Source organism: Lepidochelys olivacea, assembly GCF_965140295.1.
Source record: "Lepidochelys olivacea isolate rLepOli2 genome assembly, chromosome: 20".
NCBI lineage: Eukaryota > Metazoa > Chordata > Testudines > Cheloniidae > Lepidochelys > Lepidochelys olivacea.
In genome coordinates this window covers 21,181,156-21,249,555 of record NC_140430.1, presented here as the reverse complement: position 1 = coordinate 21,249,555, position 68,400 = coordinate 21,181,156, and the positions used below count along the sequence as shown (strand labels likewise).

The following is a 68,400-nucleotide window of genomic DNA, read 5'->3' as shown; positions in this document are numbered from 1 at the left end:
CTTTCCCACCCACTGTGGAGGGGTGGTGTACGTGGCAGCAGGAAGTGCCTGGCGGATCGGACCCTGTACGTCAGGCATGCTAAGGCAGGCTCCCGGCGGGCGCCGAGCCGGGCCTGGTAGGGACCGTGCGGTATTTAGAGCCTGCTCTGTTCCCACGCCCATTCATGGGGCTGAGTCTCCGCACCTCGCAGGGGTGAAACAGGAGCAGTGTGCTGGAGACACGCGGGCATGAGGGAGGCTCAGTGAGGGACGGGGACCGGGGGATGCTTCAGCCTGGCCTGGCCTGGCTGGGCTGACCCGCAAGGGCTCCCTAGTTCTGAACTCGACTGTCTCCCAGCGCCATTGGGCAGTGATACACAACAGGGGACCAGCCCCCAGCTCTGCCCACGTCCCTGCTGCAAACGTTGCAGCGTGCGGGGCTGCCCTGCCTCATACGGGGACACGCCTTCGAGCTGGGGGCTGGCGAGAAACACAGCACGGAGCCAGGGCTTTGCGGGGGCACAAACCCTGCGCTGGGCAGGACGGGGTGAAAGAGCAGCGGTGGCTCCATGGAGGTCTGGAGGAAGGGCCTTAGGAAGGGGGAAGCCCAGCTGGCTGGGGCAGCGCTCACGGGCGCTGGAAGGGGCAGATCCTCCTGGAGCCCCTGCCCCCGCCCCCGCCCATCCCCGCTGGTGAGTCCTTGGCTGGTGGGTCTGTCCCACGTCCTGGACCCGGTCAGTGCTTGGTGCCAAGAGAAGCCATCGCCGTGGGTTGGGCTGCTGGACCCGGACAGTGCGCTGCATGGGGCAGGGCACAGAGGTGTGGGTGCTGGCTAGCCAGGGTGCCCTCCCTCCCAGGCAGGCAATGGCCCCTTGGTCCCCACCCCTGTCCTCCCCTGCAGAGAAATGTAGCTGAGGACCGAGGCTGCTCAGACAACCAGCCTGCGAGTGGCAGGTGGGCCGGGCCCTGGCCATCTGCGCTTGGACTCCAGCGAGAGCTGGGCTGCAGGCACTGGACTGTTACAGGCAGTGGGCAGCCCGCAGCCAGCTCCGGTTCCTGTCCTTGGGGGATGTACGGCAGCCCTGGACCGGGTGCACTCCCATAGACTCGGCCGAGGGCTGAGCCTCCCGCACCCGGATGGGTGCAGATGACTGCCTAGCCCAGGCCTGGACCTGGGCAGTCCCGGGCCTGTCTCACTCCCTGGGGGTGCCAGGAGAGAGCAAGCCTGTGACAGCGTAGATCGGTGTTATCATCCCTGCTTTGTAGGTAGAGAAACTAAGGCACAGAGGGTCAGTGAAATAGAGCCCAGGAGTCCTGACCGCCAGCCCCCTGCACTAACCACTAGCCCTTGCATCCCGCCACTGGTTCCACGGGCAGACGGGATGTAAGTGCCGACGGCACTGGGACCTAGCTGCGTGCTGGCCCTGCGTTCCTGGTGTGCCTGTCAGCCTAGCATGGTCCCAGCAGCACGAGCCAGGCCAGATGGAGTTCAGTGCTCGGCTCCTGGGGCAGGCCAGGGATTTCGCACGGTGCCTGGAACCTTCTGAGCCCAGCCAAGCATTGCCCTCAACCACGGGAACACGACCTTCCTGCTTCCTGCCGGAGGGAGAGCTGCACGGCGTGGGGCAGGAACCCGGCTCTCAAGAGTCCTTCAAGCTTTTTATCCAGATTCCAGCCCCCAAATAAATCCCTTCCTGTGCCAAACTACAGGAGCCGATTGCAGCTTTAGAAAGACCCCCCCCTCGCCTCCAGCTGGGGCCCTTTGCCAGCCACAGGGAAGGCAGCCATGGGCCTGACACCATCAGCAGCCGGCAGCACCCATGGAGATAGCCCCCCATCCGCTGCTTCTCGGGCGAGCCCTGGGGAGGGCTGCACTCCACGGCCCAGGGGAGGGGATGCTTTGCCGGCTGGCTCTGCAGCAAGCTGAACACCTCCAGGCAGGCTGGGTCCCTCAATGGCCCATGCTGAGTTCATTCATAGATTCCCTGGGCTGGAGCCCCCTGGCCCAGCCCCTCGTGCAGGCATTCGCACTGGTGCAAAGTCTGTGCCAAGCACAAGGAAAACTTTGTGCTGTTGGGAATGACCGCGTAGGGAGCAGGGCGCCCAGGAATTGGGCAGACGGGAGCTTTGTGATCATCTGGTCTGACCTCCAGCAGAAGCTGCAATTCTCACCTAGTCACGGGCCTCCCATTTCTGAAGTGGGGAGGTGTCACGGAGTCCCTGGGTGATGCTCTGGAACTGCTCCCCATGAAGCCGGTCAGGACTCTGGGGCAGTCGCCTCTCTGGGAGCAGCCTGTCTGCAGGACACACAGCTCACACCTTCCTGGGTCTGACCTCGGAGCATTCAGCATCCTCTGCCCCTCCGTGCGCTTCCCACAGCGAGTCCGCTCAGGCGGGGCTCCTGGGGAAGCCAGAGGGTCCTGCCCCCCAACTCCGCAGTCAGACGGGACTCTCAGCCAGCCAGTAAAACAGAAGGTTTATTAGACGACAGGAACATGGTCTAAAACAGAGCTTGTAGGTGCAGAGAATGGGACCCCTCAGCTGGGTCCATTTTGGGGGGGGCAGTGAGCCAGACAACCCCGTCTGCCCTTCACTCCATGTCCCAGCCAGCCCCAAAACGGAAACTCCCTCCAGCCCCTCCTCCTCTGGGCTTTGTTCCTTTCCCCGGGCCAGGAGGTCACCTGATTCCTTTGTTCTCCAACCCTTTAGCTCTCACCTTGCAGGGGGGAAGGGCCCAGGCCATCAGTGGTCAGGAAACAGGGTGTCGGCCATTCTCTGTGTCCAGACCCCTGCACACAACTGCCCTCTAGGGCTCTGCAATGATCCTACACCCTTACCCCACCACCTAGAATACTTAAGAACTGCATAGGGGAAACTGAGGCACCCCCACAATATTCAGAGGAAACATTAAGAACAGTCCCGCTTCGTCACAGGAAGGAGCAGCAAAGAGATGGCTAAACTGAGGGCTGGAGGAAATGCCGTACAATGGAGACTTTAGTATCGGGGGAGCCGTGTTCGTCTGTATCCACAAAACCAATGAGGAGTCCAGTGGCACCTTAAAGACTAACCGATTTATTTGGGCATAAGCTTTTGTGAGTAAAAATCCCAGTGGTTTTTTACGCACGAAAGCTAATGGCCAAATAAATCGGTTAGCCTTTAAGGTGCCACCGGACTCCTCATTGTTTTAGTGGACACTTAAAGCACTCGGTCGGTGTCGCGGCTCAGAAAGCCGCTCGAGAGGTGAGCCGGTCACGGGAGGCCCTAAGGGCTCTCCAAGTTGTGGACCAAAGCAGAGCAAGAGCCAATGGCTAACGTTAACACCAGACAAAGGCCAGTTAGAAATAAGGCCCCCATTTTCCCCAGTAAGGGTGGTTCCCCACTGGACCAAACTCCCAAGGGGCATAAGAACGGCCATCCTAGGTGAGTCCAAGGGACCCTTTAGCCCAGTATCCTGTCTTCTGACAGTGGCCGGTGTCAGGTGCCCCAGAGGGAATGAAGAGAACAGGGAATCATCCAGTGATCCATCCCCTGTCGCCCATTCCCAGCCTCTGGCAAACAGAGGCTGGAGACATTCAGAGCATGGTGTTGCATCCCTGGCCATCTTGGCTAATAGCCCCTGATGGACCTATCCTCCAGGAACCTATCTAGTTCTTTATTGAACCCCGTTATAGTTTTTGCCTTCACAACATCCCCTGGCAAGGAGTTCCACAGGCTGGCTGTGTGTTGTGTGAAGAAATACTTCCTTTTGTTTGTTTTAAACCTGCTGCCTGTTAATTTCATTTGCTGACCTCTCGTTCATGTGTTATGAGAAGGAGTAAATACCACTTCCTGGTTCACGTTCTCTATCCCAGGCATGATTTTATAGAATTCTCTGTCTACTGATGGCTTTGCATCCTGCCAGAGCCTTTCTGGAAGATCTGCTCTAGCCAAACACCAGTGATTGGGCTCCGTGCAGGGGAGGCCGGGGAAATTCTCTGGCCCCGGGGCCATGCAGGAGGTCAGACTAGATCCATTCTAGCCAACTCCTACATTCGCCTACCAAATCTGCCAGGCTGGGAGTTTCACATAAACCTAAGGGAATAAGGCGCCTAATTCACTTGGCCCCCCTTGGGGACCACAAGTCAGCCCGCAGGCAGGGCAGCAGCCAAAGGAGATGCAGGGAGTGCAGACGCCGGTGATACCCGGGCATGGGGCTGGGAGCTGAGTCGGCACAAGCAGCCAGCAATAGAAGAGGGTTGCCAGCTTGCGAAGGGATCACACAGCTGGAGGTCATGAGCTCTGCAGCAACCACACAGGTGCGTGGGAGGCAGAGGGCTGGGCAGGGCCGCTCCCCGCTGCTGGCTCAGCCCCTCCGCTGGGACACCTGGTGCTGCAGCTGCAAACAGCCCCTTGGGCAAGGACTGGAGACGCCTCCAAAGTGGGGTGACGCTTCCCTTCCCCTGCCAGCTTCCCCATTGCCCCGCTCTTCACCCCAGGGTGCCTGTGTCAGAACCATGGGGGGAGCCTAAATTCCTCCTGACCTGTAAGGGGTTAAGAAGCTCAAGTAACCTGGTTGGCACCTGACCAAAGGAACCAATGGGGACAAAAGATACTTTCAAATGGCTGGGAGAGGCTTTGTTTTGGGCTCTTTGTTTCCGTGTTCCTTCGCTGGAGGGACCGGACATCAATCCATGTTCTCCAAATCTTCCTGAACACATCTCTCATACTTCAAACTTGTAAGTAACAACCAGGCGCGGTGGATTCGTTTACCTTTGTCTTCTCAACTTGTGAATTTTCCCTTTGCTGGGGGGAGGTTTATCCCTGTTTTGTTGTCACTTTGAAACTAAGGCTAGTGGGGTTCCTCTGGGCTCTTCGAATTTTCTGCTACTCTGTAGGGCTAACTACCAGCCCAAGTTTACAGAGGTGGCTCTTTTACCTTTTTCTCTTTAAATAAAATCCTTCTTTTGAAGACTCTGACTGATTTTTCCATTGTTCCAAGATCCAGGGGTTTGGGTCTTTGATCATTTTGTAACCAGTTGGTTAGGATATTATTCTCAAGCCTCCCCAGGAAAGGGGGTGTAAGGGCTTGGGGGAATATTTGGGGGGAATAGGACTCCAAGTGGTCTTTTCCCTGGTTGTTTGTTAAATCACTTGGTGGTAGCAGCAATCCCAAGGCAAGAAAGAAATCTGTGCCTTGGGGAAGTTTTAACCTAAGCTGGTAGGAATAAGCTTAGGGGTCTTTCATGCGGGTCCCCACATCTGTACCCCAGAGTTCAGAGTGGGGAAGGAACCTTGACAGCCTGCGTCCTCGAGTCTTCCTCCTCGATGGATTTTAACAGATGGGGACCTAAGGACCAGAAAGGTTAAATGATTTACCAAAGGTCACACAGGAAGTCGGTCACCCGCCCAAGTCTAGGCCATCCTTTCCCAGCCCCCGGCCGTCTCCTCCCCACACACCCCTTGGGCACCCCCCACTGCCGGGACGCGTGGGGTCTGGTGGGAGGTGTGGAGAAGACTGTAACGGATGGGGCATGGGTGTGGGAGTGTTTGGTGAGGGTCTGAGAGAGGGCAGGTGCAAACAGCTCTTGCTAGTCTCGCTTTAGGACCAGGCTGGGCCTGGAGCCGAGCAAAAATCCCCACGTTTTCAGCTGTGTTGCTAAACCAGCATTTTGTAAACACATATCGGGAGGGAGGTAGGAATTGTGCTGATTCGGGCAAAAGCTGTTCACAGCTTGGCAAGTCCCCAGCGTCAGTGCCCTGCGGGGGGTGCAGCTCGGGAAGGGTCACGGACAGCACGCTCCTAACCCTGTGAGCTGGGAGGAAAGGGAAGCTGTGAGGGCAGCAGCCAAGCTCATCTCATCCCCGAACGTCCCTCGCGCAGAGCCAGCTCTCCGAGCGTACAAGGGCTGAGGTGGGGGAGGAAGGCCTGGCTCCGGCGGGTGCGTGTTATAAACTGTGTCCAGACAGCACGTCCTTTCTAGCAGGCTGGCCCCGTTCGGCCCCAGCGTCTCAGCAGCCATGGGGCCTTCCCAGGGTTGTTACCCCTCGGAGGAGAAACTGACACTGCAAGCCGGGTCTATTCCTGGTGCAAGTAGAAATAATTTCTTGCTGGTACTGCCCTCATGAGAGGGACACAAAGGGGAGCACGTGACGTCCCCCCGTGACCCTCCATGTGATTCCTCCCCAACCCCAGCCTGGGGCCCCCACACTCTCCCCATCCCCTCCGACTCCCCCCCTTTGTATATACAACATCAACATGCTGAATAACTCACTTCCCCCGCCCATATGTAGTATTCAGTCTGTTTAAATGGAAGATGGGAGTTGGCTGAGGAGCCATTTCAGCATATGTAGGACTTGTTAAAAGAAAAATTTGAAGTGGAACTGCATCTTAAACTGCTTTATGGTATTGTACCCAAACGTTGCATTTCAATGGGGGATTCAACTTCCTTTGTACGAACAGAACAGACTCCTGAAACGCTCATCAGCCCACAGAAGTGGGCCATACTCATGCCAATAGCCCCATTCTCTTCAATGCGATTGATCAAATGATTAAGGGTTTACGGGACTAGGTTCCAAGGTTGTAAATTGTTCTGGATGAAGCTGACAAGGACTGAGCTGTCAGATCAGAAGGAGCTTCATTCGAATAGAGGTGGGCAGATGTGTGATACGTCTTAGCTCTGTTGCTAAGATGAGGAACATACTTTCAGCAAAGTTCTTGGCAGATTCCTGAGGCGGCTGGTTTAAGGCCGTCGGTGTCCAGCATTATCATCTTCACTCATAGTTCTCTCACCCACAAAGCTGGAAAAGGAGGCGTTTGTTTTCTTTGTGTTGCTGCTCCAGTTCCAATTAACAAAATGCATGTTAGACTAGTTTGGCTGCAAAGAAGAGTTCTCGGTACACTGGGGACAACACCTGATTCCCATCAGGCTGCAGAACTGGGCTGACATCAGAATCCAAACATCGTCTGGTCAGTGCAAGCCGAGGCATTGCTCTAATGATTTGGACTTGATGTGATGCAGTATGGATGTCATGGATAATTCAGACCAATGGGGAGAAACAGAATAAAAAACACTGTTTAAACACCTTCTGTCCCCCCTGTGATGTTGCACCCCATAATGCTTTATAGAAATATGCTTATGAGTGTAAATATGACATAACTGGAATGTGTTTTGTGCTGGAAATGCCATGTAACCTATCTCTGCAAAGGCTATGAACTACTGGATATGTTCATCCTATTTGTATGCACGTGTCATTTTTGTGTTCGAAGTTATGAATATTGGCTGTGTACTTGTTTGATTTTAAGTCGCCTCAGTGACGCAGTTGGTCAGCTGCTTGAGAAAAGACTATTCTCAGTAAATGCCCAGTCAAGAAACACTTCACTGACAAAAAGAAAAGGAGGACTTGTGGCACCTTAGAGACTAACCAATTTATTAGAGCATAAGCTTTCGTGAGCTACATCCGATGAAGTGAGCTGTAGCTCACGAAAGCTTATGCTCTAATAAATGTGTTAGTCTCTAAGGTGCCACAAGTACTCCTGTTCTTTTTGCGAATACAGACTAACACGGCTGTTACTCTGAAACTTCACTGACAATGGACCTTGAGAGACACCAATCCACATCTGGGCTTTCCTGGGGACATTCAAACTAACTTGTAAAAAATGGCATCAGCCTGCAAACTGAGTCATGCACGGACATGTGACTTGCCCATGTGAGTCCAAAACTCCATCTTGTAGCTGTGATTCTGCATAGGAAAACACAAGGGGTTTCAACCCACAAAAGAGACTATATAGGGCCCTGGGAAACCCCTCCATTTGGTCTTCAGCTGGCTCCAAAGATAGCCTCTCCACCCCAAAGAGATGCCTGAAAGAAACTGGAACAAAGGACAGTAACTACAGGGTGTCACGGAGTCCCTGGGCGATGCTCTGGAACTGCTCCCCATGAAGCCAGTCAGGACTCTGGGGTAGTCGCCTTTCTGTGAGCAGCCTGTCTTCAGGACACACAGCTCACACAGCTTCCACCTTCCTGGGTCTGACCTCGGAGCATTCAGCATCCTCTGCCCCTCCGTGCGCTTCCCCCCAGCGAGTCCACTCAGGTGGGGCTCCTGGGGAAGCCAGAGGGTCCTGCACCCCAACTTCGCAGTCAGACGGGACTCTCAGCCAGCCAGTAAAACAGAAGGTTTATTAGACGACAGGAACATGGTCTAAAACAGAGCTTGCAGGTGCAGAGAACGGGACCCCTCAGCTGGGTCCATTTTGGGGGGCAGTGAGCCAGACAACCACGTCTGCACTTCACTCCATGTCCCAGCCAGCCCCAAACTGACACTCCCTCCAGCCCCTCCTCCTCTGGGCTTTGTTCCTTTCCCGGGCCAGGTGGTCACCTGATTCCTTTGTTCTCCAACCCTTTAGCTCTCACCTGGCAGGGGGGAAGGGCCCAGGCCATCAGTTGCCAGGAAACAGGGTGTCGGCCATTCTCTGTGTCCAGACTCCTGCACACACCAGCCCTCTAGGGCTCTGCAATGATCATACACCCTTACCCCACCACCTAGATACTTAAGAACTGCCTAGGGGAAACTGAGGCACCCCCACACTATTCAGAGGAAACATTAAGAAGAGTCCCACTTCGTCACACAGGGGTGTGAGTGATTGCTGGACCCAGACTAGGAGGAAGTCTAGTCTGTAAAAGAAGCTTATTGGAACATCTCTGAGGGTGAGTTTTACCTGCATTTAGTTTCTAACTGTATTAGGCTTAGACTTGCATGTTTTATTTTATTTCGCTTGGTAATTTACTTCATTCTGTCTGTCATTTCTTGGAACAACTTAAAACCTACTTTTTGTATTTAGTAAAATCACTTTTTCCTTATTAATTAACCCAGAGCAAGCAATTAATTCCTGGGGGAGCAAACAGCTGTGCTCTATCAGTGTTATAGAGGGCAAACAATTTGAGTTTACCCTGTATAAGCTTCATACAGAGTAAAATGGATTTATTTGGGGTTTGGATCCCACTGGGAGCTGGGTATCTGGGTGCTGGAGACAGGAGCACTTCTTAAGCTGTTTTCAGTTAAGCCTGCAGCTTGTGTGGGACGTGGTTCAGACCTGGGTCTGTGTCTGTAGCAGGCGAATGTCTCTGGCACAACCAGGCAAGGCACTGAAGTCCCAAGCTGCCAGGGAAACCGAGCTCAGAGGTAGTCCCAGCACATCAGGTGACAGTTCCCAACCCAACACCCTCCCCACTCCACCCCTCCCCTCTTGAGGACTCCTGGCCAAACAGCGCAATACATATGCTAACAAACTTAAACCAAGCCTTTGTTTAAGTTTGTTAGTATATGTATTGTGCAGTTAAAGCCATTTAAAGAATGAATGCTCTCCCTAGCCGTGTTCTGCTCCTTCAAGGAGCAGAGTGCAGCCCCACCGCCACCTCCAAGTCTTTCCAGTACCCCGTATCCACTAAAAATCTCTTCCCGGTTACTACGTATGGGAGGCGTAGTGGGGAGGCTGCCCCACTCCAGTAGGCAGGGGTTAAAAGCAACCCTGGAGAGGGCTGCGGCTAGGAAAAGCGGTGAGAGTCTCACTCCAGCCATGGAGAGAGAAGGGCCTGGGAGCTCAGGGGGCCGGGAGCAGAGCAGGGTTGGGGAAAGGCCAGAGGAGCTGGGGAGCTCCAGCTTGGTAAACCCCCAGGCTGAGGCCTTGCTAAAGGCCTAAGCAGGGACTGGGGCTGGGAGGGGCAGCCCGGGGATAGGCAGAGGCAGCTGACCCCTTGCCAGTGATGAGTGGCCATTACAGACTGCGTCTGCCGCAGTGACTGGGAGCAAGATGACGACTGGCTGTAGCCACTGAGGCAAGGTGGGTTAGAGGGTTGGGAGTTCCCCTGGGAGGGGAAACCCAGCATGTGGGGGTGCTGCTGGGGCAGAACCCTGAGGTAAAGGGGCTCCGGGGTCCGGGAGGGACACAGGGGCTTCAGGCAGGTGAGCCACTGGCCAGCAGAGGGCGCTCCAAGGCTGGAATCGAGCTAATTCCCAGGACGACCAGCAGGAGGTGCCGCACCGGTGAGCCGCCGATCTGCCCTACTTGCGCTCCTGCTGGTGATGGAGAACGCACACCCTGTGGGAACGAGCCGCAGCAGGCCGTGCCCTGGCCCCAACGTCCCCACCCCTGCCCCTCCAGAGAGCTCTGTGCCCCAGCTTTCTCTCACAGCTCCTGCCTCCAACACACAGCAATCGATCGCCTAGCCCCAGGGCAGCCCGCCAGCCCACGCAGCTCCGCTCAGAGCTGCACGCAGCCTAGGGCCTTGGGCAGTAGCTCCCCAGCTGATTTTACTACATAGCCAGGCTTGATTGCTCATTCTGTTGGGTCTGAAGGTGGGGGGCGGGTACCCAAAGGCTTTGTAGAGGTCTGGGATGATGCCATCAGCCCCTCTCCTGTTCTTCGGCCTGTGTTCTCCAGGAGGCCTAGGCTGTGTCTACACCAGACATGCTACATTGGCACAGATGCAGCAGTTCTCCTGGGGCTGGGGTGAATCCACCTCTCCGAGGCAGCAGCTAGGACGATGGATGACTTCTCCCCTCAGCCTGGCCCTGTCCATGCTGGGACTTAGGTCGGCGTAACACCTGAGTGATGCAGTGAAGCTGACCTGACTTCTTGGTGTAGACCGGCCCTAGTCCTGGGTCTCTCCTGGCCTTAACAGCTGTGGCTGAGGCTAGTTCTGAGGGCAGCAGCCGCTCAGCTCCTCCTTGCTTGGCTCGAGCCTGTCTCAGTCTGTGTGTGCCAGGACGGGCCCGGTCAATTCCAGGTACACGGCTCCAGGCTGATAATCTCCGTGGAGATGTGGCGGTTTGCTTTGGCGCTCCAGCCGATGTTTGCGGTGGAGGAAGAAAAGTCCTCAAGAGCTTCCTCTTCTGCCGACCCGATCCTGTCCCCGCCCCGGAAAGAGTGGCAGGAACCTTAGCTTTGCACTGGTGCCAAGAGGGTGTTATCATGGCTCACAAGCAGCAAAAGAAAAGGAGAGGGAGCAGGACTCCTGGGTTCTCTTCCCAGCTTTGGGGCGGGGGAGGCTAGTGGTTAGAGCAGGGGGCTGGGATCCAGGACTCCTGGGTTCTCTCCCTGCCCTGGGAGGGGAGTGGTTAGAGGAGTGTGGCTGGGAGTCAGGACTTCTGGGTTTTATTCTCAGCTTTGGGGAGGAGGGGTCTAGTGGTTAGAGCAGTGTCTTTCAGGAGGTTATTTTGCATTTTAAAACCTGGGGTGGGGGGAGGTTCTTACAGCTTCAGCTGGGTAGTGGAAGCCCAGGGTTGTCTTTTTGTGCTGGTAACAGGAATTGTCCGGGCTGCTCCGAGTCCAGCGGGGTGGGGGGTGCCCAAAGGCAATGTGCAGTCGGGTGGGGGGGGGGTGTTGCTCCTTCGGGCACCAAGCAGTTCCAGCCCCAGCTTCTTCGATCATGGGAGCGACTCGTTTCCCTGACTCCCTGAGCCCTTCCATCCCAGCGGGGGTGAGAGCTAGCAGCATGTCAAGCCCCCGCCCCGCGGTGCTACAGGCCCTGGCTTGCACTGCTGAAATTAGCTTGGGATTAGGAAAGGAGGCCCAAGGTCTTCACGAGAACGCAGGCTCATGACTTGCCTGTCAGGATCGTAGCTCCTTCCCACAGGAGACAGCTGCAGTGACTCATATGGCAGAGGCAGAGCCAGGGAGAGAACCCAGGAGTCTTGGCTCCTAGCCCCCTCCCTCCCCGCTCAGACCCACCAGACCCCACTGCACTCTCAGAGCCAGGGAAAGAACCCAGGAGTCCTGGCTCCATTGCTCTGACCCCAAAGCCCCTGTAACAACGTGGACATTTTCTGTAATATTTTCGTGCCTGAGCGGCCAGGCCCCGGCACTGCGACCCGCGAGAAAAGGAGGCTTAAGCAGCTGCTCCGGGTGCTGAGCAAGAGACCGAGGGGTCATGTAACGGGCCGGCAGCACGTGGGACCTGGGCCGGGCTCCGCAGGGCCAGGACAATGGCCTGGGAGGTGTCAGGAGGCAGGGGATGAGGACGGGCCCGCAGAGGGGCTCAGCAGCTCTCACCGGGACTGACAGAGTCGGAGATCCAGCCCAGACGGACCCCACGGTGGCTTGGCCGGGCGGAGCCCTGGCTCGGCCGCATGGACCATGTGTCTGATCCTTCGCTGCTCTGCGCCAACCTGGGGCCTTCCCGGGCCGGGGCCTAACGAGCCCATTGCTGCTTGGGGGCCGCAGCCGGGGTTCGCTGCCAGTCCTGGCTGAGCCGCGCTGGTCCCGGCAGAGGGGCCAGGTCTGTGCCCAGGCATCTGGCTCAGCCAGACCCGCCGGGCAGAGCTCACGGGGGGCAGCAGGAGGGCTGGGGCCCAGAGACTCAGCCTTGGAGGCCGTGGGGCCGCGTGGTCAGGCCTGCAGGAAGAGGGGGTCCCCTGGGGGCTCTGGCACGCCGAGGGGCTCCTGCCAGGGACGGCTGGAAGACGGCGCGTAGCTCTGAGCCAGGGATCCATGTATGCGTAGCCAGAGCCGCTCTCCGGCAGCCTCGGCTGGGGGCCAGCACCTTCCCCCTGCAGCTTGGGCTTTCTCCCCACCCTGCTTTCCCTCCCCACCCTGCTTTCCCTCCCCCATGCGGCGCCCGCCACCAGAAACCCCCAGAGCTGCTGACTTCCTCTCTGGCGGCGTGGGGAGCTGTGCGCAGCAGCCTCTGGACTTTCCCAGCACCAGCCCACCCCGGAGAAAGTGCTGCGGCCATTGGCGAGGCCTCCCGCCCCCCGAGCGCTGGGAGGAGCTGGGTGCTCCGTGCTGGTCAGCGGCCCAGGCTGGGGCTCGGAGGAAATGGACCTTGCAGGAGTCCAAGCAGCGGCTCTATCCACTGCATTCCTGGCGGGCCCACGGGAAGCCGGCTTTGTGCGGGCGAGCGCGAGGACTAGGGCATGTGGAAGCCGCAGGGAGAGGCGGAGCGAAGCGAGCCCAGAGAAATGCCAGCTCCGGGCAGCACCTCGACCAAAGGCAGCTGTGAGCAAAGCTCACCGGTCCCTGCCTTGTTTCTCCCCCGCCCTGGCACAGAGGGAGCCGTGGAATAATCCCCCATGCCCGGCAGGATCCCTGTCCCCATTCCGGAGCTTCCTGAGGAAGCAACAGCTGGGAAAATCTGCAGCGGGGAGCCGAGCCTCGAGCCAGCGAAAGGGTGAAGGGCTTGTGCTGAGGGCCTGGAAGGAACAAACTCCCAGGCCCCCATGCACAGGCTCTTGTGCAGAGCAACAAGGATGCCGTGTGTTGCAGCCATCCGGAGCTGCTGGCTTCAGGCGCCGGGAATGTTGGTGTCTGTTTCTGCACGGCCGAGCCAGCTGGAGTTGCAAAAGCAAACAGCCCTCTGCACCGCACATCTGCACCGCACATCTGCTCCTACACGCTTACCAATGTGCACACCTCCACCCAAACGCACATATGGCCCAATACCCACCTTCGCACAAACACACTCACCAGCACAGCTGCTTTCACGCTTACCAGGGGCGCCGTTTCAGATTCTGGTGGGGAGGGGCAGCTTTGCCCGTAGGCACTTGAAAAAACTAGTGTTCTGGCAGAGAACTTAGCTGACAGGAGCCCTGGATCTAATTCCTATAGAAAAGAACAAAGAGTCAATAAATATTAGACCCATTCAGCCTTAACACTAACATGTTCTGACACCTCGTGGCAAGTCACCTAAGGGACACTGGTTAGGTTTAAATATTTAAAGTTTATTCTTACTTTGTTAATAACTCTGCAGACAGAGAGACTCTGTCAGGACTCCTGGGTTCTATCTCAGCTCTGGGAGGGGAGTGGGGTCAAGTGGGTTACAGTGTGGGGCAGATACATCTGGGTTCTATATCAAAACGGCCACAGTGGGTCAGAGCAATGGTCCATCTAGCCCAGTGTCCTGTCTTCCGACAGCGGCCAGTGCCAGGGGCCCCCGAGGGAATGAACAGAACAGGGAAACATCCAGTGATCCATCCCCCGTCGCCCATTCCCAGCTCCTGGCAAACAGAGGCTAGGGATACCATCCCTGCCCATCTTGGTTAATAACTATTGATGGACCTATCCTCCATGAACTTATCTAGTGCTTTTTTGAACCTAGTTATGGTCTTGGCCTTCACAACATCCTCTGGCAAGGAGTTCCACGGGTTGACTCTGCGTTGTGTGAAGAAATACTTCCTTTTGTTTGTTTTAAACCTGCTGCCTGTTAATTTCATTGGGTGACCCCTAGTGATTGCGTTATGAGGAGTAAATAACACTTCCTTATTCACTTTCTCCACACCAGGCATGAGATTATAGACCTCTGTCATACCCCCCCTTAGTCATCTCTTTTCCAAGCTGAAAAGCCCCCGTTTTATTAATCTCTCCTCACACGGCAGCCGTTCCACAATCCCTAATCACTTTTGTTGCCTTTCTTGGTACCTTTTCCAGATCCCATATACGGTATCTTTTTTGAGATGGGACGACCACATCTGGGCGCAGTACTCAAGGTGCGAGCGCACGATGGATTTATAGAGAGGCAACAGGATATTTTCCGTTTATTATCGATGCCTGTCCTAATGATCCCCAGGGTTCTGTTTGCTTTTTGGCTGCCGCTGCCCACTGAGTGGCTGTTTTCAGAGGACTCTCCCCAAGATCTTTCTCGAGTGGTAACAGCTAATTTTAGACCCCATCATTTTATACGTAGAGTTGGGATGATGTTTTCCAATGTGCATGACTTGGCATTTATCAGGTGTCCATGAGGCCCAGGGTTCTCCCCCCACCGTTGCAGAGGTGGGGCTGCGAAGCCTTTGCCAGCCCTAGATGAGGCTGCATTGCAAGCCGGTCTCCTAGCTGAGAGGGAGCCAAGCGAATCCTGGGGCTGGACATAGCTAGAGGGGTGTGCGTAGGGACCGAGAGAGTGGGATGGCAGGGTAGAGTGACAGAATGTGGGGGAGTGGGGGGATGGGTAGAGGGGGATGGGGATGGATGGATGGATGGTCATAGGCTTGGAAACTAGGGGTGTGGGGGGTGCTGCAGCACCCCCAGATTTTGTGGGGAGTCCCAGCTGCTGGCCCCACGCCCAACGGCTCCACACCTGCCCCCAGCTGTGGCCCCAGCCTCGGCCCCCTTACCCTGTCTGTGTCCCCCCCTCCTGGAGCCTCAGTCCTGCTCCTGGCCCCAGCTCTAGAGGATGGTGAAGGGTGTGGACAGGGGTAAGGGGGGGTGCAGCTCAGCACCCCCACTCTAAAAACTGTTCCAGCACCACTGCAGATGGATGGATGGAGGGGGGATGTGGATGGATGGACGGATGGCTGGAGGGGGATGGATGGAGAAATATGGAGGGAGGGAGGGTTGCAGGGGGAGGTCTGGCTGTCTGGAATGAGGAGGCATAGGGAGGGATGGAGGGGGATGGATGGAGGGCTGGCTGGCTGGGATGAGGAGGGATAGGGACGGACGGATGGAGGGGGACGGACGGACGGATGGAGGGGGACGGACGGATGGAGGGGGAGGGCTGGCTGGGCTGAGGAGGGATAGGGAGAGATGGAGGGGGAGGGAGGGATGGAGGGGGATGGATGGAGGGCTGGCTGGCTGGCTGGGATGAGGAGGGATAGGGACGGACGGATGGATGGAGGGGGACGGACGGATGGAGGGACGGATGGATGGATGGAGGGGGAGGGCTGGCTGGGCTGAGGAGGGATAGGGAGAGATGGAGGGGGAGGGAGGGATGGAGGGGGAGGGCTGGCGGAGCTGAGGAGGGGGAGGGAGGGATGGAGGGGGAGGGCTGGCGGGGATGAGGGGAGGTGTAAGACTATCTGCACAGTTACTCTCAGCCTGCCCAGGTTTCTCTCTCCAGAGCCAAAGGGGGTCTCCTCACTGCGTGACGCCCTTCTGCACCCAGAGCTCTTTTCCTGGCGAATTCCCACCCAAGCTCCCCTGAAAGGGGGCTAAGAGTCTGGAGATTCGGGGAAAGTACGAGTCCCCATGGGACTCTGCAGCAAAGGGAAAGGGGAAGTGTTATTTCACAGGCTTTCATGTGTCTCTCAGTGTTTCCGGCACTGCACACTCACGGCCAAAGCAGAAGCCCCTGGCTTTCCCCTCCCACCCGGACTTTCCTGCCTCTCGGCTCATACGGCTCCCCTGCCCTGGCCATTGATAAACCCTCGCACACCCCTCCCCTGTGCCATGGCGGGGGCTGGCGGAGCAGAGCGCAGCTCCATGTGAGGCTGACATCAGAGACAGTTAAACCACAAACCAGCCCCAAAATAACCCTGAGCACATAAGAATTTCCCCAGAACACCAGGCCTTCCTCTCGCACTGGCCTGCCTCGGAGCCCGGGCTGACAGTGCGCCGGAAGGGCCCGGGGTGCCGTGGAGTCACCCAGCCGCAGCCTGGCCTCCGTCAAAGGCAGGAGCACAAAGCTGCAGGCTCCAGCGGGACTGAGGGTGGGGCGGGCGCAGGAGTGAGACTCAGGAGACCTGGGTGCTATTCCCAGCTCTGCCCCTGCCCTGGGGCAAGTTCTTTCCCCTCGCTGTGCCCTTGTTTAGACTCAAAACTTTTGCATGCAGGGATTATCTCTTATTGTGTGTCTGGGCAGCGCCCGGCGCGATGGGGCCCTGGTCTCGGCTGGGGTCGGTGGCACCCGGCGCGACGGGGCCCTGGTCTTGGGGGGGGTCTGGGCAGCGCCCGGCGCGACGGGGCCCTGGTCTCGGGTGGGGTCTGGGCAGCGCCCGGCGCGACGGGGCCCTGATCTCGGTTGGGGTCTGGGTGGCACCCGGCGCGACGGGGCCCTGGTCTCGGCCGGGGTCTGGGCAGCGGGCAGCGCCCTGCACGACAGGGCTCTGGTTTCGGGTGGGGTCTGGGCAGCGCCCTGCACGACGGGGCTCTGGTCTCGGGTGGGGTCTGGGCAGCGCCCAGCGCGACGGGGCCCTGGTCTCGGCCGGGGTCTGGGCAGCGGGCAGCGCCCTGCACGACGGGACTCTGGTCTCGGGTGGGGTCTGGGCGGCGCCCGGCGCAATGGGGCCCTGGTCTTGGTCAGGGTCTGGGTGGCGCCCGGCGTGACGGGGCCCTGGTCTCGGCTGGGGTCTGGGTGGCACCCGGCGCGACGGGGCCCTGGTCTCGGGTGGGGTCTGGGCAGCGCCCGGCGTGACGGGGCCCTGGTCTCGGCTGGGGTCTGGGCAGCACCCGGCGCGACGGGGCCCTGGTCTCGGGTGGGGTCTGGGCGGCGCCCGGCGTGACGGGGCCCTGATTTCGCTACTATAATACCAGTAATAATGACCCTAATGACCTGCTTTGCCTAGTTAGTTGTCATCTTCGTGGCAAGCTGGTGTCAGTTTGGGAGCGTTGGGCGGCTGGGGCAAGCATCTCTCAGGCCCAGGCCGCTAGGCAGCAATGCATAGGGGCCATTCGGGCCCCGTAACCCTGCAGGCTCCTCCGCCCGAGATGGGAGGGCTCACTGCGGGGGCAGGCTGCAGGATGGCGTAAAGGGGGGAGGTGTGTGGGGGGGTGAGGGGTGTGTATGTGGAGGGAGGGGGGAGAGGGAGAGGGGTGTGTATGTGGGGGGAGGGAGAGGGGTGTGGATGGGGATGGGTGGGGGGAGGGAGGGAGGGAGGGGTGTGGATGGGGGTGGGAGGGTAGGGGTGGGGGGCGGGAGGGGTGAATAGCTGATCCCATACACTAGGAGCTAACAGAGGGGCGGAACGCTGCACCAGGTCTGGAAGAGCGCTGTTTACTTTGGCAGAGCAAAGGGGCGTTAATGTGAGGGGGAACCGGCCCCCGGGGAATCCCCTGTGCCAGGGGCCCCCTGCTCAGCCTGGAGCTCCCAGCCCCTGGTTTAGGGCACAGCTCGGGGCTGTAGCGGGACGCCCTGCACCACGGCTGTTCCCCGCTTTCCAGGGCTTGTGGGGAGCAGACTGTGAGTTAGAGCAGCCCTGAGGCTGCTCTGTGGACACCAGGAACCCAGCGGGGCTCAGAATACAGGGCATGCAAATGAGGTTTAAATCCACTTCTCACACTCCAGCCCCTGCCCCAAACACAGGAACAGGAAAGCCAAGAATCTGGCTCTTGGATTCTGACCGTGAATCCACGGAAACACTCACAGCGGGGGAGGGGGGAAGCTAATCTGGGGGATTCTGTGGGGAGCACTGGGTCCATGCAGCCCCCCTCCCGCCCCACCAAGGCCCAGCCGCAGCCTTGAAGCGCCAGGACGTTACAGAACAGGTCACAGTTGTGGCCATGCCCCCCCCCCGCCCCCCTGCATTGGCTCCAGAAGACTCAGAATCTGGCACGTCCCAGGCACTGGCCGCAGCGCCAAGGTCCGGGAGCTCCCGCCAAGGCACAGCCGCGGGCGCTGGGGAAAGGCTGGGGGAGGGGAAGCCGCCAGGAAGGGGCGGGTGATGGATGGAATTTCAGGGCAGATGTGTGGGGACCCCGCACTGCCTCTGCCCCCCTGGAAGTAGGGTCTGAGCTGCCCAGGATTCCCACAGCAGATTCCCAAAGGCTTAGCCGCACCCCCAGACGGGGCAAACTTTCCGAAACTCTGTTGCCATTTAGCTGCCTAAATAAGCAGCCAGATTTTCAGACTTGGCCGCCTCGGTCTGACCCTAGTGACCAAGCCAGGGAGCTTTTCTGAGCAGCCTTCTTGGCATGTGCCTAACTGGGCACTGGGCAGTCTGAAAAGTCCGCGCCAAACGGAAATGCAGCCAGCTCTAGGGTGGAATGCAGCCAGCTCCAGCCCTGCTGCCCTGAAATGGCAGGAGGGGAGTTTAGCTATTTAACAGAGCCAGGTTAAGAGCTCGTTATCGGGGGGGCGGGGGTTGTGATTACCGTGGGTGGGAGCTTGGTTTAAAGCGTGATCCTGAGCCCTGGTTTTTAGGTGCAGCGTTTTGGAGAACCCCCTGGGGAACGTGGGCTTGTTTCGTCTGTGCAGGAATGACTCTGATGAGCTCAGCCTGGAAAAAGGAAGCGAAACCCCCTGGTGCTAATGCCCAGGCCAGGCATCCCCAGGCAAGGCTCTGACACTTCTCCATAAATGGAAGAAATGCCTGGCAAATGCACAGGTCCAAAGATCTGAGGCATGCCCTGCCCTGCCCGGGCCCCCCTCTCCTGTGCAGTGCGGATCAGCTCAACTAGGACCCAGGAGTGGGACGGGCACTCTGGGGGAGAAGCGGGACTTTCAAATGAGGGGGAGGGGCCCCTGAGACTGGCCTGGGCTGGGGGGCCCTGGCACTTAGGCCCTGCGCCTGCCTTGCTCCCAGCCCCTGGTGTAGGCAGGTCGGGCTGACAGCACACGGTGCTGGGGAGCAGGGTGGGTCAGGCTCTGCGCTGGGTCTCTGGAGGCCTGGGTTTGATTCCCAACTCTGCCACAGACGCCCTGTGTGACCTTGGGCAAACCACTGCATCCCGCTAGGCTGAGCTCCCCACCTGTGACTGGGGATAATGACCCTTCCCTTGTCTCCGAGCGTGAGCTCTTGGGGCAGGGGCTGTCCCTGGCTGGGCAGTGCCCGGCCTGCTGGGGCCCCGATCTGGGTTGGGCTCTGGGCAGCGCCTGGCCTGCTGGCGCCCTGATCTGGGTCAGGTACCTTAATACAAACAATGAGCGAATGGATTCCACAATGTTTCCTTTCTTTGAAGGCTCTGCTATCCCCAGCGATGCTCAGCGTCCCAGAGGCAGAACAGGCTGCCTGTGTATCCCACAGCACCACTTCCTTGCTCCCGGGTGTCCAGTGGGAGGGTGTCATGTGCACTCGGATAGTCACGCAGCCCAGTCCTCTGGCCTCCCAGCATCGCAAAGGAAAACAGCACACGCAGACAGCCCCATTTCTCACTGAAGAGGTGTTTTAAGCCAGCGATGGAGCTGTCAAGCCCTGGTAAGGACCCCCAACACGTGTGCACCATTCTGACAGGACAGCAGAACCAGAGTCAGGAATGGGAGCCAGGTGTCCTGAGCCCCGGCAAAGTGCTCTGTCCACTAGGCAACACGGACTTGCTTGTTGTATTACCCTGTTTTCCAGATGGGGAAACTGAGGCACAGAGCGACTCAGGGACGTGCCCAAGGTCACATGGGGAGTCGGTCGTGGAGCTGCAAATTGAAACCAGCTCCCCCCAAGTCCCAGCCCAGCACCCTGACCACAAGGCCAAATGGTTCCCCCCCACTTGGCTGCAGAGAGTCTTGCTATATTTATATGCTATAAATACTCGCTTGTCCCTTGCTCAACCCCTAAACCACAAGGATGAAACGAGACGCCGCAGAGCGCCACCGACACGAGCGTCACTCACCCTGCAGCCAAGCTCAGGCAGCCGGCGGGGGGTGCGGCAGCCGCGGGAACGCACACGGGCGGGGTAAAGGTGACCCTCGGGGGCGGGGGGTTAGATGCACGTCTGGTGTTTTACACGCGCATGCGTGGCAGGGTTACATTTTATTGTTGTTCATGCAGCATCCGGAGTGGGCCCTAGTTCTGACCGGGCCTCTGACGGCTGTCATAAGGAAAAACAACAGCAACCACAGCCCCTTGCCCTCCGTAGCATCCATCTGTCTGTCCGTCTAGATTATTAGAATTATTTATTTGTGTGTTTGTATCTAATTTATTTATTTGTATTACTATCAATCCATCCACCCCCTCTATCTATCCATCTCTCCCCAGACACCCCCTCTATCTATCTGTCACGGGGTCCCTGGGCGATGCTCGGGACCTGCTCCCTACAAAGCCAGGCAGGACTCTGGGGCAGTCAACTTCCTGGGAGCAGCCTGTCTGCAGGACACACAGCTCACCTGGCTTCCACCTTCCTGGGTCTGACCTCGGAGCATTCAGCCTCCTCTGCCCCTCCGTGCGCTTCCCACAGCGAGTCCCCCCAGGTGGGGTCCTGGGGAAGCCAGAGGGTCCTGCCCCCCAACTCCGCAGTCAGACGGGACTCTCAGCCAGCCAGGAAAACAGAAGGTTTATTAGATGACAGGATCATGGTCTAACACAGAGCTTGTAGGTGCAGAGAACAGGACCCCTCAGCCGGGTCCATTTTGGGGGGGGCAGTGAGCCAGCCAACCACGTCTGCCCTTCACTCCTCATCCCCAGCCAGCCCCAAACTCCTCCAGCCCCCCCCCCCCCGGGCTTTGTCCCTTTCCTGGGCCAGGAGGGCACCTGATTCCTTTGTTCTCCAACCCTTTAGCTCTCACCTTGCAGGGGGGGAAGGGCCCAGGCCATCAGTGGCCAGAAAACAGGGTGTTGGCCATTCTCTGTGTCCAGACCCCTGCACACACCTGCCCTCTAGGGCTCTGCAATGATCATACACCCTTACCCCACCCCCGAGATACTTAAGAACTGCATGGGGGAAACTGAGGCACCCCCCACACTATTCAGAGGAAACATTAAGAACAGTCCCACTTCGTCACACTATCTATCTGTCCCCAGACACCCCCTCTATCTATATATCTATCTATCTACACCCTATCTCTCTCTCTCTCTTTCTCTTTCAGCCATGTGCAGGCAGAAAATTTGCAAAAGCAGCTGTTGATTTTGGGTGCCCAGCCAGTGCCGAGCACTGGGCCGCTGTCAGTCAGACCCCTTTACGCCATCTCAAGCTGGGCTCCCTAGATCGTGAGGAGGCTCCTGGCACCTGCTGTGGGGTTTGATCCCCTCTGGAGCGAGTGCGGGGGTTCATCCGACCGTTCGGGGGCGAGGAGAGTTGTGTCAGCATCTAGACCTGTATCTGTGACGGGGGGAGGGGGAAGTGGAGCATATAGACCTATGAAAAGTCAGGGAGGGGGAGAGACCCAAGGTCTGGTGGGGGGGGACCCCCTGGTTCCATAGCAAATAAGGCCCCTGGTGCAGCATGTGTGTGGGGCTTGGGGGGCACGACTGGACTGGGAATCCTGGCAGTATGGGATGGGTAAGCCACTATATTGTCCCTGTTGCTACATAATCAATTGTCAGGGCTCTGTCCCAACCAAGCCAGCCCCCCTGGAGGGCACCAGGGCTGGGGGGCTGGGGGACGGGGGCTGTGTGCCTTTCCCTGGGAAACCACGCCTTGGAAAGCCTTAGAAAATCAAAACTCCCTCAGACAAAGCAAGGCTGGAAATCCCCTCCTCCAGCACAGCCGAGAAAGGCTGGGGCTTCCGGGAACTGCACTGAACTCTGGTCTAAACATATAAAGCAGCTCTCAGGCAGCTCATTCAGCGCCTGCCGTCCCCACAGGACCAGCCCAGCTGCTCCCCAGGGAGGGTCCATCCCCGGAGCCCCCAGGAAGGGTTTGCCGGCAGTACCATGGCTCAACCTGTCCCTGTCCTGCTCTGGGCCTGGTGCGCACTGACAGCTCTGGCAGGTAAGCGGCCTGACCAATCACCTCTCCTGCAGCCCCCTGGCCTGGCGGGCGCTGCCCGCTGCACCCTGGCACCACAGGGTTTGGCTGGGTGGATCATGGAGCAGAAGGGGGGGGGGTGTGAGACAGAGAGAGAGACTCCCCAGTGTTATACTCTGGGCATGTGCACGCATCTCCCAAAGTGATGCTTGTGCCGAGAAGCAAAGTGTGTCCCCAGTGTTCTATCCACACAGTGTGTGTGTGAGTCCCCAGTGCTTACACAGCGTGTGTGTGTGTGTGTGTGTGTGTGTGTATGTGGGAGGGGTCTATGTCCCTAGTGCATATACTATGTATGTGTGTGTAAAAGTTTCCAGACCCACAAGTCAGATTCCACTCTTGTGCATCCTGCTGTGACTATGCCCCCTCCCCTTACTCCGGAGTGACTCTGGATCGATGCTGGCAAACTGAGATTGGAATGTGCCCCTGTGCGTGGGGCTGATGAAGGGGGCCTGACTCCCAAGTGCGAGGGGAGCGCTGCCCCCATTGGATCTAGGAGTGTTTCAAGCTCGCTTTGCACGGGGGTCAAATGCATGGCGAGCCAGGCCGGGAGGTGGGGGTGGGTAAATCAGCCCCTAAATCTTTAGCGGGAATCTAGGGGCCGGATTCGACATGGACCTGGCAGGCTGGAGCGGTCGCACGCTGCAGGGAGAGAAAGTGCTTTTCCTCCTCCTGGCACACCCGCCGCTCGCCATTGTTCAGCTGGCGGGGGGCCTGGGCCGGAGCAGGACTCAGAGGGTTGGAACGCGACACGAATAGTTTAGGGTGGTTAATTATGAGGCCAAAACTCCGGTCCCTCTTGGAGCAAAACTCCCACTGGAATCAACAGCATGTTTTTGCTAGATGAAGGACACAGAGTTCAGCCTGTTGAGTATTAAACCCAGCCCCTGTGCAGGGCCAAGTTCTGCAGGGGGGTTACAACAGGGACACGCTTGGCCCATTCTGTTTATTCTGTGTCCTTGCCAATTTCATATGATGGGCTTGGTGCCCGGCGGATGTAAGTCAGCGTCGCGCCACTGAAGCCGAGGGAGCTGGGTTGATTCCCACTGGCTGAGGATCTGACCCGGAATTCTTTGGGGGGGGCTGGGGGAGCCGGTGAAAGGGGAGACCGGGCTCCTGCCCCGGGGTAAGTGGCTGCTACCGCAAGCGAGGGCAGAGTCCGCCGTGGACGCTCTTTGGAATTCCTGTGCCCAGCGGGCGCGGCTGGGCGGGACGAGGCCAGGAATTCCCCACTCCCATGACCCGGGAAAGCAAACAACTCAGGCCCAGGGCTCGGCAGATTGGTGCAAAGCCGCAGGCCTCGCTCGAACCCCACTGCAGCTGAGGGGCAGAGTGCAGAGGTGAGGGGGCGCCTGGCGGGCGTCCGCATTCAGCCAGGTTCCTGGTAATCTCGAGAGAGCGGCGAAGGGCTGCTGGCAGGCTCTGAGCGCTGGGAAGGAGGGTGGGGATATTCTCCTGGTTCCCCTGCACAACGCTCGCCGGCCGAGCTCCTCCTGCCCGGGGAAAGGCACGGGCAGGAGCGGGGCCTCGTTAGCACCAGGTGGTTCTCTGGAAAGGGGCTGCAGAGCCCAAGTGCTTCCCCGTCACTCCGGCCCTCGACTGCGCCTCAGGCCGGGAGCTAACCGAACCCGGGCCCCTTTCCAAAGCGAGGGGGACGCTGGGGCCTGCGCTCAGCCAGCACCTGGCCAAGAGCAGCGGCTAGGTACGGCCCCCTTCGGGCCGCAGCGCAGACCCCCAGCCATGTCCAGCCAAACCACCCTGCACCTCGGCGAGGATCGGGCCCCGCCAGGGAAAAGGGGCTGGGCTCACCCACTTGTGCTGTGAGTCTCGCCCGCTGCTTTGCCGTGTGCGTGCCCCGGAGGCGCAGCGTGACGGATCCGTTTGCCGTTCCAGGGGCCGTGCGGGGCTCGTTCGACGTGAGCGTTTTGCCAGAAGCTCCCATGGTGGCGTACGGGGGGGCCGTCTGGATAAACTGCAGCACCACGTGCCAGGATCCTGACGTCAGGGGCAGCCTGGAGACCTCGCTCACCAAAACCGACGAAAAAATTGGACCCGGGTGGGTGGCCTTCCTCCTTAAAAATATCACGGAGTGGGCGTCGGCCCCCCAGTGCTACTTCAGCTGCCGTGGCCGTGTGAAGGTGGTGTTTGCAAACATCTCCACTTACCGTAAGTGCCGCTGGCTCCCAGCTGCAGGGGTCTGGGGCGGCTTTTGTGCCACGGAGACTTTCTGGGTGCAGGGCTGTGCCAGAGAAAGGGGAAACTCGCTGGCAGAAAATAGGGTACAAAGCTGTGATCTGGCCCTAGGGCAGGGGACTGGCTGGCTCGGGGGGCAGAGAATGGGACACGGGCCTTTCCCCTCTGGGGCCACTGGCTCCGCTCCATTAAGCCAGGCAGCACCGGCGAGTAGTTACCCTCTGGCGGCCGTTGGGTGGAACGAGTTGGTGGGTCTTAGTCCGGCTCCTGGCAGGGCAGGAATCCACATCCCAGCCCCCTGCCCCACTTAGAGCTCCTGCCGGCCGGTCAGGGCCCCCTCTGGGGCAGGGCCCTGCTTGTGGGGGAGCTGCCCTGCGGCTCAGCCGGCCTGGGGTGCAGGAATGCACCTTCCAGGCTCTTCCCCCAGGAGGTGGCTTTCAGCAGCACCCGGGTCTACGGGATCCAATTAACCAACCTTCGGGTCCTTCCCCCTCTGGTTCCAGGGGCGCCGGAGCGGGTGGGGCTGGAGCGGCTCCCGGAGCTGGAGCTGGGCCGGGCCTATAGCCTGACGTGCCGGGTTCTGAACGTGGCGCCCGTCAGGCACCTCACCGTGACCCTCCGCCAGGGGGGACGGACCCTGCACACGGAGACCTTCCAGAACCGCACCAGGGCCGGACCCGACGACGTCACGGTGACCAAGGAGATCACCCCTCAGCAAGGGGACCACGGGCAGGAGGTCACCTGCCACACAGCCCTGGACCTGACGCCGCACGAGCCGCACTTGGAAAACAGCTCCTCTGCGGTGGAGCTCAAGGTTTATGGTGAGTTCCTGCATGCCCCGTGTGCCGTACACACCACTCCGTGCACCAGAGACCCTGCTCTGTCCTCCGTGCACCGGAGACCTGCTTTGTGTGCCAGACACACCGCTCCAGGTGCTGGCAGTTCAGGGGACACATGGGCTTTGTCTGACTGCCCAGCTCCCTGCACCCCCGCCAACATTCACACCCCCACAAAGGGGCAACAAATGCTCCCTGGCCAGGATGGAGTCTGTGCTGTCCTGGGCCCGTTGATGCCGGTCCCAGGTTGGGGGCTGAGATCTGTTCTCCCAGGTGGCCGAGATTTCCGGGGCTACCCCTTTGGGAGCTCCCCTAACGCCGACTGATGCGGCTCCTGCTCTTTGCACAACCAGAGCGTGAGGTCCCACATCACCCTGCTTGCGAGTTCCACCCGGCCCCACCAGGCCCAGCTCCCCACACCCTGGGGCTGGCTTCTGACATGCCGAACACAGGGAGCACCCGTGGAGGGTTCACAGCTATCTAAAGGGATGCCACCCTCTCCCATGCCCCACATCGAGGGAGGACGTGTCGTCACATTGCCAAAGCGCTAGGGGTGGAGGCTCAGGGCCGAGGGTACTGTCCGAGCCCAGGGAGGGGCACCCCGCCCACCCATCAGAGGGAGGGTCCCTAGGGGGTGGGTTGTCTCACCCCCGCAGCACGGAGTTCCCCGCAACACCCAGTCGCGCAGGAGGCATCAGGCTCATGCTTCCCCTTTGGGGTGATGGTTTCTTCCCCTTTTTCAACCTTCCCCTCCACGTGCCTCGTCCCCTTCGGGGCCTGGCCTGGCCGGAGCAGAGGATGGCAGAGCGCGCTCGGGGCTGCTACGGGGCTTTGGTGACAGCAGGGTATGGAACAGGCCAGGAAGTTCAGAGACGGGCCATTAGATGGGCGGGGGTACAGGGATGGAAAGAGAAGTGTGTGTGCACAGTTTGGGGGTGGATAGGAAGATAGAGGGGTGCAGTCTGGGCAGGGGATGGACAGACAGCTGTAGGGAACAGTGGGGGGATAGAGAGAGACGAGATGGGGCTAGAGGACTAGAAGGGGGGACAGCACAGGGCTAGATAAACAGGTTGGTAGTTAGATCTGGAGCAAACTGCATCTCAGCATCTCATGGGGGCAGGTGCTTCCCAAACCTGGAGAGCCCTTACCCCAAGGATTCACAGTCTCACTAGACAGAGGGTGGCAGGGGAAACAGAGGCAGAGAAAAGGGAAGGATTTGCCCAAGGCCGGTGGCCAAGCCGGGAATAGAACCCAGGTGTCCTGAGTCCCAGGCTGCTGGTCTGTCTACCCGGCTACATGCCTCTGAACGTTTCCCTGATGCCCCGCGATGGTTTTTCTCACCTGCTGCAGCTCTCCCAGAGGAGCCCCAGCTCCAAATCTCCCACCATATAGAGGTGGGCGACAAGGCGACCGCCCGCTGTGACGTGACCAAGGTCTTCCCTGCCGCTGGAGAGGCCCGGTTCACCCTGTCCTTTGGGGGTCAGCGCCTGAACTTCACCGTCACCACGTCGAATGACACGGCCACAGCCCAGGGCGAGGTTCGGCCCCTGTCCGCAGGCGAGCGCCAGCTGACCTGCACCGTGTCCGTGGGGCCCGTGTCCAGATCTGCAGGGCAGAGCGTTCTCGTTTACAGTGAGTGTCTGGGGGTCTCCCGGCCACGCCCAGAGCGGGGCGTGCCCAGATTTCGGGGGCTCGGCAGGTGACGTCTGCACTGTGGGCCAGGATGGCACAGAGGCTGGGCAGATCTCTGTGGGTTCACCTCCCACGGAGGCTGGTTTCAGTTCACGTCGGTTCCTCCCCCTGGACTTTCCACTGGAAACTCAGCCCCCCGGCCCAATTTCCCACAGGCCCCCCGGCCCCAGATCCCCTCCCTGCTCCCGCCCCCAGTCCTAGCCTGGCTTGGGACTTGTCTCCCGACAGACCCTCGGTGGGGCTCTGACCTGGCTCCCCTTCCACACGGGTGCTCCACTGAGCCGGGGATGCTCCCATCAAACCATTCAGATCACCGCGTCCGAGCAGCTGCGTAGCCCAGGCCAGGGAATTCCTCCCAGCGACTCCAGAGAGTAAGAGCCGCGCTGGGCTGGAAGGGGAGTGGGCAAGGCCACCGAGCCCCCCGCCATGTGGAGACTGGGGTCAGTCTGCCCCGGGCCTGGCCTGCCCCGCTAGGGAGTGGCAGGTTCATACCTTGACGCACGGCATGAGGAGCGGGCGCTTCCAGAGAACGGAGCCCTCACCGGCCGGAGCTGGAGGGGAGATGTGGGGGGAGCCATGGGGATTTAGGTACCAGTCCATGCATGGAGCAAATTTCAGGAGGAATTTGGGCCCACGTCCTCAAAGGTACTCAGGTGCCTAACTCCCATGGGATCTGGGCCTAACTCCATTCGGGATCTGGGTGTTAACTTGAATGGGCCAGGTATGTCCAGTGCCCCAGCTGGCTTCGACCCTCTCACGCGTCCGATCTCGAGGGAAGCGTCCTGCTGGGGGAGGCCAGCGGGCAGCCCCTCGGAGGGGGGATCAGCAGCCGAGGCCAAACTGCAGGTCTGTCCTGGTCCCTTGCAGGTCTCCCTGAGCCCATCCTGGAGATAACTGAGTCCCAGATCCACGTTAACAGCAGCGTCATCGTTACGTGCCTTTCTCCTGAAGCCCACCCCCCGGACGTCCTGCTCCAGCTCAGAGACGCCAAGCGAGTCCTGGTCCGCAGCGCCCCCGCCCAGCCCCTTTTGGACTTCCCGCTGACGGCTGGCGAGGAAGACAACGGGAGGGAGTTCACGTGTGAAGCAAGGCTTGCCTCAGCCAACCAAACCGTGAAACGCACGTCTGCCAGGCTCACTGTCCTCTGTGAGTGCAGGGGCTGTCTTAGGTGCTGCTCCGGCCCCTCACCACGGCCCACGCTCTGCGCTCACCCCCCTGCAGTCAGGAAGCAAGGCCCCCTTTTCAGAGATGGCAGCTGAGCCCCCCAGAGCCTCAGTGCCTCAGCCAAGGACTCGAACCCAGGGCTCCTGGCCCATCCTCCCGCTCCGCTCCCACAAGCTTTTCTTCAGAGGCACTCGGCTGCTCTCCTTGTGCCTGCGACCTGGGGCGGCCATTCCTATGCAGCAGCCGCCAGAGAAATGCTCTGGGTCCAGTCAGTTCTTAGCATTAGGGTATCAGGGCCCCGTCGCGCCGGGCGCCGCCCAGACCCCAGCCCAGACCAGGGTCCCGCGCCGGGCGCCTCCCAGACACAGTCCCTGCCTCAGGGAATGTTCCCAAGCTAATGAGACGAGCCAGCCGCAGGAAGAATCCCTCGCCCCATTTTACAGATGGGGAACCTGAGGCCTTCTCGTGACTATTGGGCTTTGCCCCAGGGCCAGGGTCACAGCGGGCGACCATGACAGAGGCAGGGCTTGACCCCTGAGCTCCCAAGTCCAGGCTGTTGCCTTGCACGCAGGGCCCCCTTGCTGCCCCAGAGCAAGGCCTGCTGGAGCCAGGCGGGGCAGTGGGGAGAGCCCAGCGAGGAGGCACGTGTGGCAGGGGAGAGACGCCATCCTTGGCAGCAGCCCCGGGGGCAGGCAGGAGATGGGGCTACACGGCACTGGGCAGCGTAACCAACTGCCCCCTCTCGCTTCCAGATGGGCCCAGGATGGACGACTCCGGCTGCCCCAGAGAGTGGACCTGGAAGGAGGGGACGGAGCAAACCTTCTCCTGCCAGGCACAGGGGAACCCAGAGCCAGCCGTGGTGTGCAAGAAGGACGGGGTGCCCTTCAGCATCGGGGTGCAGCAGCAGGTCAGGAGAGAGGACGCCGGGACCTACCACTGCAAAGCATTCAACAGCTACGGCTACGCCAGCCGGGATGTGACCGTCCACGTGGAGTGTAAGTAGCCTTTGGTGGATCCTCCAGCAGGCGACCTGGAGGGTAGGCTTGCAAAAGCCCCAAAGAGATTTAGGAACACAAGTGAATGGGTCTCTTAGGTAAAATCCCATTGGCTTTCCTTGGGATTTAGGAGCCCAAACGGCCCCCAAAGCCATGGGGGCTCAGTATGGGGTTCCGGGCTGCCATTCTCCGGCCTGGTGGCCTGCTGGAGGTCAGACTGGCCGGCCCTGTGATCCCGTCTGGCCATTCCATCGGTGTGGCTTGTACTCTGCAGGCTCGTCCAGGGCACAGCTCCCCACCCCCAGGCTCAGGGGGTGCGTCCTAGCATCACTCCCACCCAGAAGAGAGTGGGGATGGGTCCAGCATCCTGCAGCCTGGTGGTTTTCAGGTTCATCTCTGTCCCAACTCATCCTACTACTAAATTATGTGTAATATGGCAGAACACTGACCGAGACCAGGGCCCCATCGCACCAGGCACTGCCCAGACTCCAGCTGAGATCAGGGCCCCGTCGTGCCGGGCGCTGCCCAGACCCTGACCGAGATCAGGGCCCCGTCGCGCCGGGCGCTGCCCAGACCCCGACCGAGATCAGGGCCCCGTCGCGCCGGACGCTGCCCAGACCCCGGCCGAGACCAGGGCCCCGTCGCGCCGGGCGCTGCCCAGACCCCGGCCGAGACCAGGGCCCCGTCGTGCCGGGCGCTGCCCAGACCCCGGCCGAGACCAGGGCCCCGTCGTGCCGGGCGCTGCCCAGACCCCGGCCGAGACCAGGGCCCCGTCGCGCTGGGCGCTGCCCAGACCCCGGCCGAGACCAGGGCCCCGTCGCGCCGGGCGCTGCCCAGACCCCGACCAAGATCAGGGCCCCGTCGCGCCGGGCGCTGCCCAGACCCCGACCGAGATCAGGGCCCCGTCGCGCCGGGCGCTGCCCAGACCCCGGCCGAGATCAGGGCCCCGTCGCGCCGGGCGCCGCCCAGACCCCGGCCGAGATCAGGGCCCCGTCGCGCGGGGCGCTGCCCAGACCCCACCCGAGATCAGGGCCCCGTCGTGCCGGGCGCCGCCCAGACCCCGGCCGAGACCAGGGCCCCGTCGTGCCGGGCGCTGCCCAGACCCCGGCCGAGATCAGGGCCCCGTCGCGCCGGGCGCTGCCCAGACCCCAACCGAGACCAGGGCCCCGTCGTGCCGGGCGCCGCCCAGACCCCGACCGAGACCAGGGCCCCGTCGCGCCGGGCGCTGCCCAGACCCCGACCGAGACCAGGGCCCCGTCGCGCCGGGCGCTGCCCAGACCCCAGCCGAGATCAGGGCCCCATCGTGCCGGGCGCTGCCCAGACACAGCGTGAGAGACAGTCCCTGCCCCAGAGAGCTCACCATGTAAACAGGCAAAGAGTGGAAGGGGAAACGGAGGCACTGAGCGCATGAGTGACTTGCCCAAGGCCAGTGGCTGAGGCGAGTAGAACCCAGGTGTCCTGAGTCGCAGCCCACTGCCCGCGGCCCTGCCCACTAGGCTGAACCAGCTCTTAGTCCTCCTCGGCCTCGCTCCTTCTGTAACAGATCTCAACGTCCTGCTGTTGGTCCTGGTGCTGCTCGCCGTGACCGCTGCGGTGACTGGACTCGGCGGGGGGATCTACCTGTATTACCGCTCCACGAGAATCCGCAAGTACCGGCTCAAGCAGAAGCAGGCCAAGCCGGCCGAGCAGGGCAAGCCGGCCGAGCAGGTGAGCCTGAACGGGGCCGCGCAGAACACACCTGAAGTGGAGCACAGAGTCTAGGCCTGGACTGCAGGACTCGGAGCTCTGGGGCTCCTCACTGCTGCTTTCCCCCTTGGCCCATGGGGAGGCCCCCGTTAGCCCTTGGGATGCTGGGCAATGCCACGGGACTGGGGGTTCATGGCCTCTGCTCTGGCAGCACGGGGCCCTCCCTTGCACACACCCGCTGCTCTCCGCAGAGCAATGATCAGAGGGAGGGAGGCGTCCGGAGCAGGACAGACACCCCCAGGATGTCCAGGCCTGGAATCTCCCATGTCCTTGGCTGGAGGGACGTCTGGCTGCAGCTGAGATCTGCCCTGCTGGGGAAGCAGGTGGCTGGGAGACCCCGGTCCCAGCAGGAAACGCCTAATAACAATAAAGTCGGAACAGTTGTGCGGGGAGGGGAACAGCGCTAACGGCCACCTCTAACCGCTTCTCCCAGCAATGGGGAAGGCGCCTCCGAGCCGCACACAAGCTCTGCCCCAGCTGGGGAGGCGGCCGCCCAGGTCACGACGCGGAGAGACCCACGGGATCACTGTGAAAACGGTTCGACACTAATGAGACGGGCTTTGGGATCGCCGGGTCTGTGCAACTGAGACGGGCCATGGGGTCCGTTACTCGCATCAGCTGAATGGCAAGACCCTCTGTCCCCGCATATCCCCAGCCATGGAGTGGACTCAGGGACACCAGGCTCCCTCTCCTGTGTGGGCTGAGCCGGGCGCGGCATGGCAGGGACCCCGGTACAGGGGCGGGGAGGTCAATGACGTTAATAACTGTGGAAGTGAAAGCCCCAGTCAGTGTGAAGAGAGCGTAAGGGAGAGACTCTGGCAGGGGGCGAAGGGACCTGTTCGTATGACCCAGGCAACCGCTGGTACATTCCCCTGCGGGACTTTTCCCACCACGCGGCTTGTTTGCTGTTGTCAAGGGGCTGGGGAGCAGCTGGCCCTGGAGCCAGCAGAGTTAAAGGGTCAGTGGCATTTGCAGAGTGCCTCGGGGCCGGGATTGCCAACAGAGCCCGGCGCGTTTGGGCGGCATGAAGGAGCTCTCGGGCCAACCCGGCGGTTCTCGGGGCGCCTCTCTGGGGGCTGGCTCTGGGGCGCCCGCCCGGAGGCTGGGTGCTGAGCCCCTGGGACAGTCCAGCCTTTCAGCACGTCACCCCTGTGCTGAGCCCAGCAGGTCAGGCCCAGGGCAGAGAACAGAAGCAACCAGCCCTGGAGGCTCTGCCATGCAGGGAATTGATCAGGGGCCCTGTGCTGGAGTGATCCGAGGACCGGGGGGTCCAGGCCCCACGCTACAGAGGGGAAAATTCCCGCTCTAGCCCCACTCTGACAGCCCTGAGCCGTGAGTCAGACTCACCCGCCCAGCAGCTGGGGGAAGGAGCCGCTCAGAGCACTGGCCCAGCCCCGCCGGCGTCCTGCCAGGTAACGCCGTTTTGCACTGGGGTAAGTAACAGCACAAGGTGCAAGGCAGAGACCCGGCCCCGCGACGCCCTGGAGCAGGCCCTGGGCACCTGGCAGCTGCCACACTACAAATGAGAAGCAACCCAGAGGCCTGGGGCGACGGGAGCTTTGCCGACAGGGAAGATTGTCCACCTGGGTTGAGCCAGGAGCTAAAATCACGGAGACCCCAGCGCGGGCCGGCTAACGAGAACGAGGCTGTAAAGCACCAACGGGGCTGGTCCTGCTGGTGCAAATAAAGGGTGTAAATATTGTCAGCGTGACCCGCCAGCTCCCCGTGCCGTTACTGGGGCGGGTGGCCGGAGCTGATCAGAACAGTGCTCCTGGCAACCGTGCAAGCGTGATCCTTCATTGTTCACGTTACACAGAGCCCTCAGCCAAGGGCCCCGTCGCGCCGGGCGCCGCCCAGACCCCCCCCGAGACCAGGGCCCCGTCGCACCGGGCGCCGCCCAGACCCCCCCCGAGACCAGGGCCCCGTCGCACCGGGCGCCGCCCAGACCCCCCCCGAGACCAGGGCCCCGTCGCGCCGGGCGCCGCCCAGACCCCCCCCGAGACCAGGGCCCCGTCGCGCCGGGCGCCGCCCAGACCCCCCCCGAGACCAGGGCCCCGTCGCGCCGGGCGCCGCCCAGACCCCCCCCCGAGACCAGGGCCCCGTCGCGCCGGGCGCCGCCCAGACCCCCCCCCCGAGACCAGGGCCCCGTCGCGCCGGGCGCCGCCCAGACCCCCCCCCGAGACCAGGGCCCCATCGCGCCGGGCGCCGCCCAGACCCCCCCCCGAGACCAGGGCCCCGTCGCGCCGGGCGCCGCCCAGACCCCCCTGCCCCGTCGCGCCGGGCGCCGCTCAGACCCCCCCCCCGAGACCAGGGCCCCGTCACGCCGGGTGCCGCCCAGACCCCCCCCCCCCCGAGACCAGGGCCCCGTCGTGCTGGGCGCCGCCCGGACCCCCCCCGCCCCCGAGACCAGAGCCCCGTCGCGCTGGGCGCCGCCCAGACCCCCCCCCGAGACCAGGGCCCCGTCGCGCCAGGCGCCACCCAGACCCTGACCGAGACCAGGGCCCCGTCGTGCCGGGCGCCGCCCAGACCCCGACCGAGATCAGGGCCCCGTCGCGCCGGGCGCCGCCCAGACCCCCCCGAGACCAGGGCCCCGTCGCGCCGGGCGCCGCCCAGACCCTGGCTTATATTGGGGGTCGATCGTGCCCAGTTCCTCACTGACCCCAACCAGGACCAGGGTCATATTGTGCTGGGCGCTGCAGAGACACACAGCGCGGGACAGTCCCTGCTTCACGGGACTCACAAGCTAACTGTGGAAGGGGCAGGAGGGGAAACTGAGGCACGGAGAGGCCCCCCCCCCCGCCCCGAGGTCACCAGCAGAGCCCGGAATAGACCCCCGCCCCTGGCTCACTCGGCTTTCCACCACCAAACCGCATTGTCCGCACCCGCAGCCCCCCCTAGTGATGGCATGGGGAGCTGCACCCCATTCCTGAGAGATTGCGAAACTCAATCGCCCCCTTGTTTCAGAGCAGCCGCCGCGTGGGTCTGTGTCCGCAGAAAGAACAGGAGGCCTTGTGGCACCTTGGAGACGAACGCATTTCGAAGAGCATAAGCTTTTGTGGGCTACAGCCCCATGCATTGGGTGCCCCTTGTGTGGCTCCTGCCCTGCCCGGAGCCCGTTAGACTGAACGCACGGTGCCCATGGCTCACGGTACGGCTGCCCCAGCCCCACTCCATCCCTCCCGTGCTACCCGCGCTGCCCCTTCCTCCAGGGGCGTTTGGCACCTGCCCTGGGAGTCTGGCGAGACCCCAGCATGACTAGTGCAGAAAGCGGTCGCTGCCCAGCAGGGGACAAGAGGGCTCACGACAGGCAGAGGGCTGCAGCTGGCCACTGCAGCAGGAGTGGATTCACACCAGCATGTTCACCCCCTTCCCTGCACCACTGGGCAGCGTCACCATGCTGCTTGCAAACAGCTGCCACGTTCCAGCTCAGAGGTGGATGCATCTCAGTGGTGGGTGAAGTCACTCCACCCAGGAAGGGTTGTCTAGGGGAATGACCTAGTGGTTAGAGCACTAGCCTGGGCCTCAGGACACGTTCAGGTCCTGTCTCTGCCATAGCTTCCTGGGTGATCTGGGCCAAGTCTCTGTGTGCTTCAGTCTCCGCATGGGCCGTAGTGGGATAACAGCCCTGCCCTGGCTCCTGGGGGCGCTCTGCAGAGAGGAAGGAGGAGCTGCCTGGATCCCCGGGCAATGGGGGCCAGAGCAGGGCGGGAGCTCCGAGCCCAAACTGAGCATCCAGGGGCATTGCCATGAAGGTGCTAAACGTCAAGGCATCCAGCGGCTTGGGGGAGATCCAGAGCCACACAGAGCGGTCACCAGCACCCTCCCTCCTGGGCTAGCAGGGAGCTGGTCCCAGCACACACGCAGCCGTTGTGGGGAGGAAGCAGCAGCTGGGGAAGAAATGAAAGTGAAAGGCGTGTTGCCTGCCTGCTCTGCCAGCCGGAGCCCTGGGGGGGGTCGGGGGGTCTGGGCCATGAGACACACGCTTGCCAGCACAGCCAGCCCTGAGCCTAGCAGAGCTAGGACATGCCTAGGACATCCGAGCCCTGGGGGGGGGGGGCGAAGGGGAGGGGAATGGGCTCTGGGCAGGGACAATTAGGAGCCAGGCCCCCCAGGGGGGAGCAGAAGGTTTAACCCCCACAACCGAGCAGTTAAACCAGCCATCATCGCGCCAGGAAAACATCGGGCGAGGGGTTTGCAGGAAGGCGTGCGGCGCGCTGAGCGTGGGGGCCTGGCGCCCGTGCAGCCAGGCCGTGGGGATGGGTTTATGCCCTGGCGTGTACAGAAAACTGGGCTCAGATCTGGCCGCTCCCTCTCACAGCCGGGCGCTGAGCAGTTACGTGGGGAGAGGCCCCTCCCAAGCCAGGCGGCCAGCGGCCAGGAGAAGGCAAGGCTGGCCCAGGCAGAGGGAGGGTGTGATGGGTTGGACCCCCCCTTCTGGAATGTCACCTCACGTACTGGGGTTTCACTGAGCCCCTCCTGCACCACCAACCTCGGTTCCCTCTCCCTGCTTTGGGAATTAGGCTCTCTGGCCCCTTGTAGCACACACAGGTAGGGCCACAGCCCGCTGCAGACACAGACTGCAGTCCGCTCCGGGTGAGAGGACTCCCCCAGCACTCACGTTGTCAAGGCTGAATCCCCGCTCTGTCACTCTGAGTGCAGGAAGTGGGGGCCCGCAAGGTTCCAGCTTCTCTCTGACCTTGGCTTGGTAAATGCTGCCACCACCCAAAAGCAAAAAAACCCCTTTGAGCCCAGGAAGGCGCACTTGGGAATTCCCCCCTGGGGGGCACCCTCAAGCCCTTTCACCCCCCTCCGGGGAAGAGCTGAGAACGAAAACAAAGGAAATCAGCTGTGGCCACCAGCTAATCAAACAACCTGCACATGCCTCGCAGGACACCAACAGCCCCGGTCCTGGTCTTAAAACAGTTAAATTTTATTAAAAACAAAAAGAAAGAAAATCCATCTGGAACTGAGGCTTTTGCTAGATTTTAAAGAGCAATTCCAAAAATCAAGCACCCAAAGTAGCTTTCTTGGGGGTTCAGCTTAAAGGTTACAAGCAAACAAAAGCATCTGGGCTTAGCACAGAGGAGTCCACAAGCCAAAATAAGAAATAAACCTGATAGCGTCTAACTAAACATTCCCTGTCCCAATTTTTTTCTTTTAGGTATGGAAAATACTTGTTCATACCTGGTTCAACCCTTACACGGCATTTCTGCTTATAGCATCGCTGCTCCGTGTCCCTGCAGCCCAGAGAACAACAGACAAAGGGAAGTTTCTTTCCCAATGTAAAAAGTTCTACCTTCCCATTGGCTCTTTTGGTCAGGGGCCCACTCCCTTTTCTTTTACCTGGGGGCTTGTTAACCCTTGGCTGCTAAAGCAAGCAGAGAACAGGCCGAGTGGGATTTTCCAGCTAACTGGCTGGCTAGTATCCATAAGGGAGCTCACCCACCCTTCATTTATCACACACATGCACACTCCTTTTGGGAGACAAACCCAAAATAATACTGTCTTGTGCTGTATAGAAAAATTGGCACAGCGCAAGTGTAACACCCACAGACCCCAGCCGCGGGGTTGAACCTGGGACCTCTGGAGCTTAGTGCAGGAGCCTCGACTGCCTGAGCTAAAAGCCAGCTGCCCATTAAGACAGGTTTCAGAGTAACAGCCGTGTTAGTCTGTATTCGCAAAAAGAAAAGGAGGACTTGTGGCACCTTAGAGACGAACCAATTTATTTGAGCATGAGCTTTCGTGAGCTACAGCTCACTTCATCGGATGCATGCCGTGGAAACTGCAGCAGACTTTATATATACACAGAGAATATGAAACAATACCTCCTCCCACCCCACTCTCCTGCTGGTAATAGCTTATCTAAAGTGATCATCAGGTGGGCCATTTCCAGCACAAATCCAGGTTTTCTCACCCTCCACCCCCCCACACAAATTCACTCTCCTGCTGGTGATAGCCCATCCAAAGTGACAACTCTTTACACAATGTGCATGACAATCAAGTTGGGCTATTTCCTGCACAAATCCAGGTTTTCTCACATCCCCCCCACCCCCATACACACACAAACTCACTCTCCTGCTGGTAATAGCTCATCCAAACTGACCACTCTTCAAGTTTAAATCCAAGTTAAACCAGAACATCTGGGCGCGGGGGGGGGGGGTAGGAAAAAACAAGAGGAAACAGGCTACCTTGCATAATGACTTAGCCACTCCAAGTCTCTATTTAAGCCTAAATTAATAGTATCCAATTTGCAAATGAATTCCAATTCAGCAGTTTCTGGATTTGTGCTGGAAATGGCCCACCTGATGATCACTTTAGATAAGCTATTACCAGCAGGAGAGTGGGGTGGGAGGAGGTATTGTTTCATGATCTCTGTGTGTATATAATGTCTGCTGCAGTTTCCACGGTATGCATCTGATGAAGTGAGCTGTAGCTCACGAAAGCTCATGCTCAAATAAATTGGTTCGTCTCTGAGGTGCCCCAAGTCCTCCTGTTCTTTTTGCCCATTAAGGACATTCACTCATCTCCCTCGCTAGGCGGTCTTGCTGCCACTGGCTGGGCCAGAACCCCACCCCCAGGAGGTGTGTGCATTACACCAGCTCATGAAAATCCACCCGCTCCCTCAAGGTGAGGAGAGATGCGCACGCCTTCTTGCCCCCCCAGGTAGAAATTACATCAACTGGGTTTAATAATAAACGAAACCAATGTACTGACCACAAGAGGCAGATTTTAAGTGGTTCAAGGAATAGCAAACAGAACACAGCAAATCACCGAGCAAGTGAAACAAAACACACAAGCTGAGCTTAACACACTCCATAGGTAGGGAACAAACTAGCAAATTCTCACCCTGAGCGATAAACAGGCTGGCGGAGTCTTCAGGCACAAGCTGCCTTGGCTCTCCCAGGTTTTCATACACAGGCTAAAGATCTTAGCCTGGGGCCAGCACTTCCCACAGTTCAGTTCTTGTTCCTCAGCTGTTTTCAGGTGTGTTGTTGTCAGGAGAGTGAGGCCCTCACATGTTGTCATTGTCCCTCTTTTATATCCCCCCCCCCCCCACTTGCTGGAAAGCTCTTTTGTCATGACCCCCAGTCGAGAGCTGTCTCGGCGAGGTCTCTATTGCACACAGGTCCTGGGGTGACCCTTGTGCTTGGTGCATTTCCTCAATCAGCCACCAACATCGTTTGGCCTCATCCAGCGTAGCACGTTGGAAATACAGAGACATGGTCAATACTCCCAGCTCCACCTACGAAAATGCTCCATGCACACCCTTTGGATAAACACAGTCAGTAAATCGGTACCTTTCCCATGACATCTCACCAGACCCATCCTGCATAAAGTATCTCTCTGTTATGCCTTATTCATATCATAACCATATTTCGATGAAGAATACGGGGTGTAACGTCACAGACGGTCCCAACTCTGCAGAGCCAGGAGCCAGCATGCTCTGAGAGCCAGCCTTTCACAAAGCCAACTGGAGCAAAAGCTGGTCGCCCAGAACCTGGGGGCCCAGCTGGCCGTGAAGGCCGGAGCCCCCCACAGCAGGGGCAGGCTGGGAGCTGCTCCAAAGGCCATGGGTAACTTGTCTTAGAAAAGGGCTTTTATCCACACTAGAGGGGTACAGCCCACGGGGTGGCAGGAGGGTTAGTCTCTGTCACTGGCCTGTGTGGCTCCCCCTCGCTGGTTTGGCTCTGGCTCTGGCTCGGCTAGTAACTAAAGTTTGAGTTGGTTTTACCCCGGGCAGGGCTCTGGGGCACCCATTGGGGGGGCCGGGGTGAGCTGGTAACAGGGGGCTGGTTTCATGCATTGGGGGGACGACCCAGAGGGCGACGGTCTGAGTCTCTGGTCGGTCAGAACTCGGGGGGGGGGAATGGAGTTGGGGAGACTCGGTGTGGGGAGCTCCATGCTGTCGCACGGCCGCATAGCGCCAACCACTGGTGTGTCCCCCCTGCCCCCAGGCGTTTGCCCTGGCTGGGGTCGCAGCGCAGCCGGTTCGTGGGAGCCCCCAGGGCACTCCCAAGGGCACTGCCCCGTGATGTCTGCGGCAGCCAGAGGTCCAGTGCGGTGTGGGCACACGTCCCCGTGCGGGTTTTCCCTGAGCCGGTGGCAGGGCGGCTGGGGCGGCCGCCAGGGACGGCGAGGGAGCACCGCGCCCAGGGCAGTCCGCTGGCTGAGGGCTCCCTGAGACGTCCCTTATCTCACCCAGCAGACGGCAACGCACATGCTCCCCCCGCGGTGGCTGCACCCTCAGCCCTCCATTCCAGCCAGCACCACCGTCGCCGGGGGTAAGGCTCCCGGGGTCTCGCCCCGGCTCTGGGAGGGCAGCGGGGTCTAGTGGTTAGAGCTGGGGGGGGGTGGGGGCTGGGCTGACCTCTAACGAGCGGGGATCAGGAGGGACCTGTCCCCACAGAGTTCCCATCACTGCCTCCTGCGGCCGGTCTGGCAGCGGGGTCTGGAGCAGCTGAGGCTGGGCTCTGCTGCAGACCAGACACTGGGCTAGACGGGCCCTGGGCTGAGCTGCCCTGCACATCATCTCCCCATTTCCAGCTGCAGCGGCTCAGTCCCCACCGCCCCGCCCCTCCTCGCAGCCCAGGGCGCCCCGGCAAGGCTCCCGTTGGCGTCAGTGGGCTTGGACCCGGCCCCACGGTGCCGATGGAAAACCCAAGCCCAGCTCCCCCCAGCTCCTGCTCTCTCTGTCCCTCTCTCCTCAGCTATGAGACCCCAGTGGCTCCAGCATCCCTCTCCCGGGGGCTGCCTGACGTGGCTGCTGCTTCTCCTGGTGCTGCCAGGTAAGTGCCCCCCCCCGCACCCCCCAGCTCAGGCTGTGTGTCCCCAGGGAAATGCTAGCGGGACCGGCCTGGGCTGGGAGCGCCCCGCTGGCAGAGGTGCTGACATCCATTTGTTTTACTCATTGTAAATGAAGGTGCCTTCTTATAGGATCACTAGGAGAGGAGTGGGGCCTAGTGGTTAGAGCAGACAGAGGGGCTAGGAGCCAGGACTCCTGGGTTCTCTCCCCAGCTTTGGGAGGGGAACAGAGTCCATTGGGTAGAGCAGAGGGGCCAGGAGCTAGGACTCCTGGGTTCTCTCCCTGGCTCTGGGAAGGGAGTGCGGTTTGATGTTCTGCTTTCTCAGTTCCACTGGGCTGTGTCCCCCAGAGGTGTAGCCACAGCGTGACAGACCCGCTTACCATTTCAGGGGCCGCACAGGGCTCGTTCGAGGTGAGTGTTTTGCCGGCAGCTCCCGTGGTGGCGTATGGAGAGTCCATCTGGATAAACTGCAGCACCACGTGCCCGGATCCTGATGCCAGGGGCAGCCTGGAGACCTCGCTCACCAAAACCAACCATAAAAATGGACCTGGGTGGGTGGCCTTTCTCCTCAAAAATATCACGGAGTGGATGTCGGCCTTTCAGTGCCAGTTCACCTGCCGTGGCCGTGTGAAGGTGGTGTTTGCAAACATCTCCGCTTACCGTAAGTGCCGCTGCAGGGGTCTGGGGCGGCTTTTGTGCCACGGAGACTTTCTGGGTGCAGGGCTGTGCCAGAGAAAGGGGAAACTCGCTGGCAGAAAATAGGGTACAAATCTGTGATCTGGCCCTAGGGCAGGGGACTGGCTGGCTCGGGGGGCAGAGAATGGGACACAGGCCTTTCCCCTCTGGGGCCACTGGCTCCGCTCCATTAAGCCAGGCAGCACCGGCGAGTAGTTACCCTCTGGCGGCCGTTGGGTGGAACGAGTTGGTGGGTCTTAGTCTGGCTCCTGGCAGGGCAGGAATCCACATCCCAGCCCCCTGCCCCACTTAGAGCTCCTGCCGGCCGGTCAGCGAGACTGGGCTTGGTTTTCACCTGTCAATATCCAAGAGTGGGCGTCGGCCCCTCTATATGCTACTTCCCCTGCAAAGGGCAGCCGTGAAGGTGTCGGTTTATCGTAAGTGACTCACAGAACGGGGCTGCTGGCCGGGGTCTGGGGGCAGCTTTCACGGGGTGCATCCCCTGCTCTGTAGGGAGTCCTGGGGTCTCTTATGGGAGAGGCCATGCTCTGACCCCCAGCGGTAGGTGAATCACCCCTGCCAGGCCCTCCCCAGCTCGGGTCCAATGTGGCGACTGGTGCCCAGGGAAAGTTGCCGGTGACACAGGGCTCCGGCCACCCCCCGAAAGAGACAGGCGACCCCCGGGGGCGTGGGCGGGAGGTTCTGCCAAGGCCCAGGGAACAAGCGGACCCAGGGAGAAGCAGCGTTTGGCAGACGGATTTCAGCTGCCTCCTCCCTCGCAGCAGGGCAGGCAGCGGCTGCAGCCTCCGGGCCTGGGCTGCACCTCGCCATGCGACGGTCCCGGCTGCATGTCTCCGGGCGGTGCCGGGGCCCAGCGGATGGCAGCCCCGCAGGGGAGCTGGGCGGCTCCTGTCTGGAGGAGGGAGATAAGAGCTGCCTGAAGGGGAGAGCCCGGGGGGCAGTTTGAAACGCAGCCCAGCCGGGAGCAGCTACCGAAATCGGGAGGAGCCACAGCCCGAAGCCAGGGGCTGAGGGGGCTGGGAGCCGGGCTCTTGTCCCCCTGGGGATAGGGCAGGGACGGTCCCCGTGTTGGATTCCTGCCCTCAGGCTGCCCGTGACTCCATGTCTGTCGTTCCAGGGGCGCCGGAGCGGGTGGGGCTGGAGCGGCTCCCGGAGCTGGAGCTGGGCCGGGCCTATAGCCTGACGTGCCGGGTTCTGAGCGTGGCGCCCGTCAGGCACCTCACCGTGACCCTCCGCCAGGGGGGACGGACCCTGCACACGGAGACCTTCCAGAACCGCACCAGGGCCGGACCCGACGACGTCACGGTGACCCAGGAGATCACCCCTCGGCGATGGGACCACGGGCAGCAGGCCACCTGCCACGCAGCCCTGGACCTGAGACCACGTGGGCCACTCTTGCAAAGCAGCTCCTCCGCGGTGGAGCTCCAGGAGGCTGGTGAGTTCAGGCTCACGCTGGGCCGTGGGGACCAACCCGGTGCTGGCAGCTCAAGTCGCACATTTAACGGGATGTGGGTCAATTGCTCCTCTCCCCCAACCTCAGAACACTGAACTGAGGGAAGGAGCCAGGCAGGGAATCCCGCTCTAAAGCCAGGGCCAGGCTGGTCTCATCTGGCACGGCCCCGGGTGGCCCCCGGGAGAAGGCTACGTAACCCACGCTAGTGCCCTGCAGCGGTGTCCCCATCCAGGGGGTGCAGCATATACAGAAGTTTACAGGTCTGCTGCAGCTGGTTGCACAAAGCCAGGTGTTTGTCACAGGAAATGTGGGAAAAATTCAGGGTTAGTTTGGTTTTATTTTCATCGAAATGTACGTTTAAAAACAACGCAAACGGAAAAAGTTCCATCTCCGAGAGCGAGTTTTGGCTGAACGTGCCCGAGGCCCAGCCTCCTCTCTGCACTGTCTCACAGCTGGCTTGTGGAAACACCGAACACCCCCGGCCGAGATCGGGTCCCCCCTTGTGCCGGGCGAAACCCCTGCATGAAAGGAGGAAGGGTCAGGTTTTTAAAAGCATTTGGGCACCTAAAGATCCAGACAGGTGCCTAGTGGGATTTTGAAAATTGCCAGAACAGGGAGGCTCCTAACTCCCATTGGTTCTCTGGGAAGGTTGGGCATTGTGCACCTACTAGGTGCCTATCTGCATCTGTAGGTACGGAAATATCTTTACAAGCCAGCCCTAAATCCATTGGAGCGAGGCAGGCTGGGTGCTCAGAGCTGGACTGGCTGCTAGATGGGGACAAGCTCCACGTTGCCTCCGCATGGCCCAGGATCTTCCCTGGCAGCCCAGTGGCAGCGAGACTCCTCCTGAATTCCTGGGGTTGTTCTCGGGCCCGACTCGGGGGCTGCAGTGAAAACACCGGGGCCGTATTTTCATTTTGTTTCTTTTACCAACATCGTTTACCGACCCTGCAAGGGACATTCAGGGGTGTTTTGCAGAGAGGGAATTTAACCCTTTTCTGTCTCCTTTTCCAGAGAGCCCCACGGCTAAAATCATCGCAATCACGGCCATCACCACCGTACTGGCCATGCTGCTGGGAATTCTGGCCTGGGGCCTGGCTCAGCGGGGCAGGACCCGGAGAGAGGCAGGGCCGGAGCCTGGGGCAGCAGCGCCAAGCTGGACGGATTTCGAGATGGCCCAGGCCAGCGCAGAAGATGCCCCAGCCGAGGGAGGCAGCTTGAATTCTGCTGAGGACGCTTCCCCATAGAGCAGACGGCAGAGCTCAGCCAGGCAGTGGGCACTGTGCGGTGCCAAGCGACGTCGCTCACACAGGAGAGCACCGAGAGTGTGGGACGGGGGTCACGTGCTGCGCAGGGCAGGTCGCATGCTTCTAGTTCATGTTGCCAGGTGCTCCCCGGTTTCCCATGTGCCTACCTTTGCCAGACTTCAACCTTTCAGGCTGAAATGTGCCGGGCCAGGTCTGCTCCGGGCTGGGCTTTGTGTTGAAAGTCTCTGTAGAAATGTTTGAAAGGGAGACTAGGCAGAAATACATCGCTTGGGCTGTGCTAAAAAACCTTCTTGCAGCTATTCAGTGGAGAAGCGCTCGCCCTCGGGACGGACCTTGTGCTGTGGCTGTGAAAAACCACCCACGTCTGGCCTGGTTCGGAGCCACCGCGTACACGCTTAGCAGGGCGCTGCGGGCTCATGCGGCTCCTGTCACAGCCTCAACGGGCAGGCCATGGGCATTGGGGATCTAACGCCTGGGGAGGAGCTGCAGGGGATCCAGTGGCTCTGGGCAGTGGTGTTGGTTCAGGTGAATTTCCCATGTCTGGGGAGCGGCTCTGGCTGGCCGAGCATGGGCAGCTGCTCTGGCAGAGGATGGCACCTGGTATGGCGTGTGGTGAGGAACGTCCCAGGGCACCGAGTCAGCATGTCACCCATTGTGGGGGAGAAAGGCTGGCGAACGCCTGGAAGGGGCATTGGGGAGAGCTGTCATCACGGCGGCCCTGGAGCACCTGCCCTTCTGCCAGGACAGCTGTGGGTAGAAGGTGGCATCCACCGGCGGACACTGGAGAGAACTCAGCTCGTTCCATGCCAGGGCCATAGCCAGGTCTCGCACGGGAGGCAGCGTGGCCTAGTGGGTGCGGAGCTGGGCTGGGACTCGAGAGCCATGGCATAGTCCTGGCTTGGTCCCAGGCCTGCTGGGGGACCTCAGGCAAAGCACGTCCCTGCCCACCCATGGGCTGTTTAGCCTGGGAGCTCTTTGGGGCAGGGGCTGTCTCCTCTCACTCTGTGTCTGTAGAGGACCCTGGAATGGAGCAGGGCTGGCAGCATATAGTCCCGTGCCAGGTGCTTTGCCGTGCCCCTTGGCTGTCTTCCCAGCTGATCCATTCAGTGAACTTCCTCCCTTGCTCCTCATTGTCCATAAGTCTGGGAAGGAACAGCCCAGCGCAGGCAGCCAAAGCAGAGCCCAGCCCTTCCCGTGGCTGATTAGAGGTTCAGGGCTGAAGCCGGCTGCTCAGGGAGGGGGCGCATCGTGGCTGAGCCTCTGGGGGGGACAAGCGATGCAGCCATGTTGTCTGCAAACATCAGGAAGATGGAAACTCCAGGAACCTTCGCCAGGCTCGCCCAAGGGACAGCGCTCCTGGCCTCAGCCAGACGGGATCTGGGGACCAAGGCACACGCCCAGTGGTGCCATGGACACTTCCCAGCTTAGGCTGCTCAGGGCCTGACTCCCAAGGGCCGGCACTGGGGCTGGCCAGAAACAAGAATTCCATTTCACGAAAACTGTCACAGTTTCCAAATTGTGCTTCCGTCTGCCCTGGCACGGCAAGGAGCCCGTGCGAAAGCTGCATGAACCAACACGAGAGAGAATCAGACAGAGAAGAGTGTAGGGGGTGGATGGACAGACAGAGGGGCGCATAGGGGGATAGGCAGACAGACAGGTGTGTAGGGGGAAGGACGGACAGACAGGTGTATAGGTAGATGGATGGTGTCATGGAGTCCCCGGGCGATGCTCTGGAACTGCTCCCCACGAAGCTAGGCAGGACTCTGGGGAGCCTCCTCTCTGGGAGCAGCCTGTCTGCAGGACACACAGCTCACCCGGCTTCCCCCTTCCTGGGTCTGACCTCGGAGCATTCAGCCTCCTCTGCCCCTCTGTGCGCTTCCCACAGCGAGTCCGCTCAGGCGGGGTCCTGGGGGGGCCAGAGGGTCCTGCCCCCCAACTCCGCAGTCAGACATGACTCTCCGCCAGCCGGGGAAACAGGAGGTTTATTAGACGACAGGAGCATGGTCTAACACAGAGCTTGTAGGTGCAGAGAACAGGACCCCTCAGCTGGGTCCATTTTGGGGGGCACTGAGCCAGACAACCACGTCTGCCCTTCACTCCATGTTTCCAGCCAGCCCCAAACTGAAACTCCCTCCAGCCCCCCCTCCTCTGGGCTTTGTCCCTTTCCCGGGCCAGGAGGTCACCGGATTCCTTTGTTCTCCAACCCTTTAGCTCTCACCTTGCAGGGGGAAGGGCCCAGGCCATCAGTGGCCAGGAAACAGGGTGTCGGCCATTCTCTGTGTCCAGACCCCTGCACACACCTGCCCTCTAGGGATCTGCAACGATCATACACCCTTACCTCACCCCCTAGATACTTAAGAACTGCCTAGGGGAAACTGAGGCACCCCCACACTATTCAGAGGAAACATTAAGAACAGTCCCACTTCGTCACAGATGGACAGTCATGCAGAGGGACAGACAGATAGGGGGATGGACAGACAGTCCAGTGCATAGGGGGATGGGTGGACAGAGGGGAGCGTAGGGGGATGGATAGAGAGTTCTTTGAGGTGGTCAATAAACATGTGGACAAGGGGGATCCAATGGACATAGTATACTTAGATTTCCAGAAAGCCTTTGACAAGGTCCCTCACCAAAGGCTCTTAGGTAAATTAAGTTGTCATGGGATAAGAGGGAAGATCCTTTCATGGATTGAGAACTGGTTAAAGGACAGGGAACAAAGGGTAGGAATAAACAGTAAATTTTCAGAATGGAGAGGGGTAACTAGTGGTGTTCCCCAAGGGCCAGTCCTAGGACCAATCCTATTCAACCTGTTCATAAATGATCTGGAGAAAGGGGTAAACAGTGAGGTGGCAAAGTTTGCAGATGATACTAAACTGCTCAAGATAGTTAAGACCAAAGCAGACTGTGAAGAACTTCAAAAAGATCTCACAAAACTAAAAAAAGCAGGACTTGTGGCACCTTAGAGACTAACACATTTATTTGAGCAGAAGCTTCCACTGAATGCATCCGATGCAGTGAGCTGGAGCTCACGAAAGCTTGTGCTCAAATAAATTGGTTACTCTCTAAAGTGCCCCAAGGCCTCCTGTTCTTTTTGCGGATACAGACTCACACCGCTGCTCCTCTGAAACCTGTCACAAAACTAAGTGACTGGGCAACAACATGGCAAATGAAATTTCATGTGGATAAATGTCAAGTAATGCACACTGGAAAAAATAACCCCAACGATACATACAATATGATGGGGGCTAATTTAGCTACAACTAATCAGGAGAAAGATCTTGGAGTCATTGTGGATAGTCCTCTGAAGACGTCCAGGCAGTGTACAGCGGCCGTCAAAAAAGCAAACGGGATGTTAGGAATCATTAAAAAAGGGATAGAGAATAAGACAGAGAATATCTTATTGCCTTTGTATAAATCCATGGTACACCCACATCTTGAACACTGCGTACAGATGTGGTCCCCTCGTCTCAGAAAAGATAGACAGGCATTAGAAAAGGTTCAGAAAAGGGCAACTAAAATGATTTGGGGGTTTGGAACGGGTCCCATATGAGGAGAGATTAAAGAGGCTAGGACTTTTCAGCTTGGAAAAGAGGAGACTAAGGGGGGTATGATAGAAGTCTATAAAATCATGAGTGGCGTGGAGAAAGTGAATAAGGAAAAGTTATTTACTTGTTCCCATAATATAAGAACTAGGGGCCACCAAATAAAATTAATGGGTAGCAGGTTTAAAATAAATAAAAGGACATTCTTCTTCACTCAGCACACAGTCAACCTATGGAACTCCTTGCCTGAGGAGGTTGTGAAGGTGAGGACTATAACAGGGTTTAAAAGAGAACTGGGTAAATTCATGGAGGTTAAGTCCATTAATGGCTATTAGCCAGGACGGATAAGGAAGGGTGTCCCTAGCCCCTGTTTGTCAGAGGGTGGAGACGGATGGCAGGAGAGAGATCACTGATCGTTACCTGTTAGGTTCATTCCCTCTGGGGCACCTGTCATTGGCCACTGTCGGTAGACAGGATACTGGGCTGGATGGACCTTTGGTCTGACCCAGTCTGGCCACTCTTATGTTCTTAGGGGAATAGGGGGACGGACGGACGGCCAGAGGGTGGGTGTAGGGGGATGGACAGAGGGACAAATGGGGTGTAGGGGGACAGACAGGGCCGTGAGGGGACCGAGGGGGGTGTCAGGGTGGCTAGGCTGGGCTGAACAAGGACTGACTGAATAGCTTAGCTCTCAGTGCTGCACACCCCACCCTGCCCTCTTCCACTTCCCTCCCTGCCCATTGCCCACAGAAACCTGCATGCCAGAGTGACCCCCCCTGCCAGCCGGGGACAGGAGCTTTCCCAACCCAGCGCCCCCCTGCCCATGCTGGAGGAGGCTGCCTGGTGCCAGAGCAGCCCGGAGCCTCCATCGAGCAGGGCTCTGGGAACACCCGGCCCAGCTTTCCCTGAGCATCCTCATGCTGGAGTCAGAGCTGGTGCCTTGCGGAGGGCTGGGGTTCCCGTGGGACTGGCCCGGGGAGCCCCATTTGCTGATGGGCTCTGCACTAGGGTCAGGGACCAGCACTCGGCCAGGACTGGTCCTAGGGCAGCGGTTCTCAGACTTTTGTCCTGGTGACCCTTCCACACAGCAAGCCCCTGAGTGCGACCCCCCCGGTACGTTAAAAACACTTTTTTATATTTAACACCATTATAAATACTGGAGGCGAAGCGGGGCTTGGGGTGGAGGTTGATCGCTCGCGCCCCCCCATGTAATAACCTCACGACCCCCTGAGGGGTCCCAACCCCCAGCTTGAGAATCCCTGTCCTAGGAGCTCAGCCGGGGGCAGGCAATGTTGAGACAGGCCCCGTTCCATCCTTTGCAAGCAGCTGTCGGCTCCCAACAACCCAAATGGGAGCTGCCCTCCTTGGGCGACCCAGCTGGCCCCTGTTCCACTGACTCTGAGGAGAGTCCTGGGGTGGGCTAGGGCAGTGGGGCAGGGAGAGCCAGCACAACAGGGCCCTGGTCTCAGCTGGGGTCTGGGCGGCGCCCGGCGAGACGGGGCCCTGGTCTCGGTTGGGGTCTGGGCAGTGCCTGGCGCGACGGGGCCCTGGTCTTGGTCGGGGTCTGGGCAGCGCCCGGCGTGACGGGGCCCTGGTCTCGGGTGGGGTCTGGGTGGCGCCCGGTGCGACGGGGCCCTGGTCTCGGGTGGGGTCTGGGCAGCGCCCGGCGCGACAGGGCCCTGGTCTTGGTCGGGGTCTGGGCGGCGCCCGGCGCGACGGGGCCCTGATCTCGGTCGGGGTCTGGGCGGCGCCCGGCGCGACGCTGGTCTCGGGTGGGGTCTGGGCAGCGCCCGGTGCGACGCTGGTCTTGGTTGGGGTCTGGGCAGCGCCCGGTGCGACGCTGGTCTTGGTTGGGGTCTGGGCAGTGCCCGGCGCGACGCTGGTCTCAGTCGGGGTCTGGGCGGCGCCCGGTGCGACGGGGCCCTGATCTCGGTCGGGGTCTGGGCAGCGCCCGGCACGACGCTGGTCTCAGGTGGGGTCTGGGCAGCGCCCGGCGCGACGCTGGTCTCGGTCGGGGTCTGGGCACCGCTTGGCACGGCGGGGTCCGGTTTCACTTGGAGCCCACGGCCCTGAGTCCAGCGGTGCCCAGCTCTTATCCGGGGCGTTCCGCCGGCCGCTGGCTGCAGGAAGCGGAGGAAACCCGGACTCAGGCGCCGGCCAGTTCTCGGGAACTCGGGGGCGGGCGCCCGGGCTCCTGCGCCGCGCCGCGCCGCGCTCCCTCCTCCGCCCGAGACCGAGCCCCAGCGCCGCCAATCCCGAGCCCGGCGCGGCGCGTCCTCAGCCATGCGGCCCCGGCAGCTCCGGCCCCCGGCTCCCGGGCGCTGCCTGCCCCTGCTGCTGCTCCTGGCGCTCCCAGGTACGTCCCCGGATCGGGGCCCGGCGCGATGCCGGCCGGGAGGGGCTGCGAGCGCCGGGCGGCCGGGCGGGGTCCCCGCCACGGCCTCTTCCCCCCACCCCGCCCTCCGTGCCTGGCCGGCGGGGGGCCCCGAGGGGGAGCCAGTCCGGCCGCCGGGGAGGGTCGGGGGGGCTGGTTCGGCTTCTCCCGCTAGGTTGTGCGGGAGGTGGTGGGCACCAGGGGTTAGAGGGGGCGGGGTCTGGGAGCCAGGACTCCTGGGTTCTCTCCCCAGCTCGGGAAGGGAAGTGGGGTCTAGCAGTTGGGCGGGGGACCCCTGGGTTGTAGCTGCGGCTCTGGGAGGCAGGTGGGGGTAGTGATGGGGTCGCTGGGAGTCAGCACTCTGAGCTACCCTAGAGTGCTCCATGCCTCAGTTTCCCTCCTGGTGAAATGGGAACAACAATGTTTGCAAAGTGCTTTGGGATCTTCGGGTGGAGGGCGTTGGACACCCACGGCGCCGTTACTGTCCCGGGGCTGAGCGTGGATTCTAAACACCGGGAGATGCTGCCCTGACCCTGGTGTCCTCTGGCACCCGGGAGCTTCTGCCCCTTCCTCCGAGGCTCAGCGCGACGGGCCCGTTTGCCATTTCAGGGGCTGCAGAAGAACCCTTTAACGTGAGCGTTCGGCCGGAAGACTCCGTGGTGGAGCACGGCGGCGCCATCTGGTTAAACTGCAGCACCACGTGCCAGGATCCCGGTGCCAGGGGCGGCCTGGAGACCTCGCTCACCAAAGCCCAAGAAAAACGAGGTCCCCGGTGGGAGGCCAGAGAGCTGGTTAATATCTGGGAGTGGGTGTCGGCCCCCCAGTGCTATTTCTTCTGCTACGGAAATGTAACTCGGGCATCTGCCCACATCACCACTTACCGTAAGCGACTCACGGAAGGAGGCTGCTGGGGGCTGGTAACGGGGGCTCTGTGGGGTTGACCCATTCCTGTGTGGGGAAGCCCAGGTTGTTTCCTGGGGAGGCAGGAGATGAGCCATCAGAGTAGAGACCCCCCACCCCGGAGCAGACGGGATCATTGTGTAGTTCTGGGGAAAGAAGCTGGATCGGCTTCTCCAGAGAGTCTGGACTCAGTTTAGCCTCATAGCAGCACAAACTTCCCCTGAGTCCACAAACACCATCCCTACCCAGGGGCTTGCCCTTCACTGATGGGACCCCCCCACCAGGGTTGGTCTCAGAGGTGCCCTCAGCCTGTCTGTAGAGGTTGCCGATGAGATGCCTGCATTGTGCCTGGCATGAAGATGTTTTGCGATGTGGGGACCCGTTCAGTTGGGAACCCACACAGTCCCACCATTCCCCTGCTCCTGGAATGCCCTATGGGGCCAGCACAAAGATCCTATGTCCATCAGCTGGCGTGGGGGTGGGATCAGGGCAGGGGATGCAGCCAGCTGCAGGTGCTGTCTCTTGAACAGTGCAGGCAATGCAGTGGGACAGGCTGCAGAATTCGGCCACGCCCTGGAGGATCCCAGCGCAGCCACCATGTTGGATTCCCTGTCCACTTCAGCTCCCTGGTGAAAGGCTGTCTGTGTCTTTGTGTCACTCCAGGGGCGCCGGAGCGGGTGGGGCTGGAGCGGCTCCCGGAGCTGGAGCTGGGCCGGGCCTATAGCCTGACGTGCCGGGTTCTGAACGTGGCGCCCGTCAGGCACCTCACCGTGACCCTCCGCCAGGGGGGACGGACCCTGCACACGGAGACCTTCCAGAACCGCACCAGGGCCGCGGCCGACAACGTCACGGTGACCCACGAGATCATCCCTCAGCGACAGGACCACGGGCAGGAGGTCACCTGCCACTCAGCGCTGGACCTGAGACCACTCGGGCAGCTCTTCCAAAACTCCTCCCCTGCGGTGGAGCTCAGGGTTTTTGGTGAGTGCCGATTCACTAGCCCCAGCCTCTCGGGCAGGCCCTTCCACGGGTGCAGAGCGGGTGCCCAGTGCCGACGCTCTGATCAGGAATGGGGCCCAAACCACAGGGAAACAAGAACCAGACCTTTGGCTCGCCTGCCTCTCGTCTGAGCCACCCGTTCATGCTCTGACAGCTGCCGGGTCTGCGGGAATTATAATCCCGTCAGCGGGAGTCTATTAATAACTCTGTGATGAATCCCCCAGCCGGCTCCCTGCCTTTGTCTCCAAGCTCCGGGCTACGGTGGAGCTGCAGTGGCTGCTTGACTCGCCGCTTTTCTCCTGCTGCTGGGGCGAGCGATCTGTGAGCTCACCTGGGTGTTTTCAATCTGCTACAAACCCTCCTCTCAGGGGAGAGAGGAAACACCAGTGCCAGCCCGTGGGCAGGACAAGGCGGTCACAGGAGGTGTCATTAACCACCCTCTGCCCTGCTCAGGGGTGCAGTGCTGACGAGAACGGGCCACGCTGGGTCAGAGTGAGGGTCCATCCAGCCCAGGGTCCTGTCTCTGACAGGGTCCGGTGCCAGGTGCTTCAGAGGGAATGAACAGAACAGGGCAATTATCAAATGATCCCTCCCGTCATCCCGTCCCAGCTTCTGGCAGCTGGAGGTTTAGGGACACCCAGAGCATGGGGTTGCATCCCTGCCCATCCTGGCTGACAGTCACTGTTGGACCCATCCCGCAGGAATTACCTAATTTTGTTTTGAATCCTGTTATTCTTTTGGCCTTCACAACATCCCCTGGCAGTGAGTTCCACAGATTGCCTGTGCGCTGTGCCAAGTGGAACTTCCCTATGTTTGTTTTTAATCCTGCTGCCTAGTAATGTCATTGGGTGGCCCCCGGCTCGTGTGTTACGTGACGGGCTGGGAGCTCTTGAGACAGCCAGCTATAGAGGAGGGATCAGGTTTTCTCAATGGGACGATGCTGGAATTGGAAGCTCTCAGGCCTCGGTCCTGAACCCACTGCAGATCTAAGGGCAGATCCTCAGCTGTTCTGTGACTGTCGGGCCCCTGGGTGGCCTCCCAAAATCACTAGTGGTGTTTGAAAAGCTTGGCCTTAATGTGAAAGTGAGGCAGCGGTGGCGGGGTGGGAGGGGGCATCTGGGAGCCAGGACTCCTGGGTTCTATCCCTGGCTCTGGAAGGCAGTGGGGTTAGAGTGGGGGGAGCTGGGAGTCAGGACTCCTGGGCTCTCTCTAGGAGGTGAGTGGAGGCTAGGTTAAAGCAGGGCAGGAACTGGGTATCGGGACTCCTGGGTTCAGTTCCCTGCTCTGCAACTCGCTGACTGCGTGACCTGGGGTAGGTCATTTCCCCTCTCTGCACCTCCCATTTCCGCACCCACCTCCAGGGGCAGGGGCAGAGTCAGGGGCGAGGTGAGAATGGCAGAAGGTTTGTAAAACATGGTGAGGCCCTGTGTCATTGTGTCCGGATTTGGAACTGGAGCCTGGGAGGAAGTGAGACGCTCTCCCAACAGACATTGGCTGCGTTACTACTGGGTGTATTACGGTAGTGCCTGGAGACCCCGACCTTGATCAGGGCCCGCACGGGGGTGGGCGCGGCCCAGACCTCCACCAAGATCAGGGCCCCCACGGGGGCAGGTGCTTCCCAAACCTGGAGAGCCCTTACCCCAAGGATTCACAGTCTCACTAGACAGAGGGTGGCAGGGGAAACAGAGGCAGAGAAAAGGGAAGGATTTGCCCAAGGCCGGTGGCCAAGCCGGGAATAGAACCCAGGTGTCCTGAGTCCCAGGCTGCTGGTCTGTCTACCCGGCTACATGCCTCTGAACGTTTCCCTGATGCCCCGCGATGGTTTTTCTCACCTGCTGCAGCTCTCCCAGAGGAGCCCCAGCTCCAAATCTCCCACCATATAGAGGTGGGCGACAAGGCGACCGCCCGCTGTGACGTGACCAAGGTCTTCCCTGCCGCTGGAGAGGCCCGGTTCACCCTGTCCTTTGGGGGTCAGCGCCTGAACTTCACCGTCACCACGTCGAATGACACGGCCACAGCCCAGGGCGAGGTTCGGCCCCTGTCCGCAGGCGAGCGCCAGCTGACCTGCACCGTGTCCGTGGGGCCCGTGTCCAGATCTGCAGGGCAGAGCGTTCTCGTGTACAGTGAGTCTCTGGATTATTCCCCCTGGGGTGTGGGCAGTGCTGGGTCTGATCCCGCAAAGAGCTGCGTGCTGGGCGGCCCTGGCCCGCCTCTGCCCCCTCTCTGCAGATGAGCCGTGACATCAGCCCCGTGCCCAGTTCCAAGGAAGGAGCAGAGCTGAGCTGCACCAAGCCAGGGCTCTGTTCTGGAGAGGGAAGCAGTCGCTCTCCCTGCCCGCTATGCGTGGGACTTTTCCCTGGGCATGTTCCCTGGTTAATCATAATTGCATTGATTGCTAATTGATCCCGATGAATGAGCTGGGAGTAGCAGGGCTCTTGTCCCAGAACCAGCGGGCTCCGTCTCTTGTAGGGACCCGCGCGATGCTTGCCCCACACCCTCACACCGAGGGCAAAGCCAAGCCTTGGTGATTTTTATTAGAACCGCTGATAATGCCCACAAAGCTCCAACCCACACAACCAGCTGGGGTTCGCCCAGCCCGGGCAGTAGTACTGCCCCCCTTCCTGGAGGACCTGGTGGCGAGAGACGAAGGCCCAGCCCCGCCTCTGGCAAGCTGAATGAGTCCAATGGGCCAGGTTCCCAGCTCCCCTGCTAGACCCTACTCTCTCTCCTGGCGCTGGCCAGAGAACCCAGGAGTCCGGGTTTCCAGCCCCTGCTCACACCACACCAGCCTGGCCCTATAACCCAGGGCTCCCCAGGCTAGTGGAAATGGGGTTTCTTTGCAGCGGTGACGTCAGTCACATGTTAAAAATCACCCTGATTATTTCACAGCAGCTTTGCCTCGGTCCCCTGCAGGTTTCCCTCAGCCTGTCCTGGAGATCGACCAGCCACGGGCCCTCGTGAACAGGAACGTGAGCCTCACGTGCTGTTCCCCTGCCTCCCAGCCCCCCGGCACTACGCTGCAGCTCAGAGACTCCGAGCGAACCCTGGCGTCCGGGCACCAGCCCTGCCTGCAGCTCACGCTGACGGCCCGCAAGGGAGACAATGGGAGGCAGTTCACGTGCGAAGGGAACCTCGCCCTGGGCAGCCATTCCTTCGTAAAGAACACGTCCGCCCAGCTCATCGTCCTCTGTGAGTCGGGAGCGGTGCCGATTTGCGCACAGACCCCACCTCTTCTTCACCACGGGGGCTGGAGTGCCCGTGTTCCTGCCCCCGCCTGTCCCGCGGTTACTGACACCAGGGCAAAGCCTGAGCGGGTGGCATCTTACGCCCTCCTACCGGGGCCCCTGGGATGGTCACACTGGAGCATCTCAAAACCTTCAGTGCCTTTATCCTCGTGCACCCCTCTGAGGCAGGGCCGTGCCCTTATCCCCACGGGCTAGGTGGGGAAACTGAGGCACGGGAAGCCTGGCAGAGGAGAGAGTTGGGTCCCTAACCATTGTGCCATCCAGCCGCCTGGTTGTCGGCCCATCTCTGCTCTGTCTGACTGGCAGCCTCAGCAGCAGAACCCACGTTGCTGTCGCACCCCCCGGGCTTCCTTATAAACCCTCGTTAACAGAAATTAATAGGGACACAGAGAGAGATGCTGCCGGACAAACCCATTTGCACTCCCCATCGGCCAGTGAGGAGGGAGAGCCTGCACAGGTGTCTGATGATACAGAATGGAGTTGAGAGCGAGCCGAAGGAGGGGAGTCTGTTGGTTGGAATGTGTGTGTGTGGGGGGGGGGGGAGTCAGGACTCCTGGGTTCTATGCCTAGTTCAAGGAGAGGATTGGGATCTGGTGGGTTAGAGGAAGGAGGCTGGGAGCCAGGATTCCTAGCCTATGTTCCCAGCTCTGCTATAGACACACTGCGTGGCCTTGGGCATGTCTCTTCCCCTCTCTGTGCCTCTGTGTCGACTGCAATCATTGAGCAGGCTTGTGCTTGGCACCTCATGCAGAAAGCCCCTGGCCGGAAGGTGGGAGCTATGGCACGAGGACTCGCAGCTGGGGTTATTATTGGCCACAACCCAGTAGCCTTGCAGTGTGCGAGGCCTTTGTCTCTGCGAAGCACTTAAGGGCGTGCCTAAAGCTTTAGCGTGTGAGCAGGTCCCATGGCCCAGGGCAGGTGCCGAGATGGGTGGACACTGTTTGGCATGGCACTTGAGCCCGTGCTTCACTTTCTCAGCATGCACCGGCGGGACTGACGTGCTCAATGTTCGGCACGTGCTCCGGGGCTGTGCTGTGTGGGGGCTGCAGTCCAAGTCCCAGAGCTCCCACCAGGAGACCTCTCGCCCCTCCACGCACCCATTGCCCTGCCGCTGGGGCCCTCGGGACGCAAAAAGTCCAGTGACCCAGGTCATTGATCCTCCTGCCACCCTGGGAGAGAGCAGAGCGTGATGGGCAACGACTCGAGTTCTGTCTCTCTGCACTTTTGGATGAGCCCGAAATGGATGAGTCTAGTGCCCGAGTCCCCGGACGTGGCTCGAGGGGACGCTGCAAACCCTGATCTTCAGGGCTGGCGGGAGCCCAGCCCGAGCTGTGGTGTGCGAATGGGACATGGGGCCTTTCCCCTGCAGGGGACGCCGGCCCCGCGTCGAGAGGGGAGTGGACAGATCAGGGCGTTCAGACGGAGCGAAGGCGTCATGCTCATCAATCCTTCCCACGCCAGCCTTACTCTTCTCTCTCTTCCAGACAAGCCTACGCTGGACGAGTCCGGCTGCCCAAGTCACCAGACGTGGCTCGAGGGGACCCAGCAGCAGCTGGCCTGTGAAGCCGACGGAAACCCGATGCCGGAGGTCTCCTGCCACAAGGGCAGCCAGGTGTACGATGCCGGCAGCGTGCAGAACGTCACCAGAGGCCACGCGGGGGTCTATTGCTGCAGTGCAACCAATGTGCACGGGACGGCCGGCAGGAACGTGACAATCCATGTCGAATGTAAGGGCAGGGATCGCAGCCTGTGGGGGCCCTGGGGAGCTGATGGCCCCACGCAGCTGGGCTCCCCAGTGTCGGGTGCTCGTGGCTTCCAGTGCCTGGCTAGAAGTGACGCAGTCCCAGCAAACGCAAGACGGGTCAGACGAAGGGGGAGTGTGTGATTGCCAAGATTCCCCTTTGCTTGGGGGACTGGCTGGCTTGGGGTATGGAGAATGGGGGATGCGGCCTTTCCCCTCCAGGGGGTGCCGGCCCCAACCCACCCCAGGACATGGCTCAGGACAGGGAATGGGACAAGGGGCCTTTCCCCCCCTAGGGGGTCTGTCTCCAATCTGGCCCCAGGTGGAGAGGAGGAGTTCTCCTCCTCTATCGTCCCCAGACTGATAGCGACTGAAGAGTATCCCCCTCCGACAGTTTCTCCCTGGGCCCTGCATGAGATGAGTTTGCCCCCACCCCACCCCTCAGGCAGTAACCTTGTCAGAGGGGCCAAGTTCTGAATGGGCCCCTGTGACGAAGTGGGACTGTTCCTAATGTTTCCTCTGAATAGTGTAGGGGTGCCTCAGTTTCCCCTAGGCAGTTCTTAAGTCTCTAGGGGGTGGAGTAAGGGTGTATGATCATTGCAGAGCCCTAGAGGGCAGGTGTGTGCAGGGGTCTGGACACAGAGAATGGCCGACACCCTGTTTCCTGGCAACTGATGGCCTGGCCCTTCCTCCCTGCAAGGTGAGAGCTAAAGGGTTGGAGAACAAAGGAATCCGGTGACCTCCTGGCCTGGGAAAGGGACAAAGCCCAGAGGAGGAGGGGCTGGAGGGAGTTTCAGTTTGGGGCTGGCTGGAAACATGGAGTGAAGGGCAGACAGGGTTGTCTGGCTCACTGCCCCCCCCAAAATGGACCCAGCTGAGGGGTTCTGTTCTCTGTACCTACAAGCTCTGGTTTAGACCATGTTCCTGTGGTCTAATAAACCTTCTGTTTTACCGACTGGCCGAGAGTCCTGTCTGACTGCGGAGTTGGGGGGCAGGACCCTCTGGCTGCCCCAGGACCCCGCCTGGGCGGACTCGCTGTGGGAAGCACAGGGAAGGGCAGAGGAGGCTGAATGCTCCGAGGTCAGACCCGGGAAGGTGGAAGCCGGGTGAGCTGTGTGTCCTGCAGACAGGCTGCTCATAGGAAGGCGACTGCCCCAGAGTCCTGCCTGGCTTCATGGGGAGCAGCTCCAGAGCATCGCCCGGGGACGCAGTGACAGCCCCCGAGTCCCCCCCCAGCCCCCTCCGGAGCGGGGCGGGGCCAAAGCACGTGGCAGGGGAACCAGCCCTGCTCTCGTGCCGTAGCTTCCCCTTTAAAAACGGGTCCTGGTTCCGTCTCTTCCAGATGGGCCTGAAATGGACAATGCCGGCTGTGCCAGGACCCGGACCTGGGTGGAGGAGACGGAGCAAAGCTTGGCCTGCCTGGCGTGGGGGAACCCGGCCCCGGCGGTGGTGTGCACAAAGGACGGGGCACCCTACGGCGTGGGGGTGCAGCGTCGGGTGGCGAGAGAGCACGCTGGGACTTACCACTGCACTGCCGCCAACACCCATGGCTCAGCCCGCCGGGAGGTGACCATCCGGGTGGAATGTAAGTCAGCAAAGACTGGATCCCTGCAGAGCCCGGGAGGGCCCCAGCTATGCCCGAGTTAGTCACTTGCCCTAGACCCCCCTGCCCCGTCCTAACCCCTGGTCTTGTTCTGCCGTGGGTGGAGCAGTCGGCTGAGTTAAACCCATGCCCTGCAGCTGGTCTTGGTCGGTTGGTTGGTTGGATGGAAGCTCCCGATCAGGGGCCCCGTTGTGCCGGGCGGGCGCTGCCCAGACCCCGACCGAGATCTCATGGGGATCAGGAGGGAACTGTCCCTCGGGGAAGGTTAGCCCTTCGCTGCCTCCTCAGGGTGTCCTGCACTTCCCTTTGAAGCTGCTGGGGCTGGGCCCCGTTGGAGACGGGACACCGGGTCAGACGGGCCCCTGGGCTGAGCCAGTCTGGCAGCGCCTCTGTTCAGTGGAGCTGAGAACCAGGCTCCCGTCGTCCTCCAGGGCCATGCGAAGAAGGGAAAAGTACAAGCGCGCAAAACTCATTAGGAAAGAGACAGTGACCTTTGACACAGCGCCCGGCGAGCAGGACTGAGCAGCAGCCGAAGCAGCCCAGCCAGGAGGACATATAAATACAGCGTGCCCAGGGCAAACACCTCGTCAGCAGTAGAGGTTAATTAGGCAGCTAAGGAATGTCTGAAATGTGACACAGTTTGGGACTGTGCTGAAAACCCAGCTCGGCTGGAGTCAGAGAAAGGGACTGACTAAGCTGGGGGGAGAGGTAGATACGCCGGAGGGGACGGATGGGGTCCAGAGTGACCTAGGGAAATTAGAGGATTGGGCCAAAAGAAATCTGATGAGGTTCAACAAGGACAAGTGCAGAGTCCTGCACGTAGGACGGAAGAATCCCATGCACTGCTACAGACTAGGGACCGAATGGCTCGGCAGCAGTTCTGCGGAAAAGGACCTAGGGGTTACAGTGGACAAGAAGCTGGATATGAGTCAGCAGTGTGCCCTTGTTACCAAGAAGGCCAATGGCATTTTGGGATGTATAAGTAGGGGCATTGCCAGCAGATCGAGGGACGTGATCGTCCCCCTCTATTCGACATTGGTGAGGCCTCATCTGGAGTACTGTGTCCAGTTTTGGGCCCCACACTACAAGAAGGATGTGGAAAAATTGGAAAGAGTCCAGCGGAGGGCAACACAAATGATTAGGGGACTGGAACACATGACTTATGAGGAGAGGCTGAGGGAACTGGGGATGTTTAGACTTCAGAAGAGAAGAATGAGGGGGGATTTGGTAGCTGCTTTCAACTACCTGAAGGGGGTTCCAAAGAGGATGGATCTAGACTATTCTCAGTGGTAGAAGAGGACAGAACAAGGAGTAATGGTCTCAAGTTGCAGTGGGGGAGGTTTAGGTTGGATATTAGGAAAAACTTTTCACTAGGAGGGTGGTGAAACACTGGAATGCGTTACCTAGGGAGGTGGTGGAATCTCCTCCCTTAGAAGTTTTTAAGCTCAGGCTTGACAAAGCCCTGGCTGGGATGATTTAGGTGGGGATTGGTCCTGCTTTGAGCAGGGGGTTGGACTAGATACCTCCTGAGGTCCCTTCCAACCCTGATCTTCTATGACTAGGGACTGGCGCTGCAGATGCCCTCGGGAAGTAGGGTCTGAGTGTGAGATGCTGTAAATGGGCAAGCACGGAAACCGGCTGGTCACGCTTGTCATAGGCTGTCAGGGTCGGTTCTCGCACACCGGGTAACATCCGTGCCTTTCTGCTGTGCACCACGCTCCTAATTAATTCATCAATCCCAGTCCAGCTTGGGGGTCAGAGGTTTCTCTCCGTGACTCCAGACCCCGAACCTAACCTCCGGCCCATCTGCCTTCCAGATAAGCCATCAATGGACGAGCTCAGCTGCCCAAGTGCCTGGACCTGGGTCAAGGGGATGCCGCAGGCGTTCTCCTGTGACGCCGATGGCATCCCAGCCCCAGAGGTCGTGTGCACCAAAGACGGGGTCTCGTACCGCCTGGGCCAGGGGCTGGGCCTCACGGACCCCATGGGCACCTACCAGTGCAACGCCACAAATCCTCACGGCTCGGCTACGAAGACGGTCACCATCACCCTCGAATGTGAGTTTACAGCCTGGCAGGTAGCACTGCCCTCGCGGGCCAGGCTGGTGCCTGCATCAACCCCCATCCCTGGGCCAGGCCCACCCCTGCCCCCCAACCTCCACCCAGGGCTGGGCCGGTCTCCATTGGCACCCTCCCTGGCCGGTCTGTGGGTTACTGTACTGGGGCCCTGCCCACGGGCTCCGGGGCGGTTTGCGAGGGGTTTCTCTTTGCACTTCCCCAGCACATACACAACAGCGCAGCCCGTGCGCGCAGTGAATTCCAGCTCTGCCCCGGCCCTCCCGGCAGCCACGTACAATTGTCCGCTTGCCTCATCCAGCAGGTGCTTGTGTCACGGACTCCCAGGACTGGGAGGAACCCCCTTCGGTGTGACTGCCCTTCTCGGGGGGCCACCTCTCTCGGGGTTAAGCCATAGGCCTCTCCGCCCCCTGGAGCCGCACCTCTCGGAGCCTCAGCCCGCCTGTCTCTGCCGTGGGACCCCTCAGGGAGTCCCCTGGCTCTGGAGCCCCGGGGCCTCCGCTCCCAGAGGGAATAATGCCCCCACCCCCCCGTTCTCTAGACCAGAGCGATGCTCAGTCAGGGTTACACAGGAGGGTTTACTGAGCATTGAACCCAGCACAGGAAACTCTCCGGGCCTCAGGCCTGGCACCCCTCAACACAGCACATCCCAGTCTCCCCTGCATCCAGGGGGGCTCTGCCTGCCCCCTCTCTCCAGCCCCAAGCCCCCCTGCTTCCCAGCTGGGTATCTGATGTCATCGGCCCCAAGCCCCCCCTCTGTCCATTGTCTTCTCTCCAGGTGAACAGGGTCGCCTGGGCCCCCTCTCCCCTCTTCTGTCCTCTGGCCCCTCTGGCTGGGACTGGCTGGTCAGGTCACCAGGGTCCCCTCTCCGCAGCCCATTGTCTCCCCACTGGCCAGACCCGGCTGGGACTCCTGAGCTGGGCCTCCCGGTCACCTGTCAATGGGGTCTCCATTCGCCAGGCCAGTCGCTGGCCCTGTGTCCCCACAAACCCCCTCTCCCACCACCTCGTAAAACCAGTAACCCCCAGGGAAACTGAGTCCCACCCCCTCTGCCTGCAAACCATTGAAAACAACGAGAAACCCCCCCGCTCCCTCACAGCTCGTCTGCGGCCCTGAGAGCAGAGCGGCCCGGGGCCCCTCTGTTACAACAGCCGTTGTGTCGGGGAGCTCGGCTCTGAGGGCGAGGCGCTGCCCCAGAGACAGTGTCTCTTTCGGCTGCCGCGTGGCCGCTCCCCGGTTACCCTGCCCCTGCCTGGACTAGGAACCTGGCGGTCGAAAAGGTGGCCCAGCAGGAGCACTCGGCCGGGGTTCACCTAACAGAAAACGGAGCCGCGGGCTGGGGGAGCCGCGGGGCTTCTTTGAGGTACTGAATAGTGGGCCCTTGTTCTCTGCCTTCCAGACAAGCCCACCATGGACGAGTCCAGCTGCCCCAGTACCCGGGCGTGGCTGGAGGGGACCCTGCACACCCTGGCCTGTGAGGCGGACGGGATCCCCGTCCCCCGCGTCCCATGCGCCAAGGAGGGAGCAGCTGACGAGTTTAGCGGCGAGCGGAACGTGAGCCGGAATGACTCTGGCACCTACTGGTGCACGGCCATCAACCGCCACGGGTCGGCGAGGAGGGCGGTCACCGTGCGGGTAGAATGTGAGTCCCGATCGTGCGCCAGCGTGGCACAAGACTGCCCGGGCCTGGCTCGCCCTACGTGTGACCCTCAGGCTGCGCGGTCAGCATAGGGGGTGGGAACAGCTCCCTGAGAATCCCCCTCCCAGACAGGTGCCCAGCTGGCATAAAGACCCTGCTCCCAGCCCCCGGCATATGGCATTGGGGCAGGTCTCTGGCCTGTGCTCCGCAGGAAGTCAGACTAGGTGATCCTGTCTGGCCTTGGAATCTGTGAATCTGGCGCGTGGCTGGAGCACACGGCTGTGCAGTATCTGCTGCTCCCCAGGGGCCACAGGGTGCAGAGTGTGAGTTAGAGCAGCCCCAAGGCTGCTCTGATTCACCCTGTGGGCTGGGCGAGAGCCCTGCATGACCCCAGAAGACAGGCAGCACAAATGGCTCCTGTTGCTATTGCCACACCATTACGGCAGAGCCTACGGGCCCCAGCCATGGAGCAGGACCCCTGTGTGCAGGGAGCTGTACATTATTTGTTAGGTGAATTACGGCAGTGCCCAGGGCCCCATGGCAATAGGGGCTGCACAGACACGGAATGGAGTAACAGCCCCTGCCCCAGCGAGCTCAGTCTCAGCCAGTCCCTGCCAGAAGCGCGGGAATGGAGCAGCTGGGACTCCGGCCCAGTGCGTGCAAAGTGCAGCTGCTCTGATTTTGGGCTGGTCCAAGCACAGCAGGGGGAAGCTGACCCTGGACATTCCTAGACGAGCCCAGCCTCTGCACCCAGCCCCGTGTTACTAACCGCACCGGAAATTACTGACCGCGAAAGAAAGTTCAGAGTCTCGTGTACTTGCCGCTGCTGGCTCCATTTACTGGCCCCCTCCCGATTCCCCTGCGCCGGGCCTGGCTCGCGAACACTAGCCGGGGGGTCCCCTGGGTGTCGGGCCCAGCTGCAAAGTGCTGAGCTCCTCGCTGCCCGGGGCAAGGCAGGAGGGCGAGCGCCACCGGGACGCTCCCAAGACGGCGCGATTGCGGCCGATTCCCCTCCCGCTCGCCCGGCGTCCGTCACACCAGCTCCGCCCGAAATGCTTCTCAAAGAGAGAGCTAAAACCAATCACAGCCAGAGGGAGAACCCAGCGGGCCGGGGAGACGCGAGCTGGGGTCTGGGGCGGAGGAGCTGGGGGGGGTGCTGGGTTATCAGTCGCCGCGCCAGCGCTGTACAAATGGCCGCAGGGCCCCGGAGCCGGTGTCTGAAGGCTGCTCCCCACTGCAGCTCTCGGAGCTCCAGCCGGAGCCGCAGTGTCTACACGGCCGTTTCTGGGGCCGCAGCACGAGCCCGTCCCTAGCCCCGTAGACGTTCCCTGGGCCCCGGCTGGGCGCTGCACGCGGCCAGAGGCCATTTCACCAGCCAGCCAGTGGGGCCTGTTCTGCCTCCCTCAGCGAGGTGACGGGGCCCGTCCCCGGGATTTCCGCCCGGGACGGCGCCTGGCAGCTGGGACCGGCTCCCCACGCAGGGTTCTGTCTGAGCAGCAAAGCACGGTACGCTCCTTGCTGCCGGTCAGGCGTTTCCTCCCCCTCGAACCCGTGCGGCTCTCACCTGTGCTGGAGCCGCTCTTCCCACTTCCCTCACCAAGTCAGAACCGGCCACAGCGTTCCCGGCTCGGTCTCGCCGGGTAAAATCGCCTCCCTGCGCCTGTTTGCACAGCCGAGGGGCCGTCAGCCCCGACCGTCACAGCATCGCACCGGGCGCTCCTGGCCAGCTGCTCAGCCAGTGTTAGCCCCATTTTATGGCTGGGGAAAATTGAGGCAAATTGGGTGACGGGTCCAAGCTCACGTGGGGCGTCTGTGGCAGAGCCAGGGTTTGACCCCAGGGGTCTGCCCTGCTGCTGAACACAGGGAGGCTTTACCAGAGCTCAGAGGAGAAAGCTCCTGCTTACAGATGGAGAAATGGCGGTGGGGGGGGTCCGGGGCTGACTGAGCAAAGGGAGCCAAGAGAGAGGTAGGATGGCGCAGTGGTTAGTGCACTAACCTGGGACTCGGGAGACCTCAGTGCCATCCTTGCACGGCCTAGGGCATCTCTCGGTGCCCCGCTGTAGAATGGGGGGGGTGCTCCCCCACGGCACGGGGCGGTGTGTGGGCGAGCAGGGGCCGCAGAGGGACCCGGGGCCACATGGCTGCTCAGTGTGTGACCTTTCTCTCTCCAGACAGGCCCGTCGTCTTGCTCCTGGCCGTCAGCCCTTCTGCCACCGTCCCACGCGGCGCAAACTTCAACATTAGCTGCCGCGCCGAGGGCTCCCCGGCGCCCGCCTACCGCTGGACCGTGCCCCCCGCCCCCAATGTCCACTGCTCGGCCGATAACAGCACCGTGAGCGTGGCCGGCGCCGACAGGCACAACCGCGGCGTGTACGTCTGCAGGGTCTCCAACGCCCACGGGCAGCACCTGGGCCAGCTCCAAATCCAGGTGACAGGTAGAGACCGGAGGGCGAGGACGCCAGGGAAGGGCAAAGTGTGTGGGGGGGGGACAGACCCCCTCTGGGGTTCCTCAGTGTTCTGCGGCAGCCCTGGGGGGCCACGTTCCCTGCCGCGCGGTGGGCGAGGAGGCAGGACCTGGGGCGAGTCTCTCTCTGCTGGCTTTGTAACAGAAGCTGCCTGGCGGGGGGAGGCTGGGGGTCTGTGCGGGGACCCAGGCAACCTGCCGTCTATTCCCAGCTCCACTACTGGCCTGCTGAGCAACCCTGGGCAAGCTGCAGCCCCACTCTGTGCCTCGGTTTCCCTTCCCCACCTCTGCCCTGCCGTGTGACCTTGGGCATGTCCCTTCCCTGCTTGATGCCTCTGTCTAGCCTGGAAGCTCTCTGGGGCAGGGACTGTCTTTCCTCCTGGAGCCTAAGCTGCGTGTCCCTCCCCCCCGCCAGATAACAGACTCATTGTTGCCGCCCTGACCGTGGGGGTGGCCGTCCTGCTGCTGGGTGGGACGGCCGGGCTCGTCTATTACCTCAAATCCACCGCCTGCAAGAAGGGGGAGTACAACGTGCAGGACGCCGAGAGCTCCTCCAAAGCCACCTGCCTCGGCCGCGACAGTGCCGTCTACGGGATACAGCTCATGCAGACCTGAGCCGGCCGGCGGCTGGAGCCGCGAGTGCAGGGGCTGCTGGAGGGGAACCCGACGGTGCGTCCCTGCGGTCGGGGCGCTGGCCGGACCGGCTGGTTTGTTTGTTTGTTGTTGCATCCGTCCTCGGGCCACTTCAGAAGCTCCTGCCAAACTGTGTTCTCTGGCCAGCCCCGGCCTGCCTCCATACAGCCACCTCCGCGGGCAGCTCCTGTCCCTGGGCTTCCTGGCTCGGATCTGCTCCTGCCTTTTCCCTTCCCCAGCCCCACCCTGGAGCTTCCGGTTTGTCTCCGCTCCAGAAAGCTGGTGTCTTGCCTTAAATATCCGTTCTCCGGCTTTGGGAAATGGGTCATGAGCTGGCCCAGGCCCAGCAATGATTGTACTGAAGCACGCGGGGTCAGGGGTGTTGCCTAATCCAGCGCCTGGCTGGACGGCGTGTGCAGGGGAGAATGGGTACGTGGCCCGCTGGGATCTGAACGTCTAGGTCCCAGTTTCCCACCTGGGGGGAGGCAGGAGCCACCAAACACAATCGGGCCTGCGGGGAAACAAATGTGCTGGGTCTCTGTCCCCTGGCTAGCAGGAATGGGCCAGTCTGTCCTCAGGTATAAGAACATACGACCGGCCAGACTGGTCAGAGCAAGGGTCCATCCAGCCCAGTGTCTTGTCTGCTGACAGTGGCCAGTGCCAGGGGCACCCGAGGGAATGACGAGAACAGGGAATCACCCAGTGATCCATCCCCTGTCGCCCATTCCCAGCTTCTGGCAAACAGAGGCTAGAAACTCCGTCCCTGCCCATCCTGGCTGATAGCCATTGATGGACCTGTCCTCTAGGAACTTTTCTAGTTCTTTTTGGAACAGACAGAACAGCTGGGGACCAGCATGGTTCATGTGTCTTGCCAGGAACTGCGCTGAGACCCAGCAAACTCGTTTCATCGCAGGCCACTAAGTTTATGGTCTGAGCGCCCCATTACCCCTGTCAGTCAGCGTTTGGGTGCAGATCACGCAGGCTGCTCCTGCTCCCGGGTTACTACAGCCACAGCCTGTTAAACTTCCCTTCCTGTTGTCACGGAGTCCCCGGGCGATGCTCTGGAACTGAAGCCAGGCAGGACTCTGGGGAAGTCTCCTCTCGGGGAGCAGCCTGTCTGCAGGGGACACAGCTCACCCGGCTTCCCCCTTCCTGTGTCTGACCTCGGAGCATTCAGCATCCTCTGCCCCTCTGTGCGCTTCCCACAGCGAGTCCGCCCAGGCGGGGTCCTGGGGAAGCCAGAGGGTCCTGCCCCGCAACTCCGCAGTCAGACGGGACTCTCAGCCAGCCAGTAAAACAGAGGTTTATTAGACAGGAACATGGTCTAACACAGAGCTTGTAGGTGCAGAGAACAGGACCCCTCAGCTGGGTCCATTTTGGGGGGCAGTGAGCCAGACCACCCCGTCTGCCCTTCACTCCATGTCCCCAGCCAGCCCCAAACTGAAACTCCCTCCAGCCCCTCTTCCTCTGGGCTTTGTCCCTTTCCCGGGCCAGGAGGTCACCCGATTCCTTTGTTCTCCAACCCTTCAGCTCTCACCTTGCAGGGGGGAAGGGCCCAGGCCATCAGGGGCCAGGAAACAGGGTGTCGGCCATTCTCTGTGTCCAGACCCCTGCACACACCTGCCCTCTAGGGCTCTGCAACGATCATACACCCTTACCCCACCCCCTAGATACTTAAGAACTGCCTAGGGGAAACTGAGGCACCCCCACACTATTCAGAGGAAACATTAAGAACAGTCCCACTTCGTCACACCTCTCTCAGAGACAGCCAGGAGACCCCCTCCCCCCCGACATCTGCCCCCAGCTCGCAGAGGTTAGTGAATTCTAGCACTTGGCTGGCTTGCTCTTTATGGGCCCTCGGGTGGTGGAAATCAGCCATAGCTTCACTGGAGCCAAGGGGGCTAGAGCCCCAACTGGTGGAAATCAGCATCGCTCCATTGACCCAAACTCTGACTCCAGCGTGAGTTGAGTTTGCCGGGTGGTGCTGTCACTCACGCCAACGTCCTGGCCCGTCGAGCTGTCCTTTAGAGGCAAAGTAACGCCCCAGCACGTTTTGTATGATGGTTGTGGGGCAGAATTAAAACAGCAACCCCCCCCCCCCCCTGCCCGGCCACCCACATCTCCCACTTCCAAGGGCAGGATGCCAAAGGAAACCTGCAATGGCCAGAAAAAAAGTCTGCATCTGCAGGCTTTGCGCAGGATCGTACCAGAACAGCCGCTGTGGATGTCGGTCTCGTTGTGCTTCTCTCCAGGAAGTGTTAATTACCAGCACAGACTTTGTTCTCTAGCAACTGACAAATTTAGCACATCGGCGACAGCCCCACGGCTGAGCTGCAGAGAAAAGCCGCTCCCCCTCGGCACACGCCTGGCAGGAGACACGCGAAGCAGGTGGGAAAAGCAGCTTGTAGGGTAGCGGGCTGCAGGATGCCACGCTGCCGGCCTCGGGGGCTGTGGGACTTAATGTTGCTGCGCACTCAGCAAAGCCGTGTGGTGGTCTGGCCAATCGGCTAGGTACTGCAAGCCGACGAGCGCGGGCCAGACCCGCCGCTGGCACCAGTCAGCATCACGCATGGGTTACGGTGGGATCCCCAGTCACAGCCCAAGGCCCTATTGTGCAAGGCGCTGCACGTTATTTATCAGGGGTGTTGTGATACCATCGCTCCTGTGCCAGGACACCCCGCACTACGTGCTGCACAGACATGGACCTGCCGCGTTAAATCCTGGCGCCATGCCGCTTTACGCCAGCGGACGGTCTGGCCCGTAAACATAACCAGCCTCTCGGCCCTTCAAACGCTTGTGATTGTCTTTCACTTTCGAGGCAGGTTTTACCGGTTTTTCGAGACCCCCGGGGCTCGTTTTTCATCCTGTTACATGAGCGGAATGGCTGGGTTTATTTTTTGGACTGGCCAGAGCAGCTCAGACCGGGGCGGGTCCATCCAGCCTCTCCTGGCTCAGCTCACCCAGGCTGTGGGATTCCCAGGAGGGGCCAGCGATGGGCTATTCTGCTACTGGCAAATTCTCTCCCTGCCCGCCCTGGGTTCGAGGAACCCCAGCTTCCCTGCTGAGGATGTTTCTGGTAGAGCATTCAGCGGGGCCGGCTCCCAGCCAAGCCTGGTGTTGGAGCTGCAGTCCTGGGCTAAGGAGCATGGTGCTGACCTGACCTGGAGCTAACCCACCGCGTTCGCCAGGGAGCCACTTCCGGGGACATTTCCAGCAGCAGGTGGCCGGAGACGCAGCAGCAGATCTGACTCTGGTTCAAACCCACGTTGCGCCTGCCAGAGGGGAAGGAGAATGCAGGGAGCTTGAAGCCACCTTTGCACTCCCTGTTTTCCGCCCCCGCCCCGCCCCTTGGTGTAAGTGACACCCTGCTTCCCATGCCTACCTGGCACGCTGAGAATCGCTGTGGGGCCCACGCTGCTACGGCCATACGCTCCGTCTGTCCCTGCCACCGGGGCAGGCACGGGGTCGAGCCCTTCTGCTATCTCTGCACCTGCCGGGGCCCCCCTGCCCCACAGGGGATTGCTAAAGGGCTGCTTCCACCCCCTCCCCCCCCGTAAGGCCCCTTTGTGCGGTGGCCTGCGCATCCCCGAGAATCAGGCTGTGGGTCATCTGAGCTTCCCCTCCCCCAGCTGGCACTTTGCAGAGGGTTTACGCAGGCCTAAAGATCCCTGTCCAACCGCAAGCGACAACTGGAATGTAAATAACGAAGGGGTTCGGCGGGGGCGAGTTTTGGCCATGAAAATGGGCCCTTCTCTGAGCGCAGCTGGCCCAGCTGCGAACTTTTCAAGGGGCTCATTGCACTGGTGGAGAAGCCGGCACTTCGCACAGCTCCGCTGGGTAAAAGGGCTGTTTTCAAGTCGAGTTTTTAGCTGCTTTTGTATGGTTTTGTCTAGCGCCCCCACAGCACCAGCTTCAGGAGCGGGCCTGCGTCACGGCAAGCCGGCAGGCTCCCTGCACTGTAATTAATGTTCAGCGAGGACTTCGTGTCCCCCGCCCCTGCATGTGCAATATGGAGTGAGAGGTTTCCTTCCCGCGCAGGACGACAGCCCCCCGCACGCTCC

The 68,400-nt window shown here is 60.6% G+C and overlaps 2 protein-coding genes across 2 annotated transcripts; both read left to right on the top strand.

The window, feature by feature from the left end:
- The first annotated feature begins 22,034 nt into the window (after positions 1–22,034).
- ICAM5 (intercellular adhesion molecule 5) lies at positions 22,035–67,130 on the top strand. Its single transcript, XM_084610129.1, has 19 exons — positions 22,035–22,243; positions 24,170–24,442; positions 24,973–25,290; positions 26,656–26,937; positions 27,865–28,143; positions 28,914–29,156; positions 30,700–30,914; positions 35,221–35,312; positions 48,792–49,021; positions 49,649–49,921; positions 50,603–50,920; positions 52,780–53,061; positions 53,852–54,127; positions 55,668–56,060; positions 57,267–57,509; positions 59,345–59,584; positions 61,003–61,245; positions 63,414–63,821; positions 64,122–67,130. The coding sequence occupies exons 1-19, from the start codon at positions 22,186–22,188 to the stop codon at positions 64,319–64,321; spliced, it is 4,866 nt and encodes a 1,621-aa protein (XP_084466255.1). The 5' UTR covers positions 22,035–22,185; the 3' UTR covers positions 64,322–67,130.
- Positions 39,116–46,193, top strand: LOC311510299 (intercellular adhesion molecule 4-like). The gene is made up of 5 exons (XM_084609865.1): positions 39,116–39,184; positions 39,611–39,688; positions 40,095–40,367; positions 41,520–41,837; positions 42,870–46,193. Exons 1-5 carry the CDS (start codon positions 39,121–39,123, stop codon positions 43,100–43,102), a joined length of 966 nt encoding a protein of 321 aa, XP_084465991.1. The 5' UTR covers positions 39,116–39,120; the 3' UTR covers positions 43,103–46,193.
- Positions 67,131–68,400: the final 1,270 nt, after the last annotated feature.

What these genes read in the sequence shown, in the direction of transcription:
- ICAM5 (XM_084610129.1), top strand. Translation starts at nt 22,186, where the DNA reads ATGGCTCAACCTGTCCCTGTCCTGCTCTGGGCCTGGTGCGCACTGACA. An exon ending in TGCAAACATCTCCACTTACC is followed by an intron (nt 24,443 to 24,972) that starts GTAAGTGCCGCT and finishes CTCTGGTTCCAG; the next exon opens with GGGCGCCGGAGCGGGTGGGG. An exon ending in GGTGGAGCTCAGGGTTTTTG is followed by an intron (nt 50,921 to 52,779) that starts GTGAGTGCCGAT and finishes CACCTGCTGCAG; the next exon opens with CTCTCCCAGAGGAGCCCCAG.
- LOC311510299 (XM_084609865.1), top strand. Translation starts at nt 39,121, where the DNA reads ATGCTCCCCCCGCGGTGGCTGCACCCTCAGCCCTCCATTCCAGCCAGC. An exon ending in GCTTCTCCTGGTGCTGCCAG is followed by an intron (nt 39,689 to 40,094) that starts GTAAGTGCCCCC and finishes TTACCATTTCAG; the next exon opens with GGGCCGCACAGGGCTCGTTC. An exon ending in TGCAAACATCTCCGCTTACC is followed by an intron (nt 40,368 to 41,519) that starts GTAAGTGCCGCT and finishes CTGTCGTTCCAG; the next exon opens with GGGCGCCGGAGCGGGTGGGG.